This window comes from Tetrao urogallus (genome assembly GCF_951394365.1).
Source record: "Tetrao urogallus genome assembly, chromosome: Z".
NCBI classification, from domain to species: Eukaryota; Metazoa; Chordata; class Aves; order Galliformes; family Phasianidae; genus Tetrao; species Tetrao urogallus.
The window spans coordinates 614,124-676,564 of NC_136816.1; the positions used below are offsets into that span (position 1 = coordinate 614,124).

At 48.6% G+C, this 62,441-nt stretch overlaps 3 protein-coding genes across 3 annotated transcripts in view; all 3 read right to left on the bottom strand.

Moving 5' to 3' along the window:
- Positions 1 to 507: 507 nt before the first annotated feature.
- FRMPD1 (FERM and PDZ domain containing 1) lies at positions 508 to 20,748 on the bottom strand (the record flags this gene model as incomplete). The annotated part of the gene is made up of 15 exons (XM_079548584.1): positions 508 to 2,756; positions 3,998 to 4,810; positions 5,467 to 5,614; positions 6,005 to 6,187; positions 6,617 to 6,712; positions 7,086 to 7,212; positions 8,915 to 9,051; positions 9,329 to 9,448; positions 10,478 to 10,603; positions 13,208 to 13,303; positions 17,047 to 17,154; positions 18,456 to 18,501; positions 18,635 to 18,737; positions 20,212 to 20,369; positions 20,648 to 20,748. 15 exons carry the CDS (start codon positions 20,746 to 20,748, stop codon positions 508 to 510), a joined length of 4,611 nt encoding a protein of 1,536 aa, XP_079404710.1.
- A 25,544-nt stretch (positions 20,749 to 46,292) lies between these two features.
- TOMM5 (translocase of outer mitochondrial membrane 5) lies at positions 46,293 to 46,630 on the bottom strand (the record flags this gene model as incomplete). Its single annotated transcript, XM_079548888.1, has 2 exons — positions 46,293 to 46,327; positions 46,510 to 46,630. 2 exons carry the CDS (start codon positions 46,628 to 46,630, stop codon positions 46,293 to 46,295), a joined length of 156 nt encoding a protein of 51 aa, XP_079405014.1.
- An 8,302-nt stretch (positions 46,631 to 54,932) lies between these two features.
- Positions 54,933 to 62,441, bottom strand: part of CORO2A (coronin 2A) — a gene marked incomplete at both ends in the record, with an annotated part of 15,447 nt that continues 7,938 nt past the window's right edge. Inside the window, 9 exons of the mRNA XM_079548480.1 lie at positions 54,933 to 55,064; positions 55,826 to 56,091; positions 56,370 to 56,460; positions 57,091 to 57,203; positions 58,560 to 58,656; positions 59,007 to 59,111; positions 59,951 to 60,067; positions 60,904 to 61,083; positions 61,825 to 61,974. Coding sequence (XP_079404606.1) covers positions 54,933 to 55,064; positions 55,826 to 56,091; positions 56,370 to 56,460; positions 57,091 to 57,203; positions 58,560 to 58,656; positions 59,007 to 59,111; positions 59,951 to 60,067; positions 60,904 to 61,083; positions 61,825 to 61,974 — 1,251 coding nt within the window. The remainder of the gene's footprint in view (positions 55,065 to 55,825; positions 56,092 to 56,369; positions 56,461 to 57,090; positions 57,204 to 58,559; positions 58,657 to 59,006; positions 59,112 to 59,950; positions 60,068 to 60,903; positions 61,084 to 61,824; positions 61,975 to 62,441) is intronic.

Genomic DNA, 62,441 nt, shown 5'->3' on the forward strand with positions numbered 1-62,441 from the left:
GGAGAAACAGAATAATTCTTTTTCCCAAAGTGGTTTCCATCACAGGTCAACCACAGAGGGTAGGCAGAACAGCCCAGCTCTCTTTGGTGGACCAGACTGACTCTGATCTCGCTCCCCTTCAGAGCTCACTTGGTCACCTCTCTGCCTGGGGGGTGTGCTCCACAGGTGACAGGAGCCTAGGACAACACTTATCTGGCTGGCTATCTGCAAGGTGCTGGGGAGCTGAAGGACAAATCCCAGGCTACATAGATAAGCTATGAAGTGCTCTGTGAGTTTGCACATTATGCAGAGCTTGCGTATATTAGATAAAGCGAGGCTGGGGGGGCACATGCTCTGTCCCATGGCCACCCCTGAACTAGGCAGCTGTTGGTGGAAGTCACTTGACACACAGAGGCGTCCTTTCGTGACCATTTGCTGAGCTGTGGGGGTTAAACGTCTCATGTGGGGGAGCCTAGTGATACATGGATGAAATGTGGGGAGGCTCCTCCGCACTCGCCAACTGCCCTGTCACAACGGGGGGACCCTGAACTGCTGCAGGAGGCGAAACGTGGCAGCAGTAAGGGCTGTGTGCTGGCGTGTCAGGAGCGTGCTACCCAGGTCTGGGCAGCCTTGCCTGCAAAGCTGCTGGTGAACAGCCTGCACTAGCTGGTGGTAGGTGCCCACCACATCCACGAGCGCAGCCCTGAGCTCCTGCTGCCTCTGCCTGCATAGCTGGCAGTGCATCACCTGGAAGCAGGCCACTGCCAGCTGAACAAGGTGGTCAAACGTCACCCTCAACACCTCCTGCAGCTCTTCAAGCGGACGCTCCGTTTTCAGAAGCTCCTTGCAGCTGGACAGCAGGACCTGAGAGGCCTGGCCAAGGGCATCTTTGCTCTCAGCACCTTGCTCTGCACATCGGTCTTGCAGGTGGGTTGCTTGGTTCCCGGAGAGGTTCCCCACAACTTCCTGGAGCTCTGTAATGTAGGCTAGGAAGCCCGGGAAATCTGCAGGGCTCGTCCATGCCTGGTCCTTCAGTTGGCTGAGGGCTTGGACTTCAGGGCCCAGCGCTCCGTCCCAAGCAATGGCAATGGGGTAACTACCAGAGCTGGTGGACGGTGGAGTAGTGACAGGCTGCAGAAACATGCTGCACGTGGGATTGGTGGTTTCCTGCTTTCTATCTTCATTGGACCTATGGAAACAGCTGACATAGGACAGCTGACAGCTGCACTTGTCCATCCCAAATTGTGCCGAGGTCTTCTTCATCACAGAAAATCCCGCAGACCTGGTCAGGATGGGTCCGGCAGCAGCCTGCTCATCCTTTTTGTGATTAAAGCAGAGGAAGGAGTGATTTGAATCCCCGTTGTCTCCTTTTGTTTTCCCCAATGAGCCCAAGGGAACTGGGTCTGAGGAGGTGGAAAGCTCTCTGGTTTGAAGAGTGTCTTTCCCCACTGTGGCAGACTGTTCTCTAAGAAAAGGAGTCTGAACAGGCCGGGAATGCTCATGAGCCACGTCTTCTGTGTCTTTTCTGGGCTCCCCTTCAACCATCCCATGCTTGCTTTCCAACTCTTTCTCAAGAGCTGGTGTAGCTGATGATGTCTGCATCTCCTTTCTGACAGTATCATCCCCCATGCACACAGTGGTCCCCTGAGAGTCCAAAAGCTCTAGAGGGTCGTGCCCTCTCTTCTGAGATGGGTTGGGCGGTATTACGTCTGACCTCACCTGAAATGAGAGCCAGGAGAGGTGAGCTATAACCCCTGAACTGCTGCTGCCATTTGCTAACAGCTGCCTTGCATCTGGAAAACCCACGTGGTTTTTATCATGCACTTTCTTTAAGGCCTCCTTGCTTATTGCTTGTCTGCTTATTGCCTGTGACAAGGCACTGTCACTCTGGCTTTCAGCACAGCCATCGAGATTAGCTTTTCCTTCTTCACCACACGGAGCCAGCACAGGCTCCTCACATGCCACTTGCCTCCCAGCTGTGGGAAGCAGATCTTGCTCCTTGGCCACCCCATGGGGAAAAGCACTACAAGATGAAGGCGGCAGAGTGCGTTCATCAGTAGAGCAGGCCATCTCTTGGCCCTGGAACCTGCCAGCCTTGTGCTTGGGTTCCATCACATCACGCTCCCCTTTCGGTGCTGCCTGGGCTAGCTGGTTTTTGGTGGTCGCACAGTCCTCGTCACTTGGCCCCTTCACTGTGGGGCTCTCCTTGATAGCACTGCTCTGTTCCTGGGGAAGGTGCACGGCTTCCTCTTGGAGCAAGGAAGTTGGGTGTACAGCATGTGCAGGACAGAGTGCAGCAACATCTGCACTCTCCTCCCTCTGGTCACCTTGCAAGCGAACAGCTGAAATGGAAGAAACCACCAAATCAGTCACTGACTTTGTTTCCATGGTGTCAGGCTCCATTTCCATCACACCGGAGGATGAGTTGGTGCCAGCAGCGTCTCTCTGGGCCTGGGGGGCAGACGCTCCCATTTCTGCATCCTTCTCCAAAGAAGGTGAATCTGAGGGCTGAGCAGGGAGTGGCGGGGTGGGTGGACAGGAGCAGCAGCTCTGCAGAGAGCCTGGTACAGCCAATGGGAAAGTGACCTGTGAGGTGTAATTGGTTTTCAGAAAAGATCTCCTCTTCCTCAGGCTCTTGGAATATATCAGCTGCTTCTCCTCTTCGTATTTCTCTCCTGATGTCTGCCTTGATATCGAGTTTTCTCCCAAGCTGTAACATCTTGGTTTCTTTAGGATGCAGTTATCCTCTGTATTCTCCTGGGATGTTGTCTGGCAGCCTGCTGGCAAGGAAAGAACATGTAAGTCAGGAAATGACCCCAGGCAGCAGAATACATGTACATCTCTCCCAGGAGCCAAAAAGCTCTTAAGTCCTGCAGTCGCAGACAGGAGCATTTGGCAGCAGAGCCTGCCTCCCAAGTGCCAAAGGAAAAGTCTCTCTTATGGTCATGTACCAACTTGGAATGAGCTGTGTCAGAAAGAAACAAAAAAAAGTTTTGACTCATGGCTGCAAATACTGAAGTCCAGGATTAGCTACAAAGGGAGCTGGGTAATCTTTCCCTTTGATTTTGCCAGAGTGACTTGATCTGACTGCAGATACAGCTGCAATTCTCTAGTTAAGTTTGGTGACACAAGTAACGTGCTAGGGGAACTACTGTTTACAGGGGCAGATTGAATGGAAACATTATCAGAAATTCCCAGCCTGGATATGTAGATCATAAAAATATCCAGAGGATGCAGTTTTGTGCCTGAACACCATACTGTCACCATGCATTAATTCAAAAGCCAACATGGTTACAACTACACAAAACAAATTCTGAAATGCATTTAACACTGAGAGAGGTGGTTAATTCAGAAGTGGGAGTCCTAACTTTTATGAGAAAACACAACTACTACGGAGCAAGCCATATAGCTGAGCAAGCCTCTGACCCCTCCTCTATTTCTGATCTCTGGGGTGCACGGAGCAGTAAGATGTCCCACAGCTGGAAGGAGGAGTGAAGGCAGAGCCTGGAAGCAGAAGGACCTGTCATCAAGGCACCTGCCTGTTCAAAGGCACGCATCTCTCCTGCACTCTGACTCTGGGATGCATTACCCTCTTCAAAACCAAAGACAGCCTATATAGAAGGCTGCACAGAACTTAGTCCTGCAGCATGTTGGCTTCCAGATCAGGCAGTGACATAGCTTCCTAGTCTGGAACTCCTGCAGAAACCTGGAGACTTTCCAGGATTTGAAACTCATTTGAAAACAGACTCTTTTCTTGGATCCAGTGCTTGGAGGTGATGACAAATCTGCCACTGCTCTGACCCCTGTATGCATACTCACTGACAGCTTTGCAAAGTGTACTTGAGAAAGAGCAGCTTCTGGAGAACAGATGTTCAAAGGTTCCACAAAAACCTTGGGAAAACCCATGAATAGGATGAATTGCCACAAGACGATCCTTACCAACAGGCTGACGTGGCAGGCAGGCATCACCCAGCCCAGGAGGACAGAGGAAGAGGACAGCGGGTGGGTGAGGGTTTACCTGCCAGGGAAGAGGGGGGGCTGAGTCTGTCGGCAGCATCGTAGAACTCCTCCTCAGAGCTGGTGTCACCAAAGCCCAGGGGTGGCTCCAGAATGACATCACTCGCTTCTGCCACCTGCTCTGCTCCCCGGGGTACCTCTTCCTGGGCAGACTCGTCTTTCCAAGGACTTCTGTCATGGCTGTGACTCATGCTGCTCCTCTCCGTGCTGCCTGCAGGGGAAATGCTGCAGCACAGGCTGTAATAGTCCATGGAGTTTCTCTCAGACAGCTTGGTCCCCAACACTGACACATCAGCGTCTGCTCCTTTCTGCTCAGAGGGGCTGTGCTTACACCCATGCTTCTCTGCTTCTGGTACCTGCAAGAAACAGTACAAGTCTGTGGCTTCTGCACTGCCAGAGCCTCCTGCAGCACAAATGGGTAAGGAGTTCTTGTCCAAGCTGCTCATCTCGGGCACGGTGGGTGTGCAGAAGTGGAAAAACTCTGGCTTGGAGGAAGAGCAAGTTTCCAATTCATCTTCTTCCAGTGCATCCATTGAGTCACTCGAGCCACTCGTCTTAAACCCTCGGCTCTCTGTGTTGGCTGAATCAGAAGCATCAGATGTGCTGTCTGTTGCATTGTCACCCCTGTTGCGTTGGTAATTCCCTCCAGCCTGGGGCTCTGTGCTGCCCTTTTCCAGGCTCTGAAGCTCTCCAACCTTCTCCTCAGGGGCAGGATGGGTGCTGCTGTATGCTGCAGGTGTGCCCAAGCAGTGCTCTGAGGACGAATCCATCTCCCAGGAATCTTCAGAATCGCTGCAGGTTCGAGATTCATACCCTGTGATTAAAACACATCTGTCAGCCTGTGCTGTGTGGTGGCACAGAGGAGCAGTCAGAAAAGGGTTACAAACTTGGCCACACAGCAGTGATTCAGAGCCAAAAGAGCTCTGCCCTCACTTGCTCATCAGCAAACCACCTAAAGATGCAATCTGACCTGCAGGGCCATAACCTGCAGGCGGAGGCCTTGCTCTGCCTGCCTGCCTGCTCTGTCTAGTTTTACTGCAGGGCAGTACAAGGGGAGCTGCAGAAAACTTGCTGTCTGATGACCATCTGCAACCCCTATGGGACCAGAGCTATCGTGACAAGGGACGGGACAGCACCGCAAACAGATTGCCATCTCCTGGCCAGAGCGCATTGGAGGCTGCTCAGGCATTTGGTGAAAGAGCACAAGCACCCAGAAACACATTTGCCATTTTGCTGACAGGCACTTGGCCTCTCCTTCTAGGGAAGAGCTGTCGGTTGCTGCCGCTCTGCCCCAGCCTGACACATCTGGGTTTAATGGGGAGCTGGCAGTGCTGGCAGAGGGGCTGGCACTCAGCTCTCTGCAATGTCACCGAGCATTCCCAGGCTACCATGACGCCGTTCCCAGGAAGGAATGACACTGCTTCCACTGGATGATCGACCCACTTCCTCCCCATTCTTTGGCAAATTAACCTTCTTCGGCTGAGACACGGTGTAGTTGCTGTCTTTTCTCTCCCCAAGTAAATATGGAGACATTGGCATCCACAAACAGCCTGTAATAGCCAACGATGAGGCAGACAAGATCTTTCGCACTGTTTGATTCCAGCAGCAGAGTCAGCAGCTTTTTGAGGGGAAAGAAGGGAGGGAGAGACAGAAAGCAGACACAATCTTAGAACAAACACAGCTTTCACCACCATTTGCCACTCACTGAAAAGACTTTTTTCTCCCTCATACTGCCACAGCTGCACAGCACTCTGTTTCCATATGAGGAACACATTTTTTGTTGCATTTTGCTTTTTTGGTAAGTCACTGATAATGCACAGCAAAAATAATTGCTTCTCTTCAGTCATTTTGTATACTTCCTAAGAACCTTCTCTTCTGGGTCTGCTCTAAGCCTCTTGCACTAATGATACCATCAGCTAAGTGTCAGATTATTAAAAAAAAAACAAAAAAAAAAACAGTCCCCCCTTTTCCTCTGCCATGTGCTGGCTGATGTGAAAGCAACACCCACCTTCAGGTCCTGCAGGTAGATTTTCACCGTGCTCACTTTGTCTGACTCTTCTGTAAGCTCCACCCTGCTGATGTTTGTGAACTCTGCCAGACTGGTTACAATGCTGAGCTTACTATTGACTATCTGGCTCACCCCGTGCTTGGCACCCACCAGCAAGGCAACGTAGGATTCCCTGTCCTGCAGCTGTAAGGGAAAAGGTCAAGTATTAAGATGGAACCAAAGCAGGAACCCATTTTCCTGCACTGGGCCAGATGTGTAAAAATAGCAGCATTAGTGCAATCGATCAGCAAGGTCCTCTTTTGCTACACACCCAAACAGGGGGTGGTTCACCACTCGTTATGGATCAGTACTGGGACCAGCAAGAAACCAAGAACCCCCCAGCCAGAACAGCTCTGCTAATCTTATATCAACAATCAATTCAGATTATAATTGGGAATTTCTGCTTTGGATGAGGTTCGCTGCGATTAAGGCAGAGCCGTGTAACAGTTCAGATGTGAAGGAAAAGGGTTAAAACTGGTGCCCTGCCCTTCAAGTTACTGCCCCTGCACACTGCATGAGTGATGCACAGACAGTATGTCAAACCTCAGCAGCAAGGATTAACAGCACTCGTACCATCAGGGTGGCATTAAAGATCTTCCCACTGTACATCTTCAGGTCTTCCAGTATTTGCAAGTAGTTCAGGCGCACTTGGACTGCTGCAAGCATATGCTTCATTTTGCAAAAGAAGAAATATTATTTAGAAACATGACAGAAGAATAAAGGTAGAGTGTAAACTAGACAATGCTCTTTTCATACAGGATTCAGTATCTGACCAGTGCATTAGCTTTGCATGTGCTACAGATCTGAACAGGACAGTACTACATTACCACTATTAACACCTGGCAACTGTACAAGCAACCCACATCAGAACACACCACACAAGGAAATCAGAGCGTGTGCTGCAAAGGAGCTTACGAAAGAAAAAGGAAAAAAGCAACGGTCACACACGAGGAGACCCGAGGAGGAAAGACATGCCCTCTTTGGTACTGAGGAATGCAGTTGGCATCCCAGGAGGCACCTGGAACCAGGCGACGCACGTTACCTTCTGCCGAGGGTCCAGTAGGACCTGGTTCCGCTTCATGTGGTAGCCGATGGCTTTCTTTATGTCCTTTCCTCTCATGTTTTGAAGCAAAGTTGGTGAGATGAAGTTTTCAATTCCCCAGTCCCTCCTGCCAGAAAGATGGAATCACAGAACTCTTGGAGCAGGAAGGCACCATTAGAAGTCATTTAGTCAAACTCCTCTGCAGTGAATAACGTCACCTGCAGCTGGATTGTGTTGCCCAGAGCCTGACTGTCTGCAGGGATGGGACACCCACCACCTCCCTGGGCAGCCTGTGCCACGGCCTCACCACCCTTAGTGTAAAAACCTTCATCCTTATACCCAATCTAAATCTGCCCTCTTTTAGTGTGAAACCATTTTCCTTTTTCCTACCGCAGCTGGCCCTACTAAAGAGTCTGTCCCCTTCTTTCTTACAGCTTCCCTTCAGATACTGACAGGCTGCTATCAGGTCTCCCAGAGCCTTCTTTTCTCCATGCTGCACAGCCCAGCTCTCAGCCCGTGCTGTAGGAGAGCTGTTCCATCCCTGGGATCATTTCTGTGGCCCTCCTCTGGATGCACTCCAACAGCTCCACGTCTCTCCTGTACTGAGGACTGCACATCTGGATGCAGCACTCTTGGTGAGGTCCCACCAGCACAGGGAAGGGGAGCTGAGGAAGACCTAGCTGTGCTGTCCCTCAGCTACAAGGGGCATGCTGGAGGGCAGCAGCAAGGAAGGACAAAGGCTCAAGGTGCTCGCAGCATTAGGATGCTGAGATGTGTCAGAAAGGATCACTCAACATGACTGCCACACTCAAATTCACTCCTTTGTGGGCTGCTAGCGCATGAGGAGATGGGACTGCAGCACATGCCCTCATGCAGAATGCCCTGCTTTCCACTGCTATACGGACAATCTCAGTCTGCACAGTAGTCCTGGCTGTCTTTGACATGGAGAGGATGAAAATTCTGGTTTTGCACTCACTTCACTTAAGTTACAAGATTACTACATTTCAACACTTGTAGACCTCAGACCCAAAAATATGGCACATACATTTTGCTCAAGAGTTTATTCAGCTGAGGTGTTAAATATTAGGAGCTGAGAATGCTGCACTTATCCAGACTTGCTTGTTGCACTGCACTGACTACATGTGGCTGGGTGTCCCTGGCTGTACACATGGAATTAGTGGTGTTGCATCAGCTGGTGGAGCCTCTGTGGAGCAGTTATGGCACAAATGCCCATTTTTGAATGAGAAGCCATGACAAATTCTTAAAGTAGGGCTGCTTTTCATAGCACGTGCTATCTAACAGCTCCAAAAGGCAGCTCAACGCACCTGAGGCTTGCAAAACATTTTCTCTGTGCTGTTTTTCAGACCCCATTACTTCGCACGAGGACTGGAATTGAGTATTTCTGACAAGGTCCTGGTAGGTGAATGGATGTAGGGTACAGCTATGCAAACTCAGTGATTATTCCCTCTCTGAACGACAGCATGCAGATCTTATTGTACTGGCAGAAGCAGCCTTGGTAACACAACTATACAAGAGATCTGCAATTTTCTGCCCCTGTTGCAGCTGCAGGCTAGAAATTCCCTCTGTTAGGGACTGGCCTAGCACGTTACACTGTCCATATTACCCAAGCAGCTCAGCAGGTTAAAGACAGGGAGGCTCATGCGGTTACCTTGCCTTAAAACAACTGGCAAAACCAACAGGCTGAGGTCTCTTTGGGTCAGAGATGGACTCCTGCCTAGAACCAAGCACTGGGCAAAAACAGGGCTGCTATTAACTGCCTACATCTGCCAGGCTTGGTCACAAAATAACAGAGAAAATCTGGAACTTACTCAATGTATTTCAGAGAGACTTTCTGTGGCTGAGAACAAGTATAGATCCGTTCCTGTATCTGCAGAGCAGCCAGACGTAATGCCATACTGCATTTCATTTCCACAGCAAACCTCTCCTGCAGCACATCACTGCAGCTCTGAAACAAACAGAGCTGAGTTAGCACGAAGGTTAAGAAGCCAGAATAAGGCCTTTGGTATGACTGCAGTGGACCAAGCAGAGGGAATCAGCCAGCTCATTTCAATCTCTTTCTGTTAAAAATCCAAGCTGATTTAGGAATTTGATGCAAGTTCAACCCAAATGCTTATGCTCTACGTCTCGTACTCATGTAACTAAACAGGCTGCAAGTACACTTGAGAGTAAACTGGATAGAAAAATAATGATTATTCCTGAGTTATGGAACGCCTCGATTTCACCTGCAGGTAGAGATATTCAAAGGCCACTGGGTCCTCCTGCAGCAGGTCTAAGGGGTCCTTTGGGACAAAGCAAATTCTGAAGAGGCATCGGCAGTCATGGGAATCTCTTTTCTGGACAATCTGCAAGGGAAAAACATCATCAGCCACAAAAACTGCTGGAGTCCTCCCATAAGTACAGCGCTCAGCATCCAGCATGAGCTCAAAGAAAGCATTCAAAGCCACTGGCAGGTGGAAGGCTGTGGATTAGCTGCTGTCCTTAGCAAATGCCAGGAGATGTTGACAGTGTCCGTATTTCTATCTTTGATTCTTCTTCTCTTTTTCTCTTCCCCCCCGTGGTAGCCTCAAAGTCATTTGACAGCACAGCTTAATTAGCGTCTATTAATCTCATATGCTTGTAGCACACCCATGACAGAGGCTTCAAGGACATGTAACCACAAAGGAAGGGGCAAATTTCTGCGATTCTGTCCTAAGATACAGCAGCACAAAGCAGACACTTGGATCCTAATCATCACGTTAACAGAGCTTTAAGACCCCTGGACTGCACATTACCATATTTTATTCTGAGCAAACCCAGTGCAGGCTCATCAACAGAACCTACACAGCCTTGCACACACGCTCGAGGGGATGATGTCAGCTTTCTAGCCTCTGCATCACAGCGGATCATCAGCCAACACAGTGTCACGGCTGCGGTCCTGGCTCCCAAGCAGCCACGTTCTCCTAAATTAGGTTAGCCCAGAACTAATAATAGAGCTACCCTTCTGTCTGTAGAACACAAATGTTTGTTAGGAATTTAACCAAACCTGGCGTACGGCTGAGTTAAATCTTGTAACTACCAGTCATTTTAAGACAGTCTCTGTCCTCAGTGTCAGCGGGCTCTCTGACAGGTGGTAAAAACCACGTTTGTCTCACAATTTGCTCTACATGCTCTGAGCTGCATTAGCCCACAAGTACTGCCCTGAGGGCTCTCTACAGGGACAGAGGTGCTGCTGAAAGTGATGCTCCTCAGGGGGCTGGCGTTCACACAGAGAGAAGATATCCAAGCCCACTTGTGACACCTGCAGAGCACGGCCCCTCTGCACCTCACCAGCCACAGCTCTCTGGTGCTGGCTGCCCACACGGCTGCAGGGCCGTGCCAGGGGCTCTCCACACCTGCTCGATGAGCTCCTCCTCATGCAGCAGATGGATCTTTGCTGCGTTGCACTGCTCCTCCAGAGTAAGGGCAAAGTGCGCGATGCTCCGGATGGAGAGCTTCTCCTTCAAGGTGAGAACAATGTCCTGGGGAAGGAAAGCACACAGGTGGTCAAACAGAAGTTCAGCACAGTTGCTGTAGATGGCATGAATGCTGTCTGAGTGCAGACAATTCTGGCCAGCCTTGGGAAGCTGCGTGGGGCAGCACTGAGAGGGAACAGCCAAAGCCAAGCCTTTCTGCGAGCCTGGTGGTTACCAGCCGTGTTATCCCAGCAGGGCAGCCAAGTAATAAAGGACTCTGTCAGCCAGGCAGGACAGCATTCACACATACCCACATCCACTGCTGCCAGCCCGTGGGCAACAAAGGGAGCCAAAGGAACTGCAGAGAAATGGAGGATGATCGATTTTTTTTGTAGGGCAGAAGGACAAGGGAGAGAAACTGCAGCTTGCTGTGACAACAGTGCTGCAAGATGCAAAGTTGCAAGGTGCGACAAGCATCGCATGCATCTCCTACAGTTGCATGGCCTAGGTGCCTCAGGTCCAAAGCTTTTGCCCCACAGTCTGGAGCACTTTGTCACCTTCAATCCACGTATCTGCTGTGAGATATTCCAGCTTTCTAAAACTCTCCAACACTTTTCAAAGAAAGGGCAAAGACCTGGTGAAAAACCATTTTCCCCACCGCAGCCCAAGAAGCAGAGACCACCATCGTTAGTAAAGCCCATAGCAAATTTGATGTGTTGTTTCAGTTGTGCAGAATTCTTCTGCTACACCAAGCATTGTGGAAATGACTGTGTGTGTTTTTGGCAGATAGCAAACATTACAGATGGCTTTACTGTGCACAGATTGGGAAAGAACTCCCATAACTCGCTCACTCCTCTTGGGGTGAGCATAAATATCTCACTCATCTGTTATCTCAAGCAGCACAGCAACTTTGGGAAACGCTTATCTCAGAAAGTATTTCACAAATTTGAATGTTTCTGTGAGGATGGCAATGAGGGTTTCCACTCAGTTCTCATAGAGAAAAGTTTGTTCCAGGTTAGAGGTAAGCCAAACATGAGGAATTAATCTGTCCTTTACAAGAAAGCTCCTCACAGAGGGGCAATTCACATCTCTCCTTTCAACTCTCCCTTACTTCCTTAGCACCTTCCTTAGCTTGCTTTATTTCATTATTTCTTTTTTGGGGGGGCTGATAAAAGGAATTTCAGAATTGGGTCTTTATTGCATGGCAAATCACAACAGTTCTTGAAGTCTGGATGAAGCAGAAAAGAAACCTTTTCTTTTTCAAGAAACATTTCATTGCACTACAAATATAAATTCCTTACTTTGCCCTTGTGTATTCTTTCAGTCAGATTCCAGAATGTCTGTTTATTAAATATCTTTTCCTCAGCAGCTGTACCACTGCACAACATTACGTACCATTTAAACAAATTATGGCCTACCATCAAGGTGCACAAGCAAAGCCCATGAACCTCAGTAAAAACAGGCTACAAAAACATAGTTGTAGGCCTTACTGTAAGCATGGGAATTATGGAAACTGTTGTATTAATGGATCTAGCAACCAGCATCTCGTATTTTGAAGAGAATTATTATCAACTTGTCTGCAAGGGTTCCAAGCACAACTACTTTTCCATCTGAAGGAAGTCATCACTTTTCATGTCTGTGCAGGGAAGATGTTTCCACCAATGCAGAAATGAGGCTGGAATATGGACAGGAGCTTTAAATAACAGCGCCCAGTTGCACTGTTCTGAGTTCACACGATACTTAAACCTGGTCTCAGCTCTCCACGTGCAAGTCAGGAGACTTGCTCTCTCTTTCAGGTACGCACATCATCAAAGCTATATTAAACAACTTTCTCCTATGTATTTAGCCAAGTAATTTCCTAGGAAAGCAAAGTTTGCATGGACAGATGCTGACTGGTCAGTCTTCCAAGCAAGCTGTCCTCCTGCCCAATGCAGTGGTTTAACTGAGCAGATCACTAATCATCACACAGTTGTTCACTCACTCCCCCCATTTCCAGTGGGACAGGGGACAGAACAATAAAAAAAAAAAAGTAGAATATGAATGTATGCAGCAAGTGATGCATAAGCAATAGCTCACCACCCCCCAACCAGTGCCCAGACAGCTCCCCGAGCAGTGGAAGAGCACAAGATGAACTCCTACATCCTTCAAAACTCCTTCCACATTGTATCACAACCCTTTCGCCAATTTAAGTCAGCTGTCTTGATTCTGCTCCCTCCCACCTTCTTGGGCCACCCTCCACCAGCCATTTGCTGAGAATGGCCTTGACTCTGTACAACACTGCTTAGCAGCAACTATAAATACTGCTGTGTCATCTACATAGCTTTTCTCCTAAAGCCAAAACATAGCATCGCACCAGACACTCTGGAGAAAACAATTCTGTCCCAGTTGAAGCTAAGACACCCAACTTTAATCACGCTCACAAAGTTGTAGTGGTCTCACAGCCGAGCTCCTACAAGTTATGTGAAAATCAGTTACTAAGAAGAACGCTGAGAATCAAAGTAATGCTTCCCCTTTAGGAATGGCAAAGAAAATCCACCTTGATCATCAGCAGGCAGCAATCCAAGGGGCACCAGCTGGCCAATGCAACCAAGAGGTTGTACGTTACACTACATGCATCGTTGCAACTGGATTGAATAGAGGTGGGAGAACAAAGACATCAAGCATCATTACCTTTACAGTAGTGCTGGTCTCAAACCTGAAGGCTTTTGTCTGTCCATTTTCCAAGTATACCTTGAGAACATTTGGCATACAAAGAAGAGAATTCCCCTGTGGAACAAAAGAAACAGCATTAATTAATCCTTGGACATCAGGCCTCTTGGCACCAGGCTGCTCTGCCTGACGCAGCACATCCTGATATAAATCACATAAGAACAGAATGGTTGGCGTTGAAAGAAACGTTTAAAGATCATCTAGCTCCAGTCTCCCTGCAGTAAGCAGTGACGTCTTCCACTAGATCAGCTTGTCCAGAGCTCCTTTCGAACTGGCCTTGAACACTTCCAATTGTGGACGCTGATCCACAGCTTCCCTGGGCAACCTGCTCAGTGTCTCACCACCTTCATAGTAGAAAATTTCTTCTTTATGCTAATCTAAATCTACCTCCTTTTAGTTTAAAACCATTAGGCTCTGGTGCAAAAGTCTCTCTCCATCTTTCTTTTAAAACCCCACTAAGCAGGGAAAGGGTTCTGTCAGGTCTCCCCAGAAACTTTTCTTCTCCATGCTGAACAACCATAACTTTCTCAAACCTTTCTTCTTAGCAGGGCTGATCCAGCCCTCTGATCACTTGTGGCCCTCTTGTGGACCTGCACTAAGAAGTCTATATTCTTCTCTCCCTGGGAGCACCAGAGCTTCACTGAATTCTCCAGGCAGGGTCTCACAAGAGCCAAGTAAAGGAGAATCACCTTCCTCAACTTGCTGACCATGCTTCACTTTCTACAGTCCAGGACACCGCAGTCCTTCTGGGCTGCAGTGAACACTGCCACTGCATATGTAATTCTTCACCTATCAACATCCACACGTGCTTCTCCATAGGCTTGCATTCATCACCCAGTCTGTTCTGGTGAATGCCCCAGACCACAGGGGCTGCATTTTGCCTTTGGCCGTTTGGAACTTGATGAGATTCGCATGGGCCGACTCCTCAAGCCTGTCAAATTAAAATAAATCTTGCTCTGCTTTTGCAGCCTTCTTTTATAGCACTAAGCTTTATTCCCTCATTATGCTCCTGGGATAGAGCAAGAGAAAAAGAGCAAAACAAATACCTTTACGATAAAATTCCACCTAGTTCAACAGCTATAGATGGTTCAGATATGTCCTCTGTGGCTTGCAGAAAATACATCTTCCCTTTACCAGCAGCAGGCTGTGCTAAGGCCCCACAGTGACACCTCCCCACTGGCAGCAGCCGTGCCTCCACCCCAAGAGCTACTCAAACCCTATGACAAATACAACTTCCATGGCAGGGGAAGGCTGTAGGATTCAGTTAACACACAGAGGTACTGAGCATCCCCCTGAGATACATCACTGCGACTTCCCAAAGAGGAGGAGGTGTCACCAGAGATTCTGGAAGTATGTCTTAAATGTGTTGGACAAGACAATGGCTCCCACTGCAAAGGCAGCTCCCTTGGGTGCTTTGGGAAAGACACCATCTTTTTGGAGCTGTCTGGAGCTGTAGCCTTCAGACCTCCACATTTTTCCCTTAGGAGAGGTCATCTGCACCTTTGTTCTTGCTTTCAGCCTTGGCCTTGTTATTCTTTGGCACTGAAAAGGCTTACTCCTTCACCCTTGGACTTGCCAATCAGCAGCACATCTTTGTTATGTTCTTGAATCAGTACGTTTCTCCAATCTTAGAACAGTTCATCTGCCTGTCACGACAGTCTCAAGGCTGAGAACAGCATTTTTAGGATTATCTCTCCCGTGTTTCATTTGCTTTGCAACATCTTATAAATCTCACATCTTTGGTTGCTCTTGATACCGTCCACATGCCCCGGCAGCACTACAAGAAAGAACATAAAGACACTTCTGTGATTTGTTCCTTGTTCTTCCTTTCCGTTCTGTGAGGTTCAAGCTTCTGACAGTACTACCACGACAAATGAGTGAAGGCTGCCACTGCTGCTGAACATGAGCTCTAACTCCTTCACGTAAAAGCACAAACACACTTTGACAGCTTTTGGGTTCTTCATCATTTTCAGAGAAGTGATGCTCATTTGCACCTAGCACACGTATTTTCTGTTAGCTGCACATGTTGTACAGCCAGCACACAGCAGAACTTTACAGCTATACAGAAATTCTCGTATTGAGATGAAGTATCAACACTTTACACTCAGATCCAATCAACTGGCCAGGATATCCAGGTGAGGCTTTTCTCCTTTTGTGCAGGCTCTGATAGACCACTCTGAATTCATTCTGAAAGCTTCTGCTACCACTTAAGCCTGCATCCCAGTCCTGTTTTGTCTGGTATGTGGTTGATTTACTCCAGGTTACAAACAGGCCTACGTCTTCTAGTAAAACACTGATGCTGACCTCATGATCCTAGGGGACCCTGCTCTTATGTATCATTCAGCTATATGGAAACATGTACTGAGTTCACAGCATAAAGAGGAGGCTGAATAGCACTGAGCCTCATCAACAATTTATGTTCCCAAACCACGGTTTCAGGTTTCAGCTGCAAAAGGCAGCCTTGGGCTCCTTCCAGTTGTCACAGAGATCATTTAGCAATGCTCCATTAAGATCACTTAATGAAACAGGAGTCTCTGCAGATTTTTTCAGGACTGTAATGTCTTTTTTGCTTGCCTTAATACAGCCCTCGTTCAAAAGGAGGGTGGTTCTGACTCACACAAACGGAGCAGCTGTTGTCTATGGTGAATATTGCTTTTCCAGAAAGAGGCAATAAATTTTCTCCTGCTCCCAGGACCAGGCCAGCAAAGGAGAAAGGGTCCTGACATGCCTGTAGTCAGGACATGCAAGAACCATTTGTACTGTGCTTGTCCAATAGCCTCGTGACATCCAGGGCACTCACTGCAGCCTGCCCCTCAGCCCTGATGCAACTGGAGATGAAAGCAAAGAAATGCTTGCCACTCAATGCTCCGCCTGAGTTGGGGCAGGTCAGCTCTCTATGACCAGAGATGGGAGAGCCCAGAGGAAAGAAAAGGGGCTAGAGGCTGTTCATCACCATGCCAAGTTAAAAACATGTATGTAGATATAAGTAGATTTGATCCAATTTTATCATCTGAACAGCACCAACCCGTAGGGATAAGGATGAGGTGCATTTCATCCCGATCACTGAGCTTAGTGACACAAATTTAAGAGCTGCTCCTCCTTCAGGATAAGCTGCAAGTATTCTCACTGCATGTCCTTTTGTAGACTCACAGCTACCCAGCTCATTTGTTACCAGCCCCAGAAACCCAGTGATAAATTTGCAGCATCTTGTCAGTGAGCCACAGTCTTCTTTCACATCAGAACAGACTGTCTCAGCTTCTTATAGGTGGTCTATCACAGAAGCAGCCATGAATGCTCTGCAAAGCTCTCTGAGCGGCCAGGAAACAGTGAGCTCTAGCTTGAGCACATATGATGCCAAATGTAACTGCAAAGTGAAGTCACATGCACCAAATGCTCTGAAGTGAATGGTATCAGGGAACTACTGAAGGCCAGGAGAGGCGATCTAGATTCTTTGGCAGAAAAATAACAGGTGTCTATAGTGGGATTCACCAATTATCTTTAGGGTCAGGATTCACCAGAAAGTTGGGCAGAAAGTTCACACAGTGCCAAAAAGACAGAAGCAGTACTCACACCAGCTCTTCATCAGCCAAAGTGAGCAGATCCCTATGGAGATGCCAGCACCTCCCCCCATCACCCAGGGGCCCACGAACCCAGCTGGGACCAGATGATGGGATGCATACGCGGGGCAGAGCACTGGGTGCACAATGAGGGTGCAGCCACTCTGTGGCTCCCAGCTGCACTGACCCAGCCCAGCACTGCCTGTTTCTTCCCAGCACACAATGCACCTGTGCCCCACTCACCTGTGCGTGTCCGTTCACCAGCACTTCCTCTGCAAAACGCACTTTCACAGGGTTTGTTTTCAGCCTTGCCCTCTTCTCCTCGGTGAGAAACGATGACTTAGGGCCACCCTGAAAAAATAACAGCACTCTGTTGGCAGCTCAGCCTGTTGCAGCTGTGTGAAGAGCCAGTGGCTCGTGGAGGACCAGGGCTGATGCCAGCGCTGCTCACATCACGTTACTTCACACCTGCAGGAGCAGGTGATGGTAGGAGTCAATAATCTTCCCAGGCAATCCAGGCTCGCTGCAGGACTCTCAGCTATCAGGACAGTGACTGCCTTCAGAGCCCAAACACAGCTGTCCAACAAGTCACAGAATCATAGAGTCCTAGAACGGTGTGGGTTCAAAAGGACCACAGTGATCATGTAGTTTCAACTCCCCTGCTGTGTGCAGAGTCACCAACCAGCAGCCCAGGCTGCCCAGAGCCACATCCAGCCTGGCCTTGAATGCCTGCAGGGATGGGGCATCCACAGCCTCCTTGGGCAACCTCTTCCAGTGCCTCACCACCCTCTGGGGGAAAAACTTCCTCCTAATATCTAACCTAAACCTCCCCTGTCTCAGTTTAAAGCCATTCCCCCTTGTCCTGTCACCATCCACCCTCACAAACAGCTGTTCCCCATCCTATCTATACGCTCTCTTCAAGTACTGGAAGGCCACAGGGAGGTCTCCCTGGAGCTTCTCTTTTCCAAACGAAACAAGCCCAGCTCTTCATAGGAGAGGTGCTGCAGCTCTCTGATCATCTGATCATCTTGTTTTGCAACTCAGCTTTTACACACACTGAAGTCTATGCTGACACACACTGTGCAAGCAGTAGATCTCTGCTGGTGATGCTTATACAATAGGAACAGGCAACCAGCACCAAAGCTTTGTACTGAAATTAGGCTTTTCTTCCCAAAGCAGGACCAATACCAGGGTCCCAGATCTTAAGAGAGGAAGGGAGGACAACCCAGCTAGCACAGACAGGATTGTTTGCTCATGGGAGATCTGGAGGAGTAAAAATGAAGGGAGGAAGTTACAGGCCATTGCCTTGCTCACCACGATCCCAGACTTGCTGAACTAAACAAGGGGAAATCCTCAGGCTGTAATGAGCAGCCAGGTAGAGCCCAGAGAGGAAAAAAAAAAAAAGAGATAACTGTTTTTCTACACACAGAAAGCATTTGAGGTTTGAGAGAACATCAAGAGCTTTCAAGGAACAACTTGGGTGGGTGAGGGTGGCTGGTCCACACTGGCCTTAAAGCATCCTGGGATGCAGGTAGTTCCTGGCCTCTCCATGCCCTGGATAACCCTGGCAAGAGGGGAGCATCCCGTGTGCCAGCCCGGCTGCCCAGGCCAGGGAGCAGAGCTGCTGATAGTGCTGAAGAGAAGGCACTTACCGATGTGCAGCGCAGGACAGTGAGGAGGAGCTCATCACCGGCATCCCTGTAACACACAGGGATGCAGTCAGCCAGGGTCAGCACCTGCACATGCCTTTGTAACCCCTGGAAAAAGCGGGTTCCTATACCTCCCCTCCTGCATTCCTCCCCTTGTCTGCACAGCACGGGCAGGACCGTACCTGATGATGTCAGACACCCGTTCAATGGACATGTCCTCCACCATGGTAGAGTTTATCCGGATCAGCTGGTCACCTGGCAGCAGCTTCCCATCTGCGGTGCTCCCTGTGGGCAACCAGCCTGCTGTCAATCACACACAGTGGACCTTCCACCAAGTTCTCCCTGCCTAGCACCCAATTGCTGCAACAACTCCTTCTGGATGGTAAAATAAAAAGGGAAGGCGTCTGGGGCTCTGTTGCCAGCCGATGCACACAGCCCACGTCCATGCCACCTTGTCTCCGGCCCCAGATGCTGCCACTGAGCCACCAAGCAGTGCTCTTGTGGTGCATGCATGTGCCTGGGGAGCAGTAGGAATGCTCACAAAGGTTGGATTGCTGCAGAATGACTGAAAGGGATTCCCACACTGCCTGCTGCACCACTGGTTGAGACGAGCTGCACTACTGGCATGGTGACACCCTTCTGCCACCAGGAGAGCACAGCGAAAGCCTCCTCAACTACGCTGGTTGCTGAGAGGACTCCCAAAGTGCAGCAGACACCTGACCAAAAGGGTTAACAGCAGGTGGACTTCTGGTCTGAGGAAGAGGAGTATATGCCAGCAGCCCCTGTCACCATCAGCCTGCGGGTCAAGACACTGCTTAATTTCTTTATGAGACAGGTTTGCACATACAGCAAACTAGCACCCACCACCTGTCTGTTTGGGCACTCTGGCATCAGGGTGCACATGTGGCACACAAAGGCAAATGTTTGGAATCATACACAGGGCTTTTAGACATAAGGCTTACAAGGATGCATTTCTTTGTGCCTCAGCTCTAACAAAACACTGGTGCTTTCTGATGAGGGAAAAAAGAAAAATCTAACAGAAATTCTCCTGCTCCACTTCTTACCCCCAAAGACTCCCAGCTAATTTAGCCATGGGATGCTGACAGGAGGAAGTCACAGAATTGACACAGCCTGCCTGAGGCTGAACCCACCTACCCTCTCCACACTACTTACTCTGCCCAGCTTGGGTACATCCTTTCTCTGTCTGTCACACTGATGCCAACAGTTTGTACCCATTTAAAAAAAATAATAAAAAATAGAGTTATAGTTTTTGATACTAAACTGCCAAAACAGCTTAAAAACAGAGTCAAGCCCCAGTGTTCTATAACTGGAAGAGTTGATCTGCTTGACCTAGGCAGAACCTGGGGTACAGGACTGCCTGTACTAGCAGTGATCCTCTCCTTGTTGCAGCTTTTTAGTGCAGACAGAGTTTTCAGCAAGGTGACCTCAGTGTAAGAACCGTAAGAACTCTAAGCACTGTAAGATTAGATAGAACTATTTCTTGGCATTTCAGATTCAACAGCAGAAAGAACTTGGCTTTCAAGCATCTCATGCCCTTCAAGGTCAGATGAGTCTGAGTGCAGACAATACACTAATGGTGAAGTTGAAGGCTCCACGGTGAAGGCATGCAGCTTTTTCCCCTCGGTGCTCGAGGCTCACATGCTAACCAGAGGTACCTGGTAGGAGGGTGTCAGAAGGGCCACCTGGGACAGCTCGGGTCTCAAACCCATGGCTGTAAGGAGAGGACAGTGGTGCTCACCTGCAGTGACAGATGCGATTGTAAGAGGAAGGTCTGGGCAAATCTCGAAGCCGTAGTGATGGAGGACCAAGTCTTTGTACACTGTGACGGTGAGTTTGACACGGCTGGCAGTCTGGCCACCGCCATCGTTGGTGACATCTGTCACAGACACTTTGCCACTGTGAGACAAGAAGCTGTGATTAATTAAGATATAATCAGAAAACACCCTATCAAAAAGGCTCAGAGCACACAGACCCCTTGCTTTCAATGGGCTACACAAATGCGCAGAGAGGTCAGAACTTGTTCAAGTACCTACGGGTGAACACTTTGCTTTTTTTCTAGGGGAAAATGGGAGACATCTGCAAGCAGCGGCTTTCCATGTTCACTGGAAACAAGCCTGTGCTGTCTCTGATCAAAACCAATCAACAGATATCCCACTCACAAAAGACATGTTTACCTGGATGCACCATCCCGAGAGCGATGAAGCCATTTTGCTACCATCTGCTCTATCCTACATGCTTTGCGTGTATGGATTAAGTTAGTCTCCAAATCTTCCATTTATCTGAAAGTGACAGAAACCACAGGAAAACAGAATGACAAAAGATTGAGTACGTCTTCTAGACAACGTTTGGAATTACCAACTCACAGCTCCTGTGTAACAAAGAGATCAACCAGAACCTTGGGAAAACCACAGAGATGTTAACACCTTTCACATTTACGATGATTCTTCCTGCCCATCTAACCTCCCCTACCTGGTGCTTTAGTTTAGTCCACAGTGGTAGTTACACTGCATTAACTGCTCACCGGAGAGAACGACCTATCAATCTCTGCAGTCCATTCTCTTGTTTCTGGATGCTGTGGTTCAGCTCTCTCAAGAAGGAAAAACTGAGGTTTGCTATGACCACATCTGGGATCTACAAATTGCAAGGTGCCAAGGACTACATCAGGCAGCTTTAGAAGATCTCCAAGGAGAAAGACACCACAACCTCTCTGGAAAACGAGAGCACTGCTCAGTCACCTGCACAGCACAGAAGGGTTTCCTGACATACAGGGGGAACTTGTGAGCAGTATGTTCCAAGTCCGTCTTGCGCTGCCATAGGATACAAAAAAGAGCTTGGCTCCATCCTCTGCACCCTCCCATCAGGTGTATATAGGGAGGGTATATCCCTCCAAGCCTTCTTTTCCCTCCAAGCCTTCTGTTCTACAGGCTGAACAGTCCCGCTCCCTAACCCTTCCTCGTAGGAGAGATGGTCCTGTTCCTTTGCAGGAGTCTCTCCAATAGCTCTTGCCCAGGGGAGCACAGAATTAGACATGGTGCTCCAGGTGAGGCCTCAGTGGCGCAGAGTGCAGGGGAAAGATCACTTTCCATCATCTGCAGGCAATAGTTGGCCTAATATAGCCAAGGAAACCAGTAGCCAGCCTGAGGACCAGGGCATCTTGCTGGCTCGTGTTCAACTTGGTGTGCGCCAGGACCCCAGGTCTTTTTCCACTGAGCTGCTTTCCAGTTGAGTGGTCTCAGCATGTTCTGATGCCTGGGGCTGTTCCTCTCCTCGTGGACCTTCAGAAGGCTCGAAAGCCCATTTCTCCAGCCTGCCAAGTGCTGAATGGCAGCACAGTCCTTTAGCGTGCCAGCCACTCCTCCCAGTTTTGTGCCATCTGTGAAGCTGCCGAGGGAACACTGCCCCATCATCCAGATTATTAATGATGGTACTGAACAGGTCTGGACTCAGTACTGACCCCAGATGTTCACCACTAATGACTGGAAATCACTCCAGCCAGAACTTACACAACTGATTGGTGCCCTCTGGGCACAGCCATTCTGCCAGCCCCTGATCCACCCATCAGCAGCTTCTCTATGAGGAGCAGCCCACCAAGTCTGGGCAGACTACACCCACTGCTCTTCCCTCACCCATCAGGCAGCCCATTTCATCACAGCAGCTTTCCAAGCTGTCAAATGCTCTGTGTGAATCATGCTGGCTCCTGATGATTCTCTTGTCCTTCAGATGCCTGGAAGTGGCTTCCAGGATTAGCCATACCATCGCCTTCCCAGGATGGAAATGGGGCTGAGCACTCTGTAGTTTCCCAGCTATTCCTTCTTGCCTCTCCAGAAGATAAAAGTGATCTTGTCTTTCCTCCAGTCTTCAGAGACTTCTAGTGGAAGAACAGAGGGCTGGAGAATCTCTCCTACAAAGACAGGCTGAAAGAGCTGGAGGTGTTTAGCAGAGAGAAGATCCTGGAGAGACCTCATTGCAGTCTCTCAGTATTTAAAGGGGTGTCAACAAGAAAGATGAGGAGGGTCCTTTCTGCAGCCGATGTAGCAATAGGACAAGGGAGAGCAGCTTTAAAGTAAAAGAGGGAAAACTCAACTGATCACTCTATCATTGCCCCGGTAAAACAGCTCATTTGTAACTTCAACACTGTGCCTTTCAAGTTACAGAAAACCTGCAGCCACACACCACTCTGAGGATTTGTTCCAACTCTGGAAAGTACTGTGGGCTGCAGGACAGCCAAACGCAAAGATCTGCAAATGTTTGCACCTACGAAGTGTCATGAAGATCATCAACCCTTTGTATGTCAAATATTGACCAAGTCAGAATTATTATATCCACCTTTTACACTGTCTTCTGCTCAGACTGCAAGATTTGTGCGTCCCCAGCTTTACTTTCTCTTATGTCTTCTATTCAGACGACAAGCCCAGCACGTCAGGGACATTTTCTTTTATGCTGGGACAGCGCAGAGGACAGTGGTTGATGATCCATTACAGCAAAAATATCATCAAGTTCATACCAGAACAATAAACGAGATGGTCGGAAGCTGTCAGATGAAGTATGATGCATTGTGTCTGAACACAATCTGAACTTCCCCTGCTCCTTAGCACTTTCTCCACTCCTCTGAATTCATCAACATCTCCTTTCCTCCCTGGAAGCCATTCTGGCTCGTCTCACGACTCACCCACACAACAATGAACAGAAATGGGGGTCATAAGATTCAGCCACTCTGCTCCTTCTTGAGCTTTCTCTTGGCTGCTTTTCGTGAGGCAACACAATAAAAAACCCTGCCCTCTTCACACCGCTCCTACACCCAGCAGCATCTCTGAGCTGAAAATCAGTATCTTTGCAACCAAATAGTGCTCTCAGAAGGAAAAGTACCTTTTCCGGATGGATAACTGGGAAATAATCATAAGATAACAGTTCTGCAGCCAGGAAGACATATACACATATATATGACATATCAAACCAAGGCTTGAGCAGTCATCGCCTATGCTCCGCATGCCTTCTTCAGCCTCAGTACTTCACCTTTTCTGTCTGTTAGCTCCCCAGACACCACAACACGCACCTAACAGTGTGGCTGACACGCTCTTTGAATCTCTCTTGAGATTCAATCTTCATCCCAACGTACTTTTGAGTTCTTCAGAATTCCCCTTAGAGCTACGGAGAAAGTCCTGCTCGCAGCCACTCCTCTGCCCCAAGAAGCTCTCCCTCTGCTCAGATGCCGAGATGCCTGCAGCTTCACCTACAGATGCATCAAGACCAGTTACACACTGATGTTTTGTTACCTCTACATGCAGGTCCATCCTCTATTGCTGACTCTCATTTTCCTTCTTTGCAGAAAAGACAGGCTATCCCCTCTATACTTGTGCTGTGCTTCGCAACATGGAATTTATGGAAAAAGCCTCTGAGCCTACTCAGTGAGGGCAAAAAGCTTCAGGAACAAACAGAAATGCTTGAATCCCCTAAAAAGAATGTTAAAAGATGAAAAACAAACAAACAAACAAACACAACCAACAACAAAAGCAAACAAAAACGCCAACTCTGATCTGCATCTTCCTCCCACTTGCACCCGTTATCTTGGAAATATTTTGGGGCCAAGCCACTGAGCACACGATTAAGCAGCTTGAGCGGACTAGGATCTACACACCTCAGACCCTTAAGCTCTGCTATAGGAAGAACAGACTTGCTGTGTATTTGCTCAACCACCGGCTCACGCAGACAACTCACGCTTGGTGCCTCGGAGGAAACCTGGATGGTTTGGGCTCTCTGGGAACAACGCTGACTTGGAGACCAGGCTAATCTCAGTGCGTAGGCACCGCGTGTCTACTTATAGGGAGTAGGGAGCACGTCTACTTATGACACAGAGAACAGATGTTGCAGGAACAGCCAGTCTTCACCAGCATCATAAATTATGCATCTGTGCCACAGCAGCAGAAGTGTCCCTCCCACACCACATACCCAGTTGAGGATAGGCTTCCTTCCCCACAGCCTCCCTTGGCTACCACAGCATCAAAGAAGGGCCATGCATTCTCCCTCTGCTTCAAAAAAAGCAGCCTTGCTGTGATCACACAGGGCTGGGACTTTGTTCGCCCCAGCAGTTCACGTTCTCACTGCCCATGCAACAAACTTTAGGACACACCATGGTGCTGCTGGTAAGCAGCCCTGCAAGGTTTGATGAAGCGTAGCTGTGTGGGATGGCAGCCTTTGCTCTTCTACTGCGTTACAGTACACACTGGCACCTTGCAATGGCATACATTGCTAAGACAGTACCAAGCCAAAACACCATCAGAGCAACCAGCAGACAGAACAGGGCTCACCTAGGGTAAGCGATCCCCCATCCTCTTCATAACACTTAGCACAGTGCCTTTCCTTACGTAGCCTCTCAGTTTTGTCCCCACTGTCACACAGGCCACCAGAGAGCATCTAGAACAGACTGCCTGTGGGGAGGCAGGCAGGAGACCATGGGCAGGTCTGACTTTGGGTGGTGGAACTGCACTGAGCTCCAATAGCTGGGATGCAGTGGGAAGGACAACCTGTCTCCACTTCTCCCATAGGCGTCATCAGATGTGTACCATCAGATCAGACTAGCTGAGCAAAATCATTTTCTTCTGCTTTCAGGGGCTCCCTTGCACATGAACCTCTCCACAAAGCTTGCAAAACCTCTTGTGGTCACTAGTGATTTCCCGGGCTCTGCAGAGCAGGAGAGGACATCCTGCTACAACGTGCAGTAGTGCACAGAAGGCCCATCTGCAACACTTCAGCTTGACATCAGCAGTACCGACTCATTACAGATCGACCACCCCGCACGGATGCTCCTGGAGTGCCCCCTCCAGAGTGGCACTGATGCAGTTTCAGTACCACTGAAGTTTCAGAACTGATTTGCATTTTTGAACCTTCACAGAGGCAATAAGAGCACCCCTGATAAACGATCCTAGATACATGCGTGTGAGGCAAATGAAGAAGAATCCTTTTTTTTTTTTTTTTTTTTTTTTTTGCTTTACGTTTACTGGAATTTGGGGCTAAATTTATCATGAATTTGTTCTGACTATTGGGAACGAGCAGCGGTGACACACACTGCTTTGAGAATACGTGTATTTATGGCAGACGCAGTGAGACCACTCCGCTTTCTTCTTTGTAGCAGACACTTTAGTACCCACAAAGCAAACGATTGGAATTTGCCTTACCACTCCAGCTGCCAGCTCTGCTGATGTTGCCAATGCAGAATGAAGTCAGACTTGGCAGGTGGGACCCAATTATTCCAACTCGCTTTCTGAGGGCTGAAGGAGCAAGCCCAGCTACGCAAGGATTAATGCGGCATTCCTACTTCCTATGTGAATTTACTGAGGGGGAAAAGGCCCTTAAGTCTTCCTCCTCCCAACCCCAAGCCAGCCTTCCAGCCACTCTAAAGCAATGCTTACAAGCACAGACAACCATGAGAACAACCAGCTCAGGAAGCTGAGCTCCAGCTCATCTAGCGCTGCACAACCTGCACAGAAAGCCTTGATGTGTGCACAGGACTGTCTGGCCATGGAAGATAATCAAGCCCTGCCTCTGACCCTTCCCTGCCAGGAGCCCCAATGCTGCCGTAGCTTCTGCAGCAGCTCTGGGGAGAAACGTTCCACCTTTTTTCTTATCCTTCGGTGGATGGCTACTTCTGAATCAGGTCTCCTGGGCTGCAAACTAACCCCAGTGATACTGAACTTAAGCAGTTCCCCTGGAGAAAGTGATGTCTGTGCTTTGCATGCAGTGCTATGAGGATATTGTATTCTACAGCTCTGAAAGACACATTACAGACCAAGCTGGGAGAAAACAACAACAAATGACAACACATAATCCAACACAACAGGCCTGTGCTCTTCATCACATCTTTGGTGTCTTCTCATGGCAAAGAAATCTGTGATCCTGCTAGTGTCTGAACTTCAGCTACTGTGGTTGGAAGGGCTCTTGCAGGCGGATTTCAGTACCAGCAAAGCTAACGATCGATCCTCAGACTGCAGCTGAGATGAAGTGGGGCTGGTTCTTGCAGAGGCTCCACTCATCAGGCATGCTATTCCCCAGTGACCAGCTGTCTGCTGCCTGCTCATCTAAGAAGCAGACAGGGGAGCAGCCGTGCTCTCTTTCGCAACGTGTCCCATCTCGTTGGCTGGGAGAACAGCACTGAGAAACCCTCTAGCTCACACGCAGCGGCCAGAAGGCCCCAGTTTTTCCAGTGGTTTTCAGAAGCCAAAAGGACTCTGCTCAGGCACTCACTGAGGTTGTTAGCAGCTAATGAACACTCCTAACTCGGGAGAGCTGGAGGACTTTGAAGGACATTGTGGGATCCCTCGGCCAGGGAAGGACTCTCCAACCTGGACAGCATGACCAGGTACAGAACCAGGTGGGTGCTGGTTCAGAAGAAGCAAATCCCACACTGCCAAACTCCTCTTTCTGTTCACCAGACAGGGGATCTGGGTCACAAAATGCATCATCTACAGAGCAGAGGCATCAGTGGAACTGGTGATATCTATCTCTGCTCCTTAAACTCTTGCTCTCCTACAAGTACCACTGCAGGGTAAGGCTACTCTGCCTCCCAGGCAGGCAGGAGCAAGCTCAGCTAATTCCTGACAAAAATAGTTCATTGTGAGCCTGGGCTGCCCCCAAAGACTCATTTGGCACCAGGTGTCTCCGCAACAAAGCTTTGGAAGGTCAGCCACCCTCAACGAGACACTGGGACAAAACAGTTTTACAGCCTCCCATGTGCTAGTTTCTAAAGGTGTTCTCTGAGATGTGATCAGGACAGAAAGCAGAACCAAAGGACCAGGATAAAACCTTCCCACCAGAACCTAAGAAAGCCTTTGCCAGGAAGATGATACCAGAGACTGCTCCAGGACCATGCTGCCATCATCGCTTCGTGTCACTGCTACAGCTTTCACGATCATATACACCTTGCCAGATGTCACTAACAGGATTTAGATTATCCCCTGCACCCTTATGTCAGCTGCTTGTCTGATCAGCCCTGGCTATAATCGGTTTGGTGCTGCAGAACAGCCTGACTTCCAGCAAGGACTTTGCAGCTGAGCTGATGTCCCCTGTGTGACACTTCTGAGCATTTTCACTCAGCTCCTCCCTGCTAGGGAAACTCAGTGAGGACCCAGAAAATGAAAAGCTCGAGGTGCGTGGATGTGCACCGAGACGTGGGGCACACCATCACATCCTATACAGCCCCTTGTACAGTCTGTGGCTCATCTGCTGCCGTGGGCAGCCACAAAGAGAGCCTGTGTTGTGCTGCCCTGGCTCTGAGGATGGGCCAGCAGCCACACTCCCAACACAGAGTCCTCCTTCCAGAACGTACAGTCTGAAAGGAGGAAAGCTGAGCCATCATGTGAAAACAAAGCCATATGAAACATCTCAGCAATCCGTGTCAGAAACACAATGTGCCCCAGCTACTGCCCCCATAGAGCACTTCCAAGCTGTAGTATTTCCTGGTTTACTTGGCATCTGAAATGGAAAGATCTTCGCTGTTTAGCACTTTTTTTTTTTAATATCATGGAAAAAAATTACCACTCCTGCTTGCCTTCTAATCCTAATGAAAGCCTAAAAACAGCTGCTGCCAGGAAGATAATCAAACAAAGGAAAAATGACACCATCTCCACCTGCTTTGAGTGCAAAGTCTTTAACTGAACGCTTGGTAGCACAGGAAGTCAAGAGATTGTACCGCAAGCCTTGCTGCTGATGAAGGCAGCCTGATGCAAACACTGCGTGCGGACTTCCAGGAATATCAGGGGTAACTGAAGGCGCAGCTCTCTTGCTGCCTTTCCTTGCATATTCCAAATACCTGAGCACTCCGATTGTCCTGTTCCCACCGTGCCACTCAGCACCCATGGAGGCTTTATTACACAAGACGTGCCACTTGGCAGAGGGCTTCTCAGAGCCTCCCTCCAGGTGCTGCTCACTGGGGATCTTGGCTTACAATAGACGTGCCCTGTGGAGCAGCACGACCCGGGGACAGAGCAGTCACGGAGCAGAGAAATGACATGCATGTGACCCACTCAGCCTGCAGACGTGCTGTTTGCTGCTGGGGCACAGAGCTGCTCAGGACCAGCAGAGCTGAGACAGCGTGCCTTCCATGCCCAAGCCCTGAGCAGGGCCCTGCTGCAGCAGAACAACTGAAGAGACAGAGCAGCTGCTGACCATCCGAAGGATCACCTGCAGGTTCCAGTGAGCCACGTCACCCACAGCAGTTATCTCGAGTATACCCATTCCCTAAGAGGCCTGGGGAATCACTGTCATTTGGAATCCTGAAGAATAATCCAAGTAATGCTTGGCTGGAAGCAGGGAGGCAGGAGCGTGTCTAGGAACAGGCACAAACATCAGAAAAGCAGGCTGACCACGTGCTACCAGACACTAACCAACTTCACTGGTTTGATTGGACTTACTGGTGGCCAGAAGCTATTATGCTGAACATAAGCTGCATGCTGCTGCCTACCCCCGCCAAACTGCCTGGTATTAGCTTTCTTCCTGAAGACATTTGCAACAGTTTAAGAACCTTCTGCAGACCTAACAGGCTTCACATCTGAATTAGCTCTAGAAGACAAGATTGTGGACTTATGCATAGACTTCAGGCGCTGAATAATAATCATATCAGCAAGTGCCCTAGGGGAGAGGTAAAAGCTTCATGCTCCATTACACACGAAAGGAAGAAAATTATAAAGATAATGTGTAACGAAAAAAAAGGACAAAAAGCAGTGCCTCTCCTCTGAATAGCCTTCACTTCTAAAACTAGATTTGTGTGGAAGCATTAAGATTTTCATCCCTTCAGCTGTATTTCTCTGGACAAGAGCCACCAGTGTATTAGGAATGTTCCCCTCTAATTTCCTGACTCAGCTTTCCAAGAGTAACTTTCTATTCAACGGAGCACACTCAGATCCCCTTCCCCAGCCCCTGTGTGCTCAACAGCACTCAATCAAGAAGCTCCCACAAGCAGTGCTTTCATTCCACTTGCAGTGTGCACAACAGGAGGGAAGAAAATTCAACAATTCAGTGCAGAACTCTATGTACCAGCACTGGTCTCCGTGTTGTGGTGCAGACCTTGAAGCTGCAAACATGGATCTGAAGACCACTGACCTCGTGGACAAGCTCAGGATATGCAATGCAATGGGTTCCCCCACATCTGCAGGTAATCTTGCACTTAGGATGTCACTACTCTTGAGGCCAGTATATGGAGAAACAACTTCTACACAGCCTTTTGACAAGTGCCATGAATGGAGTAAGGGGAAAGCACGTGCTCTTGAAAAATGCTGGCTTGTGAATTTCATGCTGCATGTGGAGCCACTGCACAAGAAGCCCAGGATCTTGCCTTCAGCTTTAACGCCAGGCTCTTTGGAAACATGAGAATCATAGAATCACAGGATCACAAAATGGCCTGGGCTGCAAAGGCCCACAGTGCTCATCCCGTTCCAACCCCGTGCTGTGTGCAGGTCACCAACCAGCAGCCCAGGCTGCCCAGAGCCACATCCAGCCTGGCCTTGAATGCCTGCAGGGATGGGGCATCACAGCCTCCTTGGGCAACCTGTAACAGTGCCTCACCACCCTCTGGGTGAAAAACTTCCTCCTAATATCCAACCTAAACCTCCCCTGCCTCAGTTCAAACCATTCCACCATAAAAGGCGATGCTCTATTTGCTAGCAGCTTGCTCAGAGAGTAATTTACTAAAATACAGAGGTGAAACCCAGGATACATTAGACAGCATTACAATTGGAAGCATGTGCCGTAAACCTGCTACCCACAGCCAAACTGGGGAAGCAAAGGAGTCTGTATGGCAAGCTCCACATTTGGCTGCAAGCCCAGCTGCACTCATATGCTGGCATTTCTGCTGCCCAACCACCCTTTCCCACAGTGGTTGTAGCTGGCACAGGCGGTGCCAGCTTGGTGGAAACAAACTTTACCTGCCATTTCCCAGAAGGGATCACCAACTTCCTTTAAGCTTTCTTCCCCTCCTGAACATTCCTGCCCTTCTGTTCAATCCAGGAAAGACCTGTCTCCATACGGCCAGCTCCACCATCTTGTTTGCACAACAGGGACATCCCCTCCCTTTCTATAGTGCTGCATTCCTTCAGATTGTTTCAGTGCCCCTCTGCTTTTGGTCTTGTAACCCAGTTTGATGCCCGAGCTAATTCATCAGGCTTGCCAGAGCTGCACTGGCCAATTCGGAAAAGCAGAGATGGAGCAAGGGTGAGATGCCTCCCCAGCTAGCGTGATGTGGAATTGATGCAGGGAGAATGAAGTTCCACCTCACAGGATTCCAGATCAAAGCTACAGCTTTGATTTTATCAGGTAGTATAACAGTTCTCCTAGCATTTCACCCTGTAGTGTTACAGGGAGCACTGACATGAAAGTGGGTGCAACAAACAACAAAGGAAAAATGCGAGAAGCGATTCACTGAGGGCTTCCCAAGGTGACTGCCACTCCATCTGCAGTTTTGCAGACCATTCTGATAGTAGGAGTGCTCCAGAAATAGGTTCCTGTGACTAACAGGTTTCCTCACATTTCTGGTCATACACCCCCTTTAGTTCACTCAGCCTCATCAGCATCTCACAAACAGGTAAATCCAACACAAAAATCTGATGGGAAGGAGAATCACAGAATCCTAGAATGGCCTGGGTTGAAAAGGACCACAATGATCATCTCGTTCCAACTCTCCTGCTGTGTGCAGGTCACCAACCAGCAGCCCAGGCTGCCTAGAGCCGCATCCAGCCTGGCCTTGAATGCCTGCAGGGATGGGGCATCACAGCCTCCTTGGGCAACCTGTAACAGTGCCTCACCACCCTCACTGCCTTACTTAAGTGTGTATTCAACAATGGTGCTGCAGAGATGGCACAGCAGGAACATGGCACAACATGAGGCACAGATCGGCTGGTTTGTTCAGAACAGGTTGCCCAGGCAGAGGAACACACACAGCCACCCTGATCCCACCTCCCACCCCAGGCAGAGTTTTGCACAGAAACAAAACAACACCATTGCCCTGGTCATGGAAACGACCTCTGCTGAACACTGCGTCCATCACCTGCGTGTTAAAACCACTCAGACTTTGACTCCCTCAACCTCCTGTGAAAATTTCCTCCTAATATTTTCCCACTGTGGTTAAAAAGATGGTATCATCAACTCAAATCTAAAACGGAGACTTTTCTTTTGGGGAAGCATCTATAGCTTCCTCCTATGCAACAAAATACTAACTCACAGCGTCTGGTGTGAGACTGGGTCAGAGGCCACCCAACAAGCTACGTGCAGTGAGAGGATTCAAGGACCTCAGCATTCAAGGTCGCCAGCACTTCATTGTCAGGCATAACAGGAGAAGCTGCTGAAGCCAGTTATTAATTCCAATAGTATCTCAGAATCATTATGGCTGGAGAAAGGCTTCTAAGATCACCCAGCCCGACCCAAACCCATCGCCACGACGCACACTACCCACGTCCCTCAGTGCCACATCTCTTGACGACCTCCAGGGGCGGAGGTCCGCTACTTCCCTGGTCAGCCCGTTCCAGGGCCTGACCATTCATTCCTTCGGAAAAGAAATTTTTCCCAATATGCAACTTGAAAGACAGATATCAGAAAAAGCCTTTTTCTGGCACGGCTTTCAAGAAATAGCCGAGGCAGAGCGAAGGCGGCCGCAATGTGTCCTGCAACACCTCCTCCGGCCGAAGCCATCGCTCCCGAACGCCCCGACGGCCGCGCTGCTCCGCACCCCCCGCACGCACCGCACCGGCCCCGCGCTGCCCTCTCCTCCCGCCGCGGCTCCCGCGGGGCTGCCGGCTCCCTAGGCATCCCTCGGACCGGGGCCGCCCCGTTACCTTCCGCAGAGAGCCAGGCACGGAACTGCGACGGCGGCGGGGCAGGGGCAGCCGCTGTCCGGCAGGGAGGGCGGAGCCGGGGCGGGGCAGGGGCAGCTCCTCCCGGGGCCGCGCCTGCACATCCCGCACATCCCGCTCACCCCGCACATCACCCCGCACATCCCGCTCATCCCTCACATCCCGCACATCCCGCACATCCCCGTGGGGGATCGCAGGGAGGAGGGACCCTTCGCTCCGTCCGCTGTCCGCTCTCTTTCCCTTTGGAGCACATCCCCGCAGGGGAGCCGTGCGTTTGGACCCAAAGCGGCTTCGCGAAAGATTTCAGACGGTCCCCTGCTCGGAAAGCTGCGCAGCCGGGCCGCTGTCTGCCCCCTCGGCTGCGGCTGTCCTGCCCAATCTCTCCCCCCCTGGTGATCCCACGCTGCCGGCTGCCGTTGTTTTTTGTTTGTTTGTTTGTTTGTTTGTTTGTTTTGTTTTGTTTTGTTTTGTTTTGTTTTGTTTTGTTTTTCTGTGGGGAGTCCTTCTGGCTCTGCACGGCATTTCCAGTCAAGTCCCAGAGCTCAGTCTCTGCCGACTGAGAAGCCCAATCCAGCAGCCCGGTAGAAGCTGCTGTCTCTCTCGGCTGCAGGTCCAACTCTGAGCGAGGCTGAGAACGTGCTCCCCAAAGGCAGGCACAGAACAGGTGTGCAGCAGTACCTGTGGCCATCACGCAGACACCAAGCAGCTCACCGAGTGTCCGTGCAGACAGCACGAACAGCCTCGCGTTGTTCCCCTCTCCGGAGCGCTTAACGTGAAAGTTCATTAGTGAGAATCGCCCCCACAGCAAAGGAGTGTTTCCCCACCCGGCTGCCAGGGCACAGTGCTGGCTCCTGTTGAGCCATTTGCCGGTGCCTGCAGGGTCTCACTTCCAGCGACCACCGCTTTGCTCCTCACCCACCCGATCCTGGCTGGATCTAAGAGCCTGCATACACACTGGCAAACCCGTGCTGCTCCAGGTGTTGTACTGCTCACACATGAGCCCCATGCATGCACTCCCGTACCAAACAGAGAGCCCAGGAAAACAGCTAGAAGTGGAGCTCAGAAAGAAAGCAGGACAAGCTGTGCTGACCACAGGGCACAGCCAGGCAAACATCCTGACCAGCAAAGTAATTACGTGCTGCTGGCCTGTTTAATCCCCTTTTCTCACACTTCTGCACATTTGTTCTCCTCGGGCCACCTCAGTGTGTGACTTTTGGTTCCTGCCTGAGCAGCTCTCCATAAGCTCTGCACAGTTCTGCAATGCTCTTCCCCTGCATTCCACGTCTCAGGTCTCTGGCAGAATCCTGAGGATGCCTGGACTTTGACTCCTCAGCGTAGGTTTTATGTCTCTGCTGGGACAGTGTGCCTCTTTGCTGAGTCCCTAATCTGAGTTTGCCTGCCTCTGTGTCCCCGTGTTCCTCTGAGCTTGTGGAGATGGACTCTGATGGACTGGTGGCTGCTGGGAGCCAATGGAGCAGGGTATCGTCGGGGTTCTGCTCCTGCCATGGTTCTCTGTGTGCTCTTCTGTGAGCATGCAAAGGAGCTTTTATTACACAGCACAGTGTGCAGAGCTCTTTCCACTGATGTGGACAGAGAAAATGGGTACAGGTCCGCCTGGAGGTTACCCAGCACTACACAAATGGGGCCACAGGAACACGCACCCAGTGTGTCAGCAGTTCCTCTCCTTCTCTGACACCAGTCTCTGCTGTAAAAAATGTCCTGTTCTCTATTTAAACTCCCTTGCTTCTGTCTGCAGCCCTTTATTTAGCACTGGGTTGGGCAGGAAAAGAAGAGTTGCCTACTGAAAGGTATTGATTTTTTCTGTTTTGTGCCTTTCTGGTTTTGCTTTTTCATACTCCTTAATTAGCTGGAGTATTTCTGCACTGCAGTTCCTTCTGCCTCTACCTCTGATGCTCTCTATGCTCCTGGCCCAGGAATTGCCCTTTTCCCAGATCAACACCCACAGAAACTATGATGATTTTTCACTCCTGCTGATGTAAAAGATTACTTTGGCACCATTCATCAGTATCTGATCAGTATTGTTTTGTGATTACTGAACTTCACCAAACACTGAACTTCACCAAAAACAAGATTTGGGCCTGCCATCTGTACCTAAAATGCCATTAATCAGTGCCCTAGAACAAGTTTTGCATCAACTGCTAATTCATGCAGCTTTCCTAGACAGTTCACATCACACCCCTATTCTTACCAGTGCTGTTGGGTATGTCTGCAGAGCAATCTACACAAGGAGCAGAATCTTAACTAAAAAAGAAATTAAGCCATAGTTGTCCGTCTCGAGAATGAAAAGCAGAAGCCACTAACTAGAGGAATAAGAACTCCATGCAAAACTGCCAGATGTATTAGATCTGTATCTGCGTGCTGCGGAGCTGAGCATGGACATCTCTTCTCTCTGGTTATCCCCAGTTTGAGAAGCCTGGGAGCATTTATGCAGAAAGCTGTGACGTGTTGCCTACAAATGGTGCTCTTCCTTGCCCACATTTTTATTGTGTCAGAGCAGACCTACGAAGGCTTTTCATCTGGAGAAACATTTCAACACTATTTGGAAGCTTCCAACCCATTGCTGCTCACCTGTGGAGCTGTTCCAAGGAATGCAGAGATACCAAAGCTCTGGGAGCCCGTTCCTGCCATGAGCTGAATCTGTGAACCTTGCATGTTCTGCGACCCAGAAGATTGCTCTGGAATTGCTGGGCATCAGAATTCACGGAGCTGAGCCTCGTGAAGAAGAGTGACAGATACCACGGAGGAGAAAAGACCTCAAATTTTGCATGTCTGAAGAAGAGAACTTCAGTGGCCTCGTCAGCCCATCTCTCAGAATTACTTGCTGTGCCATGGCTGGGCTGCCGGGTCACGCCTGCAAGTTTTTGGCTCTATGAACTCTGCAGGAATGTCTCAAGTTCTCTTCTCTGCAAAGAAAGCACAGCTTTGTCCTTCAGCCCTCTGAGTGAGAGCAGGCACGTTGCTGCCCAGCCCCTTCTGTGGTGCTTGGTCCATCAGAGAAGGAGCTCCAAACCCCACTATGCAGACAGCCTTCACCAAGATTTTTTTTAAGGAAACAATTTCAGATCACTCAGCAAGGAATTTGCAAGTAGGCCCTTGAAGCAGGAACATTCAAGTACATGAGAGCCAAATTACATGGCCTACAGTCTGCCCCTGAGGCTTCTCATTTTCTTCTTACACCTTTAGCAACACATTTCAAAGACAGAGAGCTCAGTAGGGAGCCCCTATATTTTACATCTTGCAATGGGAGAGAAAGAGATAGGAGAGACGTTTCTGTTAATGATGCACGTGAGCAGGAAGTATTTCTCCAAAGGGCTCAAACTCACCCAAGCTGCATCATATATAGCATTATATTCTGGCATTCTTAAGAGCATCAGAAGAGGAGCCTGTCAGACTGTCTGACCTTCCTTGTCATCTTGGAGGCAGACCTGAGCCTGGCTGGCAGGTTCTGGTGACGAACTGAGCTTTGCTCCTGCCTGGGCCTGGCTGCTGGAAGATGGAGCAGCCTTGCCTCTCCTGATCTGCTGTGTCCTGCACGGACAGCCAGGGATATTTTTGCTAACAACCCAATTGCAGCAGTCTGGCAGAGGCACAGAGAGGAATGTTCCCACCAACGGGACACAGAGATAAAGGGAGATGCATCCTAGAGGGGACCAGGGAGCTGGGTGAAAGTATGACACTGCTGTGAAGTGAGAGACTCCCAACCCAAGATGCCCTATTCGAGTGTTTGCCACTGTCTCTTCACAATGCATGTCTCTCTGGACCACACTGCATCTTTTCACTGTGCCCACAGTGATGCAGTGTTGAGGTGAGGGCACGAGTCCTCCCATGCTGGCATTGTTCTGCTCTCCTTAACAGCACTATTCAGATTTATGTTGCTGTAGAATCAGTTCAGGTGTGTTTTTGCCCCATGTCATGCACTCAGTTTATGTAATACCCAGAGCATCCTGTGGGTTTGAACACTGCTTTATTTATTGCTACTTGATCTGCAGAAAAATAATACCTCTCCCACAGTTCTGACGTCAGCAAAGGATGCAGCTCTCCCCAACAGCACTCTGCTGAAGGCACTCCTGCGCGAGAATGTACGCAGTCTCCTCCCTTGTCCTTAACAGAGGTCATTACCATAGGGTTTCCAATGTCTCTGTTTTCCATTTAAGCTCTTTAGCATTCTGCTTCCCCTTCAGATTAGCTGCTCATTTGACAGCTCTGCTACAGCAGCGTTAGAAGGAGCCACGCCGTTTCCATTTTGGATTTTGTCATTCAATTAAGCTATCCGTGCTAAGATGTCTTCCACCCTATACAGGCACTGGAAGAATCGTGCTGGACAGATGTGTTTGGCACTGCAGACTCTCCTGGACCAACAAAGCCAACATGAGTTGCAATTCACACCAGGCCTTCTGGCTGGAATTAGTTGAAAGGAGCAGACTTCAGGTCTGGTCCAGTGAGAAGCAGAGCTCTAACCGTGCGTACTCAGATGCCTATCTGACAGAACTTTGTCTCTTCAGTGAGGTGGGGATGATTTTACCTGCTGCAGAACTGAAGTGAGAGACTGAACGGAGGGAAAGCTGTGCCTCCTCTGGATATCTGTTACTATAGAAAGGGGTAGTCTGACTTCTGTGAACACCAGTGTTGCTGCACAGCTGTCCCAGGCACTGCATACAATGGCTGGATTTGCTCATGTACCATTTGAGTAGACAAACTGACTGGAAACTTGCAGAATTCCTACATAAAAGCCCTCGTCCTGTTCCATAACCTTCCCTCCAAAGGCTACAGATTCAGACCAGAAAACACATCAAATGAAAGTTATTCTGTAGTGACTGTCTGAAGAAACTAAGAAAGAAACAGCTCGTGCAGTGAACTGGCTGACCAAGCTCCCAAGGTGACACACTGCCAGGGCTCTCCTATCTGGGAAGGTCTACTCAAGCATTTTCCTACGCAAGGGAGACACAGCCTGCAGCACATGAACCTGCCTAGTTATGGTTACGCGGCATTTCAGCCAGCTGGACAGGCGCTCTGCAGACTGGGCCACGTTCATGTCTATCATCACACAATACTACATTAAAGTACACAGGTCTCTCAAGTCTCTCCCCAGGGGAAGACAGCAGCAGAGGCATCCCTGGCCACTAGGAGAATGTGGGTTTTGTTGTCCAGCAGCAGCACTGGTCAGAGTCTCACCTAGGACTTGCTGCTCCCTACCTTAACTGACGGTGCTCCCTGTGCTGTTACGCTTCGCTATTGCAGCGTGGGCATCACCTCCTCGTGGCAACCCAGCCTCCACAGACTGATAATGCAGATGGGCTTAACCACCTGGCCAGCTGGTTCTCCCCATGTCCTCCTGGTGTCCCCAGCACTTGGGTCTCGATAACACTGATGACTTTTGTCACCATGCCCATGGGTGCCCCCACACCCTGAGATCAGAGAGGTGGAGGGAGAAAGGGATGGGTGTATACATCCTGCTTATGGCTGTTTGCCTTGTTGCTGGTTATATATTCCACAGCTGAGGAGCAGAGGGTGCCAGTCACGTGCCCCTTCCTCCTCACTCTGCCCCTGCTGCACATGGGGTACCTGCATGGGATGCTATGCTTCCTGAGCTGACCCTGCGTGGGCTTCCCACAGGCTGCAGCTCTTCAAGCACTGCTCCAACTTGAGTCTGTAACCATAGAGCCAATATTTGTAACCAGTAAATCTTACAAGGCACGAATGCCCAACCTTTTGTTTTGCCTGGATCACGCTGAGTGAACTGGAACTGCCTTGGGCTGCACACACAAAGGCTGCCCTGGAAGCAGTGCCTCCTATTCGTTTCCATGGAAAGTACAAGAGATACAAAAACAGGAACTGCTGGGATATGTGATCGTGTTTGTGTGAAACTGACGTATAAGTTTCTCGTTTGATGTCCGTGTTTGCAATTCTTAGTGAGCTTAGTGAGCTCTCACAGAGATTTTTGATGAAATTTTACTCTTCCCGTGCTTCCTCCTTGAAAGCAGCCGTTCACAAATGGACATACTGCCAAAAGTGATGACATGTGTGAGGTGAGTTGTGAAGTGAGGAATGGTTTTCTCTGGTAAAATAGGGCTTGTAAAAGTAAAGAGATGCAGTCAGATTTTTTGGTTGAATACCTGACTGCTGCTCTACAGACTCCATTTGGAAATTCCCAGGTATTGCATTTGTGTTGACTGACTTGAAAACAGAAATGTAAATAGACAAAACCAAAAAGATGTTTTCAGCAATCTTGAAACCGATTCTCAAAGTCCTTTATCCTCTATGGAGAGCACAGCTGTGTATTTTTTTTGCAGTCTGTAGGACAGTGAGCTCACAGCAGTGCCACTGGGTTCACTCACTGCCTCAGCTTTGCCAGCACAAGGTCCCTTTTGGAGCCAGCTGGAGATGGTTCTTTCCTAACGTGGGTCAACTTCTGGACTCTCCTCACAGATTCCACCCCTCCAAGCAAAACTTTGCCATGTGAGTGCAGTGCAGTGCATCCACCCCAGATTTAACGTGCATGGTGGGAGAGAGGACATGGCCATACACCAAATCTGAGGAGCAGGGCGGAGTACACATGTGTGAGGGAGAACTTTTCCTTCAGTTTCAATTAGCAGATGCATTATTTTTTTTCCAGGCTGGCTTGGTGAAACCCAGAAAAAGTATCTTTGCACAGTCAGACTGATGGTGTGGAGCCCATAGAGGCAGGATCTGGAGAGGCAAACTGAAGTGCACTGGATAGATGGAGAAATTATTTTTGTTTGTACAAACACAGCCATTAGTGTACATATCAGTATTGATTCTTCTGATGGGGTGAAAGGGTCAACATGGTAGGTAGCACCAAGGCTCCAGCATTATCTACTTCACCTCCCTCCTGTGCTTCTGCAAGACTTCCCCTGTGCCTCAAAAATCCCTTTGGTACACACCAATGATAAACATCCTGACCTGATTCCAGCAGGGGAGGTTCCTGGTATTTCTCTATTTTGTTGGCATATGTTCAAGCAACTAGAGAAAACTGATATTCCCTAAGGGGAAGGAGTGCTGTCCTTTCAGGTGGCTGATGATCCCTCTCCAGGACGCGGGTGCGACTCTGGAGAACAAGATATGAAGATCTCCTTCACAAAACATATTCATCATGGAGGTGAGACCTTGGTGAGGTCCTTCCTTCTCCCCCACAAACGCGATTGAGAAAAAGAATAGTTGGTACAGATTTTATTTCTGAGTACTATTTCCTGCCTGCTTTCTTCACTAGCTGTGTCTTACCCCAGCACCAGTGCTTGAACTGTAAGAAATCCAGATTGTCACGAGCATCTCCTAAACCAGATCCTTGGGCAGCACTGCTGGGGCAATCCCTCTGCCCTGCCCTCCCACCAATCCCTCTGCCCTGCCATTTTCACTGGACATCTCTGTCCTAGGGCTTGCGCAGCTTGTTTGCACCTGTGTACATTCCTAGAGCCACAGAACCTCCCAAGGTGGAAGAGACCTCATTGTGGCCTTCTACTAGTTAAAGAGGCTCTACAGGAAAGTGGAGAAGAGACTTTTTATCAGGAAGCGTAATGATAGGAGAAAGGTTAAGGGCTTTAAACTGAAAGAGGGTAGGTTTAACTATGATCAAGCATGCCCAGTCCTCAGCCCGCAGGCCCACACACAGCCCAGCAGCTCAGTGCAGCCATCCGTGCCCAGCACCATCATGGCAGCAGCTCTTCCTGCCTGCGCCTTGGGTAAGGCACATATCACCTCTGATCCCAGGCAACAGGGTGGTAAGGAGAAAGCTTTCTTCACCCTCATCTTCTGGGCCTAAATTAAGCACGCTCCTCCAAGCTGCAATAGGACATGAGCATCCAACCTTCTGGCTCACCCGAGTCACACTGAGGGAAGAGGAATTGTCTTGAACCACATATAAAATATGTAACACAGTTAACTTATATAACTAAAAAAAAAAAACGCTTATTTTAAAATAAATATTTTTTATTAAAACACAAATAAAAGAGTGCATCGAAAACAGTAAACTAGTGGGAAGCGTGATCTCATCCTTAGGAAGCTAAGACATCAGTGTAGTTCAATAGCAGCAGCTGCAATTCTGGGTGAGCTCCCAAGATGTCCTTTGGAGATTTTTGATGCAGTTTTACTCCTGTTGCACTTGGTTCTTTCAAATTAGTTGTTCACAAACATCACACCTAGTGCTGAAAAGCAACAACGTGAATAAGGTGCGATTGTGAAGTAAGGGCCGTTTCTCTCTGGTAAGAGAGCTCTCATAAAAGTCTGGCAAAGAGGGATGATCCATTTTTTGAGTTGAATATCCAACGGCAGCTCTATGGAATCCATTTGAAAATGCGCAGGTAATTTATTTATGCTGAGTGAAAATGGAGTTGCAAATGTACCAAAACAAATGATGGTCTTTTTTTTTGGCAATCTTGACACTAGTTCGCAAGTTCCTCCATCAAAACGGAAAGCACGGCTCTGTATTTCTGCAGCTCGCAGGGCCGTGTTTAGGCAACGTCTCAGAATGTGCTGCAAGGCAAAGAGGCTTGCAGCTCACTACATTGATCCCAATCCCTTTGAATTCAGACTTGGAACAGAGTCAAGGTCTTGACTGAGCAAGAGCATGCCTTTATTTGTTAGAAGATGGGCGAGAGGAGGGGGAAAAAAGAGAAGGAGGTGGAAAACAAAGGAAAGAATAGCAAGTCACCACAGCAGATCCCATGATGCCCTGAGGGTCCCCATCCTCCTCCTTCTTCTGGGGTGGTCGAGGATGTGTGGAGGTGAGCATCGCTAGCTGTGGGGTTGGCAGTGCCTTTCATGCCATGCAGTGGTCCCTTCCAATTGGTGCAGTGCCTGGTATCACACACTGTGCACATGCTGTACCAGCCCTGCTTCTCCCTTCACGTGGTGGTTGTGGAGGGTCGTGGCTGGGGGACACCCAAGGACACCTTACGCACGACGACTAACTCCTGACTTCTCCATTGCACTTGGGCACAACACGTGTTTGTTCTGCACCTTTGCTAAGAGTGCTACAGTACAGTTTTTGCCCTGATGCCTTCACAAGGTCGTTAATTGTTTGTCACATCCAGTTAGCTGCATGTCCGTCTCTTAAGCAATTAGAAAGGGAGCGAGAATGGGAAACAAGCAGGAGAAGCTGGAAGCCACGATGCTGTTTGAAAAGCATGATGTAATTGCCAACACTGAGCCCTGGTGGGATGATTCCCAAGACTGGAATGGCTATCAATGGCTATCAATGACTACAAGCTCTTCAGAAGGCACAGGCAAGGAAGGAGGGGAGGAAGTCAGGGAAGGAACAGAATGTGAAGAGATGTCCCTTAAGAATGGCCATGAGCAAGACAAGGCGAGAGTCAGAGACCAAGGCAAGAAAGGAAGCCTTGTGGCTGGTGCCTGCTACCAAATTGGGTGGGAAGGCCACCCAATCAAGCAGAGCCTGCAAATGAGGCCTTCTTCCTCCGGATACAGGAGGCATCACAATCACAGGCTCTTGTACCACTGGGAGATTTCAACTACCTGACATCCGGAAAAGTAGCATGGCAAGCTGCATGCAATCCAGGAGACTCCTGGAATGCAATGAGGATAACTTTCTGAGTCAAGTAATATAGACGGTCCCACCAGGAGGAATGGAATACAGGGCCTGCTGCTCAGCAGTGCAAGTGGCGTGGTTGGTGATATCAGGACTGGAGACTGCTTGGGCAGCAGTGACCATGCAATGCTGGAACTCACATTCCTGAAGGATATAGGACAAAGAGTAAAATCAGGATGCTAAATTTTAGAGAAGCCAACTTCCAGCTCTTCAGGGAGTTAGACAACAAAACCACCTGGGAAACTGTCCTGGAGGACAACAGAGAGGAGCAGAACTGTCAGATCTTCCAAGAAAACTTTTCTTAGGGTGCAAGTGCTGACCATCCTCAAGTGCAGGAAGTCAAGAAAGGAAAGCAAAAGAGCATGGCTGAGCTGGGACCTGCTGGAGAGCAAGAAGAAAATGCACAGGCGGTGGAAGAAGGGACAGGTAATGTGGGAGGAATACAGGGATGCTGCTAGGCTGAGTAGGGACAGGGTCGGGAAGGCCAAGGCCCAACTGGAATTGGACTAAGCAAGGGGTGTAAAGAAGAGTAAGAAAAGCTTCTATAGGTATATCAGCTGGAAAAGGAAAGTCCAAGAAGGTGCACCCCTCTTTGTAAGCAATACAGACAGGGCAGTAATTGCTGACAAGGTAAAGGTACTCAACGACTTTTTTGCCTGAATTCACTGGCAACTGTTTTTCACACATCCCTTGAGTGGATGGGTTTGAAAGTAGGGGCTGAGGGGACAATGTTCCTCACACAGAAAATCAGGTTTGTGATCACTTGGGGAATCTGAGATCCTGATGAGATGCATTCCTGAGTCCAGAGGGAACTGGCTGATGTAGTCACCAAGGTACTCTCGATGACATTTGAACATTCGTGTTGATCAGGTGAAGACCCTGATGACTGGAAAAAAGGCAGTGTCACACCCATTTTTTAAGAAGACTAGGAAGGATGACCCAGGGAACTGCTGACCTGTCAGCTTCACCTCCGTACTGGGAAAGATCACGGAACAGATACTCCTGGATGCTATGCTAAGGCACATGGAAGAGAGCAGAGGGGATATGGGAGGACCAGCACGGTGTCACCAAGAGCAAGTCTTGCCTGACCAACCTAGTTGCCTTCTACCATGGTGTGACTGCATCAGTAGATGAGGGAAGAGACTCTGACATCATCTATCTGGGCTCCAGTAGGGTCTTTTACACGGTCCCCAAAACATCGTTCTCTCCAAATTGGAAAGATATGCACTTGATGGGTGGACTGTTCAACGGACAAAAAACCAGCTGCAGGACTGAACTCTGAGAGTGGTGGTCAACGGCTCCATGTCTGGATGGAGATCAGTGATGGGCAGTGTCCCCCAGGGGTCAGTGCTTGGGGCCTTCAATATCTTCATCAGTGACATCAACAGCGAAATTGAGTGTACCCTCAAGCTTGTGGATGCCAAGCTATGTGGTGTGGATGACATGCCTGAAGGATAGAATGCCAACCAGAGAGATCTGGACTGGCTGAGCAGTGGGCCCAGGAAATCCTCAACAAATCCATGTGCAAAGTCCTGCATGTCATGGCAAACCTGCTATCAGTAAAAGCTGGGGAACGTAAGGATAGAGCACAACCCTGTGGAAAAGGACTTGGGAGGTGTGGATGGAAAGCTGGACATGAACCAGCCTCTTAGCTATGTATTCATCAGATGGGATTTCCCGGTCCTCTTGGAATCCCTCCACACCACTGAAACGACAGAGGAAGACCCCATCCGTACTCTCGCTCCATCAGCTAACTGCCCCAGTCTCCTGAAGCCCCTTTTGATAGCCCCCAGCCTTCCCTCGGCAGCCTCACCACTGCCAGCCTGAGCTATCAGGGAGGGATAGTGATCAGAGGAGCGAACCAGGCCAAGAAGTTTTCTAGCAATGTCCCTGACCAAAGCCCCAGAGCAGCAATACACTTCCTTACTAGAAGAGTGCGGTCCACACACTGGGCCCTTTATTTCCCTCAGAAGGGAGTCACCAGCAAAAATTACTTTTCTTTGCATAAAAGCAGCCCCTAAGTTTAAGAGCAACTCATAACAGTGCTGCTTGCCTATTACAGTAACTTTAAACAAAGCCTTGCTTGGGAAGTTGCCTGATTCTACAAAACCTCTTCCTCTGGATGCTGCACACAAACAGCAGTAAGAGTTGCATTCTTGCTCCTCTTTGCTTTCAGACTTGAATCCTTTATCAAGACAAGCCTACAACCGGTCTGCATCAAGGCAAGACAAACGATGAGGTCTCCTGAAGTTCTGACCTTTAAGAGGGGCTTTTCCTGTCACTAGGACTTGCATCACAGGTGGATGATGGAAGTCCCGAGAGAGCACAAAGAAAAATTCTGTTAATGACAACTTAAAATTAGCGGAGAAAATTTTCTTCCTACTGCCAATAAAATAAAATCAGCTGAGAAATTGTATCTACAGAATATCCCAGCCTCTGAGCTTCACTAAGACCTACACTCTACTGCTGCTGCCTGTCTTGCCATCCAAACCACCTGCTCAACTTCTGCTTCGAAGATGAGTAGCTGTTTCTCCAAGGCTGCAGACACACCACCACAGCAGAGTATCTTCACATTGGTAGGAATGCCACAGAAGTAAAGAGGCAACAGACAGCAGTCATCAGCCAGGTTGCAGTGACATCTGTTCAGCTTCTTACTGCATCTCAGTCCTTCCTGGAGGCAGTCAAGTAAAGCAACTGCCTGCCAAATTAGAGACTGCAGAAGATCACAGTCAAGAAGAATACCTATTTATTTTCTCCAAATTTAATAAGCAGATGGCTTCATCTCTTATATTCCTGAAAGAAACTTCCCTAGGACGGTCTTTAAGAGCTCCTAACAGCCAATTCAAGCCCACTCTTAACAAGTACATTTCTCCAGGATGAGAGGTATGCAGCACTGCTCACAGGTCAGCGGTGTTTAGCCCTGAAAAGTGTTTGCAAATGGACAAAATGCATACCACATGCATGACGTTAAGGATTTAGCAGGGAGACTGACATGCTAGAAACCTTTCCACATAAAGCTTTGGCACTGCAGTACTTCTACTGTGCTTCCTACAAGCACTGCACCCTGCCAATCCAGACCATGAAGGTGACAGACTTCACCCAAGCAACCACCCAATACATGAAGAACAAGCAGTGCCTCCACTACAGGCAGGCACTCTACTAACACTAGGACAAAATGGCTTAAAAGAATCAAATACGAGTTTCAGAAACATCCAGATCTCTCTGCATGTCTGATTTAAGAAAACAAAATCTTAAATACGTGCCTTTAGACTTACCCAAACAGAGAAGTAACTCAAAATGCATGAAAATCCAGCTCCTACTGTGGCAAGTCAGGTCCATCTAAGGCTGGTTCATAACAATAAGTATCAGCCCTAGGGCTGACAAACTCTTTCAGAGAGGAAAACTACAACCCTCTTTACAAAGCAAGCTGACCAATTTTTTTGTGTCAGTGCAACAGCAGAGATAAGAATTCTGCCTGCAATCCCCGCACAAAGTAACACTCTTCCTGAACAACTAGTACATGGCAATCTGTAGTTGTGACAAGAGCTGGATTCAGCATATGACAGGCATTATGAAAACCTGCTGTGTCTAAAATCCTTTAATAGTTCACAGATTATGGTAGTACAGCCTTGCCCAAGCTTTATGCCTTGCACAAATGCAATGTCCATGAGGTTCTACAGGAATGGCAAACTAGCACACGCCTGCTGGACACTGCTGAGCCAACCCTTTCTGCTTTTATTTCTGCGTCTTGACTACACATCTGTGTTTCAGATGTAAGCACATATTTAGAAACTAGAAAAATATATAATTGTCCTTCTCATTTTCCCTCGCTTTTCTTCAATACACACTGATACTGAGGGTGGAGAGTGTAAGCCTTAGAAAGCCAGGGAAAAACTACCGAAGAACCTTTACTTTAACTGGTCATTACCAGAAATAAGTCAGTACCAGAGTTGTTCGTTACATGACAGAACTGCTCTCCCATTTATTTAAAATCAAACTCCCTCTGCACTGGATTCAGTAGCAAAGTAATTATACAGACAGGTTCGGGGACATCGATAGCCATAGCACGCGGCAGTTTAGAGGCAGGTGCACAACAGAGCAACCTGCCAATGCTTCAGACTTCATACCGGAAGACAAATGTGTTTTAAAAAAGTACCCGAATTGTTCCACTGTAACACTGCTGAAGCTCCACAGTGCTCGGCGAGTACCTGCACGCAGAACGGACATCTGCCCCACACCTCCCGCTGCGCTATCGCTCTCTGTGTGAATATGCCCGCACGGCCATGGTAAGGAATATTTAGGATCGGATGTCCGCCTCCGGAACAACGTTTAACTAACAACAAGAGGAAAGCAGTTCGCCGCGCGTTTTCAGAAGCCGAGTCTTCCGTGCAGCTCGCAAAGAGCTCACACGCTGTCCAGCTTCTTCAGGACGAAGGGAGCTGAAAAGAGAAAGCAGCACAGCATGAGCGAGCCGGCAGCCGGCCCGGGAGTCTCCGAGCGGCGCGGCGCTCCGAAAGCTTCGGGCACGGCGGTCGTGCAGCGCGGTGCCCGGCCGGGCCTGGCTCCGGGAGCGGCGCCTCTCCCCGCAACCGGGCACCCGCCGGCAGCCGCGCGCACTCACTGATCCGCAGCAGCGCCACGTAGATGAGGAAGTTGCGGACAGACGTAAGGACGTCGCGACGCATCTTTCGCCTCAACTCCTCCGGGTCCATCTTGGGCCCCAGCCCCTCGATGCGGAACATGCTGCCCCGGCTGCCGAGCGGGGCCGGAACCGGAAGAGGAGCGAAGCCGGAACCGGAAGAGGGGCGGTGCGCGTGCGTAGGAAGAAGGTGAAGGCGCAGCGTGGCGGCAGGCGCGTGCGCACGAGGAGCGGCGCAGCTACGGCCGGCAACCAGGCGGGCGCAGCGCCGGAAGAGCGTTGTGTTTGCGCGTGCGCCGTTCTCTTTGAGCGACCCTCTGCTGCCTTCTGCGGCGGAGCGGCAGCGCGGGAGGGCGCGTGGCTGGGAAGGTGCAACCTCTGCTGGCATGCAAACCAAATGCAAGCTGTTCGCAGAGCCCATCAGTATTCTTAGAACCGTAGAATCATGGAATGGGGGCTGCAAGAGCATCCAGTCCAACCGCCCTCCCATCGCCACTGCCGCCACAAGCACTGAACCAGATCTCGCAGCTCCTCATCCAGACGCCTCCTGAACACTGCCAGGGACGGCGACTCCACCACCTCCTGGGCAGCCATTGCAGTGCCTGACCACTGAGAGAAAAAGTTCTTCCTTATGTCCAACCTCAACCTCCTCTGGCTCAACTTGCGGCCGTTTCCTCGGGTCCCGTTTGTTGCCTGGGAGCAGAGGCCAAACCCCTCCTCATCACAGGGAAGTTCAGGAAGTTGCAGAGTGCAGTGAGGTCTGCCCTGAGCCTCCTCTTCTCCACACTGAACAATCCCAGCTCCCTCAGCTGCTCCTCATAAGATTTGTGCTCCAGACCCCTCACCAGCCCTTCTCTGGACATGCTGCAGAGCCTCAGTGTCTTTTTCATAGTGAGGGGCCCGAAACTGGACACAGCACTCAAAGTGCAGCCTCACCAGTGCTGAGTACTGGTGATCAGCTGGGGGACGATCACCTCCCTGCTCCTGCTGGCTGCACCATTTCTAATGCAGGCCAGGAAGCCGTTGGCCCTAACAGCCACCTGGGCACACTGCGGGCTCGTGTTCAGCCGAGCACCAGCCAAAACCCCCAGGTTGCTTTCCTCTTCACAGCCATCGAGCCACTCAACCCCAAGCCTATAGAGCTGCATGGGGTTATTGTGGCCAACAAGCGGGCCTCCTTTCCTCAAGATGGCACCTGCTGGTGCTGCAGGCTCACAACCAGAAGGATCATGACGCTTTGGAGCAGGGGCCCCGTGATAGAGCAGGACTTGGGGTCAAGGATGTGGGCATTGTCAATAGGCTGTGCTATATAGACCCCAGGGGAATCTTATACTTTCTCTGCGGTTAACTGAGAGAGAGACAGCAAGAAAAAGTGTTAATTGTTTAGCAGCCGGTAACGAGGCAGGGCCCGAGCCTGGGTGGGGGGAAGAAAGGGGAAAGGGTAGGGAGATCATAGATGGGTCTAAGAGCAGTGGCAACGATCTGATGAGGAACGTTAAGATAACACAATACAACATGTTACAAGTGGAACTGAGGCCCACAAATCAAACAAAATGAGAGAGAGTGTCCAAAACTGAGGTCTCTCACTACAGACTGCAGGGGACAACGTGCTTCACTGCTGCAAACAGACACTGAAGGAGCCTGCCATCTTTGCAGAAGCTCCACCTTTCTTCCCCTCCTCCGAAGTCCTCTGGGAAATGCCGCTCCTCTCCTCCTCTCCAAAATGCCCATAAAAAGCAGTCTACAGAACCAGAACATCAACTCTTTAACTCCCACTGCTTTACATGATGATATGATGTGGAATAATGACGACAAAAATCACAAAACTGTGACATTCCACTGCTTATTCCACATCACTACATCATGCTTAGCATATATTTATACACAAACAAGCAGAAATTAACAGAGATTACACACATCACACATATCTATATGCATATGCATACACGGAATGGAATTCCTGCACTCCCCCAGCATTAAATTCCCTTGGTGTACACATTGAACATCCCCATTTTTCTCCATCATCCACCACGTGGACCCAGGTTCCTGAGCTAAAACAGTTCCATGAAGAGGTTTGCCCTTTCCAGAACTGGAAGGACCCAAACTGCTTTTCCCAACATGCTCTTTATATGTTCTACAGGGACCTTATCTCCCTCTACAGTATGTAGGGAATTGGATTGGGTAAGACCATCTCGACTGACCGATCCTCTGGTATTGACCAACCGTGTGGCTTCTGCCAAATGCTTCTCCCAATGCTTACATGTTCCACCACTTTCAACATGGTTTTTAACAACCCATTGTATTATTTAATTTACCAGAAGCTGGTGCATAACTGGGGGTGTGATAAATTCATTCAGTGCCCTGATCTTTGGCCCAAATATCCACAAGGCAGGTTTTGAAATGAGTCCTGTTATCTGACTCAATTCCTTCTGGAGTGCCATGTCACCACAGGACTTGCTTCTCAAGACGTAACATGGTGTTTCAGGCAGTAGCATGGGGTGCTGCATGTGTTTCAAGCCACCCAGTGGTTGCCTCCACCGTGGTGAGCACATGATGCTTTCCATCGCGAGATCGTGGCAAGGTGATCTGGTCAATCTGACACACCTCCCCATATTTGTACTTTTGCCATCACCCTTCCTCCCAGAGAGGTTTCATCCTCTTGGCTTGTTTAATTGTGGCGCATGTGTCACAGTCATGGATAACCTGTGCAATGGCATCCATAGTTAAGTCCACCCCTCGGTCTCTGGCCCATTTGTATGTTGCATCTCTCCCTTGATGACCTGAGGTCTCATGGGCCCACCGAGCCAGAAATAATTCACCCTTATTCTGCCAGTCCAGGTCTATCTGAGCCACCTCAATTTTGGCAGCTCGGTCTACCTGATGGTTGTTTTGCTGTTCTTCAGTAGCCCGACTCTTGCGCACATGAGCATCTACATGGCGCACCTTCACAACCATGTTCTTTATTCGGGCATCAATGTCTTTCCACAGTTCAGCAGCCCAAATAGATTTACTCCTTCATTGCCAGTTATTTTGCTCTCACTGCTGTAACCACCCCCATAAGGCATTTTCCACCATCCATGAGTCAGTATAAAGCACTGGCCACCTCTCCCATTCAGCAGCATCTAAGGCCAGCTGGACAGCCTTTACCCCTCCAAATGGGCTTGATTTTCCTTTTCCTTTAGTGGCCTCTGCAGCTTATCGTGTGGGACTCCACACAGCAGCTGTCCAACTGCGATGCTTCCCTACAATATGACACAATCCCCCAGTGAAGAGGGCAAATTTCCTCTCATTTTCTGGTAATTTGTTGTATGGTGGGTCCTCTTTAGCACACGGTACCTCTTCTGCTGGTGATGGTCCAAACTTTTTGCCTTCAAGCCAGTCCATTTCTATGATTCCTGTGTAACCAATGCAATCCACTTATTCTGAGTGGCATCAGAAGAATGATGGGTGGAGGGAGCCTTTCTCTCCAGCAGCAGTGTAGAGGATGTTCTTTACATCCTGTCCCCTTCTTACTGGCCCCAGGGCCACGGCTCGGGCTATCTCCTGTTTCATCTGCTCAAAAACCTGCTGCTGCTCAGGACCCCACAAAAATTATTCTTCTTTCGCCTTCCCCTAAGAAAGGGAGCTAACAATGTGTGAGAATCCTTCTTTGTTTTTTGGCTCAAAGCTTGCTTCCTAAGGTACTCCTTGTGATAAGACTCTGAATGATTTGTTGAGGAGGCAACTAATGGGTGCTAACTGTGTGACAATCGATATCACTTTGGGAACATTTGAAAGCCCCTTCCTCCAGAGCTCCTTGCTCTGTAGAAGAGCGGAAGAGAGTGCTCAGGAGTGTTTACTGCCGGAAGATCTGGCCTGTGACTAAACAGCTCTAGCTAGGTGTGGGAAAATTGGGGAATGATACCATCGTGTTCTGTGAGAAACAGGATGCAGATGGGCATCCCTGCACCCTCTTATCTGCTGGCAAGGCCCGGAAGATGGGAACAAAGGAGTTTCTGCTGAGATCCCAGAGCCAGAAGCTGCCACTCAAAGGAGAGCTGACTCAACCACTTTGGATTTGAGCTGTCACTCCAAAGACAGCTGAATCAACCACTCTGAAACTATTGAGAAGGGGCCATCATCACCATGGTCGTCGTCGTCGTCCTTCGTTGGTCGTCGTTGCCAACAGGACAACTCTGCCTGACGACCCACCGCTACTGAAGATCAAAGACTGAACTATGAACCACGCTGGATCCATGGTGGTGACTATCTCCCTCTTGCTGCCTATAAAGACTCCTTGCTTCTTCTTTTCTATCTTTTCTATCACCCTCCTTCCCTTCCCCCATTACCCTCATTCATAATAGCGTCCGTCCTCCCCTTCCCCATTTCCCTGATTAAGATTTGTAATAAACTGGTCGGACCAACATTTGAACCGTTGCTTCTTAATCTCACGCCGGGTATAGAGATAATAAAAGAACCTCCTCTCCCTCCTATAAATTGGAGCGAGACACAATGAGTCTATAGTTTGGAATGTGCATCCTCCAAAAGACCGCTACGCTTAGAAAAGATTGTGTCTCTTTCTTGCTAGTGAGTGGAGACATAGCAGTGATTTTGTTGACCACATCTGCTGGGATGTGACAATGCTCATCTTGCCATTTTACTTCTAGGAACTGAATTTCCTGGGCAGGTCCTTTCACTTTGTTTCACTTAACAGGGAAACCAGCTTGCAGGAGGATTTGGATTATTCTAACTTCCTCTGCTGTATCACCCCACACAACGATATCATCAGTGTACTGCAGGTGCTCAGGAGCACCGCCCTGTTCCAATGCAGTTTGGATCAACCTGTGGCAAATGGTCAGGCTGTTTCCACCCCTGGGGCAAATGGTTCCAGATATACTGAATACCCCTCCGGGTGAAAGCAAAGTGTGGCCTGCATTCCATGGCCAAAGGAATGGAAAAGAATGCGTTGGCAGCATCAGTGGTGGCATACCATTTGGCTGCTTTTGACTCCAGTTCCTACTGGAGTTCCAATATGTCCAGCACAGCAGCACTCAGTGGGGATGAGACCTCATTCAGGCCACGGTGGTGCACCGTCAGCCTCCGTTCTCCACTGCCTTTACGCACTGGCCATATGGGGCTGTTAAAAGGTGAGCAAGTTTTGCTGATCGCTCCCTGACCTCTGGTTGATGAATCAATTTATGAATGGGGAGCAAGGAATCCCTGTTGGTGTGGAACTGTGAACTTCATTTGCACTTTGATCCATCTGTCCATTGCAGCTGTTGTATTGGAACATTCAGCAATTGCTGCGTCACTCGATTAAATCAAAATCCCACGAAATGTCAAACATCTTCAATTTCAAAATCCCACGTCATGTCAAACATTGTTAATTAAGTCAATTTAATATTAGTATATTGAACACTCCTGAAGCGTAACATCTGCTGGTCTGAGCGCACTTGGTCTGGGAACACCTCCTGCAGCAAGAGGTTTCCAGAAAGGACTGGTTTATTCATAGACACGGCAGAGTGGTGCAGGATGCTGCGAGGCGGATGAACCCTGCAGCATCTGGGACAGAAGCCTGTCAACAAAAGACAGAAGGCCGTGCCTCCACACAAGCAAAAGAGACAACGGGCGATGCTCCTTTCTGAGCTTCTTCAGGACATCCGTCCTCTGATCTGGCCCAATTTTTAGTCACCTTAAAAACACAATGACAATAAGAAGCCAACAACCTTGCATGTATCAAAAAACCTCTAAACGTATTTATTATTCAATTATATTTGCTTTTCATTGCACAAATTTGTTTTTTATCCCCATGTTTTACAGTTTTTGTTTTGTTTTTATTTTTTTTACAAAGCGGTTAAGAGTTTTAGAAACTGTTAAAATGATCACGGAAGTCGATTTAGGCACAGTTCATTTGCCCACAACTACATTTTCTCCATTTTTTGTTTCCTCTATGTGAAAGGTTTAGGGTCACATTTGAGCTCCAAATTAAGGTGTATTTCGCAGTCTACACTTCTATGGGCATACTGTCTAAAAGAGCAGGTTTGATTACACTGTCTTGCCTTACCAAAGCCTGCCAGCAAAGCCTAAATGATTTTTTCTTTTACCTAGAAATGCTGAAATCAACACAACCCTAAGATGAGAACTGTGGTGGCTGAAAACTTTCTATGCTATCCAGTCGCAACATGATGAAGAAACAGTTCTCAAGAGAAAGTACAAATTCCGTGGAAAAGTTATTTTGACTAGGAAATAATTTAAATAATTTATTTTGTAGGAAAAATAAGAAAAAAAAACCCAACAGATAAAACACATACCGTGACTGACGAAGTCGTATCAAGCACTTGCCCTTTTGAAAATAACAGCATGGGAACAAAGTACCCTATTCCTGGGACAACACTGTGAAAATGGCTCTGAAGCCTGAAAGCCGTCAGGTTTTCTTGGCATGGCGTGGTGGGCTTTGAGATCTCTTATTTAGCTGTTCTCTTTGGTGAGAAAGCCTGACCACTTCTGGAGTAAGATGCACGTGTTTGGTTTAAAGCTGTGTATCTGTGGTGTGTTTTTGCACATAGCTGCTTACTGCAGAGTGTGCCCAGGGTGCAGGAAATCCTATTCTGGAGGACATGAAAGTTTGATTCAACAAAGCTGTTCTTAACATCATATGAATCCTTATTTCTTTGCAAAAAGTTAAAGAGGAGTTGGAATTGATGAACCTTATCAGACTCCTCCAACTCAGGATACTCTGTTCAACCACTGACTGATGCTAAAGGCTTTTCCTGAAGAACATTACAACTACTCCCTCTCTTTAATAATGCAGGAACAAACAAACAACAACATTTGACTTTCAGCACCCACATCTGTTTCTGTTATGTAGAAATGAACTAAGTACTTTGAAAGCCGGGTGAACTTCTTGCTGTAAAGAAAACAAGCTGCCAGTCTTTGTAAGATTCCCATACGTGAGCATTTGGTGCCCCTGAGCTTGCTGCTGGGGAATCAGGAAAGTCTCACATGAGCACAGATGGTGCTTAGCCCCTAATTAGGGGCCTGTCTGCAGGAGACTGATTACAGAAAATATTTGGGAAAGCATCAGGCTACATGGAACCAGCAAGGCATTACTATTCACTATTACATGTGCCACGACAGATGAGCAGTTACAGACTAATCAGTGTCTGCTTGCTTCATTGGGGATAGGGATATCTCCATGAGCTCTGCATTTAGGGCAGGGAAAATTATGCCTTCTCAGGAGCTGCTGCTGCTGCTGCATTCAGATCCCTGGGCTGCTGACAGCCTGCTTCTCTTCATGCCATGCCTCATCAGCTCGCACCTCTCATGAGCACGTGAGACCCAAGGACACCAACCAGGCTGGGGAGTCCATCTGCTGGCTTAGCTCTCCCTGCTGGGGACAGCACCTGCACAAAAATGGTCACCAGTACCAGCCTGAAAACAAGGATGGGACCTGAAGCCTGCAGCTGCTCTCACCCTATGCAAAGGGATGGTGCAAGCTGGTGCCACAGGGCACAGATAAGCAAACTGTGGGACCTGGGGTGATGGGGCAGCCTGCTGGAACATGCAGTAGATGGGGAAGGAGGAGCCCAGCAGGAAAACAGGACAAGGCAGTGGCACCTGGGAATTAAGAAGGCAGCAGCTGTGAGCACAAACACGAAGGGCTATTTGTGGCCAGCCATGGTCCCATGATTCACCTGTGGCTGAGACAGCTTTTCTAGCACCGTTGCTGAAAGGTTTGCAGCGGGCTGAGAGTCTTTGGTAGAAGGAAGGAAGGAAGGAAAGAAGCCCCTGACTCAGAGGACCCAGAGACCTTTGTTGCACCTGCAGCTTTGTTGGTGGGAACCAGCCAGCATCACTGCCCCCTTTTATGTAGCATCTCCAAACAGAGCAGCCCTCTTTCACCTACTGCCAAAGTGCTGACCACTGGCAGCCCCAGTGCAACCTCCTGCATGGAGCAGGACTATCCCCAGCACCAGGTGAGAGCAGCTGCAGTACTGTCAAGCCCCCTGATGCAGGGCTGAGTCGTGAGGCAGGAGGTGGCACGAGGGTCACTTTGGAGTCAGAGGTGGGAAAAGAAGCAAGCAGCTGCCTTTACTCTCCCATCATATGGAGGAGCAACAAAACAGGTTTTGGTCCTAGAGATTAACAGGTGGCTTCTCCGGAACAAGAGGAAGATTTTCCAAATCTCACTACTTAATGCATGGGCTTCAGACAAGTGACTTGGCAAGCAAGAAGAGACTGAAGAAGCACGGCAAGTCCACCAACAACTGTCTGGTTATGATTAGGGAAATGTGACCACCACAAGCCAGGGAAATCCATGCTGCATGAAGCATCAGCTTTTCCGCCAGCAAAAAAAAATAGGAGTCGTGCAGGAAATGAAATCTGCTGCAGCGGCTGAGGGTGCGAAGAGCCACAGGCCGGAACATTCAGTACCTGCCTGTGTTCATGTAGACGTTTCTGAGCTCCAGCTCCAGCTGTTTAATTTTGACATCTCTCTGATTTAGGAGCTCACGTAGTCTACGAATTTCTTCCTGTTGTCGATAAAACATCTGCAGAAGCTGTAAGAAAAGTCACATTTTACTTCCCTTACAGTGAGGAAATACAGACATCCTAACAAACGCCACCGATCCTGTCAACTTCTCGGAGAAACAGCACTTAAAGAGAGGGCTTTCAGCTTACAGACTGAGCAGCAGCAGTGATCACTTGCACTACGAAAGTAGGTCTTCGTCAGTAATGGTACATCTGCTTAATTCAGTAGATAATACAACCTTCCTCCTGATGGCTCAAGCTGAGGAGAGTATTCGCATTTTACATTCCAGGATCTCCTACTGTCCTACCTGAGGGATTTTTTTTTCCTTTTTCTTTTTTACTTCTGTTCATGCTCTTTCCTCTCTGTTTGGACTAGCATGACCTTTCACTGTGCACGCAGCAGATGACCCAGCTCTGGAAGAGATGCTTTGGTAACCTCATGGGGCAGGTTCAGAAACACGAAGACTATCCTTCTTCACACCACTGGAAAATTGAGGTCAGCAGATTTCTGCCCTGTCAAGCTCAGATGCTAAAGCCTTGCCTATGCAAAAGGGACAAAGCACGGCTATTGAGAATGAAAACCTTCCAGGGTTCTTAAAAGCAAACAACCTGCACATACTCAGAAATGTCCCTGGGCTGCCAATGGGCTTCCCACTTGCCACAAAGTTCTCAAGCTCTTCCAGACTCTGCAAAATAAACCCTCTCCAGATTCCATCACCTTGTGAATCTTTTTGCCAGCTATCTCTAAATATCCCCCACAGCCCCAACCCTTCACCCTACACCTTCACACCTCATTTTCAGTTTTTGGTGGTGGACACTCAAATACGTCAAAGCCATTGGAGAGAAGCATGTGCTCATTTTCCGGCAACCTCTCCTCTACTTTCAGCTGGTTTCTGCTGTCTTTGATCTCACTTTTCTTCTGCATCTCCTCCAGTGCCATTATTTCTTCCTGACTCTTGTTCGGGTCAGGACTTTTCACAGGTGGCTCTGACACAGGAAGCTGCAGTAAGGAATTCACAGGTCCAGAGCCTGGTCTCAAGGATACCAAGAGGGGCCCTATGGAGGAAGTCAGGTGACTGGTTAGTGCTCACAAACTACGTTCAGAAATCAGCAGAAAGCAATTCATTCAAACAACCTGCAGGGACGGACATGGAGGTGCTTGACAGGAGAGGTCTGCAGTTCACAGTAGTGAACATTTTGGATTATTATAGTTGACAGCTATATTTGTCACATCTCTCCTTTAGCTCCATTACTGTTTCTCAGGCCAGAGAGCCTGCAGCAGCTTACCCAAGCCCTGGGGAGCTGAAGGGCTGGGAAGCTCTCCATGTGCTGACCTTTGTTAACTCCGTTCAGCCACTCCTGTGCCGTCATTGCTGGCTGGCCTCCTGTGGTCAAGGGGTAGATGTCTTCCTGGTACGACTCTGACTGCAAGCAAACAAAGCAGTCACAACATCAGAGAGGTTTGGGCTTAGACTGTCCATACTAGAAGGTGGTGGAGGAAGGAGCTCATTCCACCTACGAGCATGGAGTGTGCCACCAGAATGCACGTAAAAGCTTCTCACCTGCCCGGAGACTCTCCTCCTCACCCCAGCTCAGGAGCAGAGCATCTGATGGCCTGTTCTACTTCCTGACAATAAAGCCCTTTCACATCCAGACAACAGACTGGGGAGAAGTTAGTTACACAGATTAATCCTATGTTACCAAACTCCTTGCATCTGTAAACTAGAAGTTTACAGCCAGCTAGTTGTCCCGATAGTCAGAGAGACCCTTTGTTACACAAAAGCAGAGCAGTCTGGTGTTGTCAGTTTGGAAGTAAAGTTGGCCATTACAGAGATCTAACTGTGAGTTACCCAACCCACGATTTGGTGGCAGGGCTGACCCACCAGCTGACTAACTTTGTTCCTCAGAGAATAAAGAGAAAATCTCTTGTTCTTCCTGCCATCCAGAAGTCACAGAGAGGAGCACTGTGACTCACTGATATCACTAACATCAGCGAGTAAGAGTGATAGGCACTCTTACTCGCTGATATTTATCCCAGACCTGAGGCTTACTTACCCATCGAGGGACAATCATGGAGATGGGCTCAATCAGGCCCTTGGTTGGAATCAGCTTGTAAAAACGGAAAATCTCACAAGCTGACACTTCAAGGCCTCTTTTTGGCATCACTCCTGTTGGGAAGGCATAAGAGAAACAGGATATAAATCTTCATAGGAGAACTAACGTCAACCATCATGGAAGAAGGGCCAACAAACATGAGTCAGAGTGCCAGCTCTACAGCAGCATGGTCTGGAATCCTGACACAAAACAGGCTCAGTGTTACAAATTACTAGTAAAACTCAATCTTTTTTTTTCCTTCCAGATCACAAGGTTACATGCAGGATCTGTAGTGATTGACCTGAGCCTCCTGTTCACTACTCATTCTTACAAACTGCAAATGGAGTGACCAATACTGAGCAGACCTAGCAGCTGATGCCACAGGATTTAATTATCATAATCAGTAGGAATGGAGTTCAGGACCTCCAAATACCACAGTAATAGCTCGATGGGTCAGACCAAGGGTGCTTCCAGGCCAGTATCATCCCCCCAACACTGTCCCAAACTGGACTGGAGTATAAGGGTATGAAAATCTAATTTTTCATCCAGCATCATGTGTGTTTCTGGGATTGATGGAGCCACTTAAGATATTCGAGTGCTTGGTAGCTCTAGTAAGAAGCCAGTGGAAAAAACTGAGTAACAGAGAGATCTTCCAGTTCAGCTTTAAATAATTTATTCTCTTCTAACAACAGTTTCCTGGAGACCTGCAGGCACAGAATCCAGTGCTCCTAAGTATTTAAGGAAAAAGTGTCTATAGGCAGCATGTAGGGCTGGCAAATGGTGCTAAAAACTCACCTGCCTCTGTTGGAAAATGTGGCCTAAAGGACAGATTGGAAAATGTTCAAAAAAGGGTTACAGCTGAGATCTGAGAGCTGAAACCCAAATACTATAAATTAAATTAGTCCAACACTGGAATAATGTGGGTACGTGTTAATGAGCAAAGGTTTCGATTGGAGGAGGTGACCTAGCTGCAGGAGGTCTAACTTGAATGGGAAATGCTAATACAGAAGAAGGTAGGCAAGTGGAAGGAGCAAGGGCAGTGGGTGGCAGGCGTTATTCACAAAGAAATCCCAGAGTAGAAACAATGTCAACAGAGTTTGGAGCTGGAAATCTTAAGGCAAAGTCTTAAAGCAAGGAACATGCTCCACCTCTAAATCCAGTCTACAGTCCCAGACCAGCTACGTGGAGGGGATGCACCGGTATAGACTGTAGAGCTCCTCAGTCTACACTTTGCTGGTCAAAGGAGACCTCTCCAAGGTGTGACCATGGTACACCTGAGGTACATAGGTGAACTGGGCCAAGCCAACCACCACTCCAGTATGGAGACTGAAATTAATCCACCGTCTTTTCTACACATGAAATGATATTTTGGACTCCAGCTTCTAAGATTGGAAGTCAGCACCCTCTCGTCATGTTAGGCAAACACTCACCTATTCCCTTCTGTGGTAAGTGAGAGCGATATTCCATCAGGTAGCTCAGGTATGGTTTCTCAGGGCTAATCTCATAGTACCGGATATTTCCATCACCCTAAATGCAAAGAAACTGAACGTAAGCCAGGCTCTGCTTGTCCAGAGTCTGAAGAGAGCGTGTGGCCCCAGAAGCTATGTGAGGTCAAGAACATAAGCTCTTCCTACCAAAATATTTACCCTGTATGCAGAGAAGTTAGGATTCTACCATGTCCCCACAGTAAAAGTGACATGTTTGCAGTAGAAAACGTGGCCTGATTTTCCAGCATTCTTAGACCCCATCCCATTGGTCTATATCTCTAGGTGAATGTGACTCAGAAGCAACTATGACTTCAGCCTCAGTGATGTGGGTGATACAACACTGACTAAGAGAAGAACCAGGCAGCATTTGCTAACACGGAAAGCACTTACCTTTCCCACAATATAAAGCATGTTCGTGTCTGAGTCGTAGACAGGAAACAGGAGCCCCGAGGAGCCATCCAGATCCTCTTCCAGTAAAGGCACAGAGAGGTCATTCTGTGTAGGACACAGGAAAAAGAAACGGCTGGAATCACCTGCAGCTACCTCTAGTCAGGAACAGCTTACATGAACCCCACCTTGGAGTGACATTTGAGAGCTGCTCTGTGATGACACCAGTACGTCTCAGCACAGCTCAGCTTTGTGGGAAGCATCTGGGAGGCAGCACAGTGCTCTGCCCTACGCAGAGAAGCCATGTCCAAACATAGTCAAATGGTCGAATCAGAGAGCTGGTCTACCTGCTTTGCCTGCTACAAAGGATGGCGGTGAGAAAAAGAGGCACAGGACTGTGCTGCAAGGTCAGCTGATGCAGAGGGCACAGTGATGTAGTGAACAGAGGAAAAGTGTCTTGCTGCATATGAGGGGGGCAGAGAAGAGTTTCATAAGGCTAACAGTCACCAAGGAAGCATGTCTTGAAAGAGGCAAATACTACCTAATGTAAGGAATCATCATAAATCAATCACAAATAATAAATAAAGCACATATTTTCTTCCCTTCAGGGCTCTGCTTGAGTGTGTTTATCTAGAATTCACTTAACTTCCAGTACCCATAACAATTTTGCCAATAAGACCACTAAGAGCTGCTTTTAACTTTCTTGACCTCCGTTTTCCTCACTGGACACAGCATTATCTTTGTTCTGGTGGATTCTATGCACACAGAGTTGACAGCGTTTTCAGAAAGTCATACTGAGTTAATAGTATCCTAACAATACAGCCTGTCACTCTTTAGGGATAGGGCAGATTGCTTCCGAACTGCTGTTACAAAGCAATTCTTGAGCAGGTGAAATAGTTAAAGTGACAATAAAAGATAGAAGAATGAAGAATGCTGGTTCAACTTACTTGATCCCATAATGCAATCTGCCTATTATTCCACCGGGATGTTCCAGTAGAGAGCAGCTTCTTCATGTTTCCAAGAAACAAGACTTTATTGGCTCTGTGAGACTTGTAGCTGGCTTCCTATAGGAAGAGAAAACCCGTTCCTGAGTAAGAGACAGCGCCTTTCCTTGTTGCAGTAAAAAATTTCATGAGAAATCACATCGTGGCACATCGCTGAGGTCCCTTCCACTGCCCGTGAAGCTTATCTGGGTAGGCTAAGGCACACCACTTCATTTTTGTGTAGGCACATTTCATTTTACCCCAGACTTCTAGTCCAAGAAGCCATGCACAGTTGAGAATGAAAGCACCTCTCAGAGCATCTACCCTCAAACGTGGGGAAGTTGTTCACATCCAACAGATCTTCCCAATTGGGCTGAAACTACAGCAAGCAGGATTTCACAGGGATCTGAGAAAAGGAGCTTAAAACTCTTTAAGTGCATTCGCAAAAACTCAGTCAACTCTCTGGTTAGTGATTCACATATTCACGTCAGGGGAATCCCTAGGAGTTGCACTGTTGGATTTTCTGTGCACACAGATGTGTGCAAGTACCTCCAAAAGGCAGTCAGCATCATCTTACCAAGAGACACAAAGTACAGACAAATGTTCACTTGCATCCAGCTGACCTCCTGACCTCAGTCAGCCAGAGCAAGGAACCCAGAGGACTTCAGAAGGAAGCTATTAAATTAGAGCATTTCACAAAGGGTGTCAGAGAGCAAACAGCTTGGTAAGAAAATACAGAAACCCTGTTAACAGTGGCAGCAATTGTTTCATGAAAAATAGAAGACAGTACTACCATTAAATGCCTGGAAGAACACTGAGCACAGATCTGTCTTTTTTAATGGCAATTAGTCTACCCAGAAGTGGAAACGCTCCACAGGTGAGATCAGCTGGATCTAAAAACCCTGAAGTCAACCTACTTGTAGGACTGTTCTCGCACGAGGGTCTATCAGACGGATCTTTTTATCTCTGCAGGTTGTGGCAAGGAGGCTGCCATCCGTGTTGAATGACATGGAGAGGACCACATCTTTGTGAACATCAAGGATCTTCACTGGGTTTGACAGGACATCTTCCCTGGTATCAAGGTTCCAGATCATTATCTGGGGCAAAAGAACAAAAAGTCATCTGCTTGTTGCCTGGCCAAGCTGGGACTTTGTATATGTAAGCTCCTCACATCCTCCTCTCTTCTCTACATGTATAAGTCTTACCATCATGTATTTAAAATAATTTAAAATTATTTCTGGTACGTAAGGCAAATCATAGCTTATACAAAAAAATGGCCAGTGTCACTGCAGATATTTGCACTAGCACAAGAATGAAGTCAAAGGTATATGGCATTGGATATTGCTAGGAAAGGAGAACAGAGTAGGCTGATGTTCACCAGAAGAATGGTTTGAAGTTGAGGGAGCAGAGATGGAGGTTGGATGTCAGGGGGAAGTTGTGTGCTGTGAGAGTGGTGAGGTGCTGGAACAGCTGCCCAGAGAGGCTGTGATGCCCCGTCCATCCCTGGAGGTGTTCAAGGCCAGGTTGGATGGGGCCCTGGGCAGCCTGGGCTGCTGTGAAATGGGGAGGTTGGTGGCCCTGCGTGTGGCAGGGGGTTGGAGATTCGTGATCCTTGAGGTCCTTCCAGCCCTGGCCATTCTGTGATTCTGTGTGAAAATGAGCCAGGCTTTTTGAAGCCCATGAATGACCTCTTGCCTTTGGGGTCAGTACGGAATTTCCCTTTCATAAAGGTTTCTAAAGTCTTTATCATTCACTTACAGCTTCAAATGAAAGAAATTTCAAAACAACCTGACAAACGCAGCATCCCACAAGGAGGGCTCTGCAGACAATGGACTCACCTTGTAATCATGGCCAGAGCTGAAGAGGATGTTATTGGCTGTGGGATGCCATTCAATGAGGCCAACCCTTCGAGAATGTCCAAGAAGTTCCTTCTTCGGGGTGGTGATGTTTTTTGTTAGCATGGGCTTGGGGATGTCCCAGATTTTAACCTGAATGGCACAAGATGGGTCTTAGTGAGATTAGTGAGTGCAGTGCTAATTAGGAATTTGCAAATTTATCTTCATACTGTGTCATTTTGTTGGTATATCTCCTGCCTTTATTGGTTACCAGTCTTCCAAATCTGTAACTTCATTTTCAGTGGGTCTAATCTTCTGACTGTAGGCAGCAATTTCACTGTTTTGATTTAAATTGGCAATCAAACTTACACTCAGCAATGCTGTCAGCACATTCACAAAAAACTATTGTCCAGGGTAAGAAGTGAGCCACAGATCTTACAGACATGAAACCACGGCAGCTACAGTTTTCCACCTCGTCTCCTACCAAACTTTCAGCAGGAATGGGCAAATATGAAACAAACTTCAGCAAAAGGTCCTAGAAGATATTACAGCATTGACAGATCCAAGCAGTCGCCCAGTCAGCACTACCTGGTAGAGCTGAAAACGCCTTTGGACAAACA